The sequence below is a fragment of the Giraffa tippelskirchi genome, chromosome 4 (assembly GCF_054371585.1).
Source record: "Giraffa tippelskirchi isolate mGirTip1 chromosome 4, T2T-mGirTip1v1.2.pri, whole genome shotgun sequence".
Taxonomy (NCBI): domain Eukaryota; kingdom Metazoa; phylum Chordata; class Mammalia; order Artiodactyla; family Giraffidae; genus Giraffa; species Giraffa tippelskirchi.
This window is the reverse complement of record NC_137278.1, coordinates 99,189,751-99,250,698: the sequence shown is the minus strand read 5'-3', so window position 1 is coordinate 99,250,698 and position 60,948 is coordinate 99,189,751. Positions and strand designations below refer to the sequence as shown.

Sequence of the window (60,948 nt, the reverse complement as noted above, 5' to 3'; positions counted from 1 at the left end):
CAGCCTCCATGACACCCAAGGATCTTTGTTACTGGACACAGTGTGAACTCCAGCTCCTCACATGGCCTCCACTGTGGAGGGTGACCTTGTTACTACCCAGCAGGGAGGACAGTTCAGGCTCCCCACCCGTCCTTCTCTGACCCACCCTGCTCGCCACTCTGACATGGGCGAATGGTTGAGGCACTTCATTACAGCCTGTCAAGGGTGAAAATCTAGGCTTCCTACTCCGCCTTTGCTAGTGGGCATGGGGGCCACAACAGTTATTGTCTAAATTTTCTGTTTTGTGAGGCTGTCCCTTTCTGGGTCGTTCGACTAAAGAGAGCAGGATTTTCTTGGGGCTTTTTGTGTCTGCACCCATTGGCATTTCCAGTTGCCAGCTTTTTCAGCACCAAGTCCAGATATATGAGAAAAAAGAACCCAGAGAATTCACTGCTGTGTCACCTCACGGCTATGCAGACCCCATGCTGGTCTGCCTTCTCATCTTTTTTCAGAGTCTTATGATTGCTTTGTGTAGGTTTTTAGTTGTACTTAGAAGGAGGAATAAAGACAAATGCTTCTCCATTTTTCTGGACATAGAAGTCCTCTGGCTGCTTTTAAATTTTTCTGTTTATCACTAATATGGACTAACTTGCTTATGCTACGCCATGATGTCATTTTCCTCATGTGTCTTGTGTTTGAGGGTTGCTGAGATTCTTGTATAGTGGGTTTATAGTTTTCATCACGTTTAGAAAACTCTTGGTCATTATGTCTTCAAATATTTTTTTCTGTTCCCCCTTCCCTCTCCTCTACTTTAGGGTCCAATTACACATATATTAAGCTGTTTGGATTTCTCCCAGAGAAATAGTCTTTTTTAAAAACAAACAAAAAAAACCCCTCACTAGACATAAGATCTGCTGGCATATTTTTAAAAATAATTTTAATATTTTTTGGTTGGATCGGGAAGCATGCAGGATTTTCATTACCCAACCAAGAATCAAACCCTCTGCAGTAGAAGAGCAGAGTTTTAAACAGTGAACTGCCAGGGAAGTCCCACTGACTTTATGCCTCTATTTTTTTGTCACACATTTTTCAGGAAGCTATCTAAGCTCTTAAGAGTGCTTAACATCCTCAATATGTACTTTAATTTTCTTGGTGAGAATCTTGCCTTTGTTTGTTTCCAACAATGCTGGCAGCATGCGGGGGGATACACCTTAGACTCTCTGCTGTGGGCACAGTTGGGGGGCTTCCCTTTTTCAACAGTGCCCTTTCCTTTCTTGTAGATTCACATGCATGTGGCCAAAGGAACAACTCCATGTTTTCTAAAAGGCCTAGAGAACATTAGTCTCTCCTCTTCTCCTTTGCGTTGATCATTTTGGCAAATTACCAGAAGATGGAGGCACCAGCCCAAAAGCTAGTGCTGTTTTCAAATTCATCAGTCTTCTTTTCTGCAACATTGACTCTGCCATTAATCCTTGTAGGGTACTTTTCATCTCAGACATTGCAGTTTACATTAGTAGAAGTTTGGTTTGAGTCTTTTTCTTCAATCTTCCCTTTCTCTACTTAACTTTTGAAGTTATGAGTTCCCATGTTTCACTGTTTCCCTTCCATATCTCTGGCTCATCCTTACATGATGGGTCTCCTGACTGCGGGTTATGCTAGGCTCTCTTTAGCACATCCCCCCACCACCGACCCATGACACTCACCCTCCATGTTCCATTTATATGGGCTGCTGTCCATGGGGTCGCACAGAGTCGGACACAACTGAAGTGACTTAGCATGCATGCATGCTGACCTGCATCTTCAAGCCAGACAAGAGCTGAAGCTCCAGACCCATGCAGAGCCCCCTTTAATAACCTACAGACACATTAAATACAACCCACCAAAAACTGAGCTCACCATCCTCTCCCCAGACATGTTGCTTCCCTGGAACCCCTCTCGGTGAATGGCACTGCCATCTACCAGGCCAGAGACCTAGGAGTCAGCCTTACACCTCTTTTCCCCCTTAATCCCACCTCCTGTCATCATTGAGGGCTGTCAGTTCTGCCTTCTAAACATCTCAGGACTTTCACCATCTCTGCCACACACTAAGCCACCACTGCTCTCAGCTGTGTCACTCTTACCCAGACACCTTTCCTTGGAGGAGTGGCCTGAACAAGACTTCTCAAATGCAACCCACTCCCTCTGAGGACCTTCCAGTGGCCTTCTGTGAGATTAGTTCAGTTCAGTTTAGTTCAGTCGCTCAGTCGTGTCCGACTCTTTGTGACCCCATGAACCACAGCACGCCAGGCCTCCCTGTCCATCACCAACTCCCTGAGTCCACCCAAACCCATGTCCATCGAGTCGATGATGCCATCCAGCCATCTCATCCTCTGTCGTCCCCTTCTCCTCTTGCCCTCAATCTTTCCCAGCATCAGGGTCTTTTCCAATGAGTCAGCTCTTCGCATCAGGTGGCCAAAGTATTGGAGTTTCAGCTTCAACATCAGTCCTTCCAATGAACACCCAGGACTGATCTCCTTTAGGATGGACTGGTTTGATCTCCTTGCAGTCCAAGGGACTCTCAAGAGTCTTCTCCAACACCACAGTTCAAAAGCATCAATTCTTTGGCGCTCAGCTTTCTTTATAGTCCAACTCTCGCATCCATACATGACCACTGGAAAAATCATAGCCTTGACTAGACGGACCTTTGTTGGCAAAGCAATGTCTCTGCTTTTTAATATGCTATCTAGGTTGGTCATAACTTTCCTTCCAAGGAGTAAGCGTCTTTTAATTTCATGGCTGAAGTCACCATCTGCAGTGATTTTGGAGCCCAGAAAAATAAAGTCAGCCACTGTTTCCCCATAAGGTTCAAACTCCTAACTAGGGCAAATAAAGCCCTTGATGGTCTGTCTGCTCCTTGATTAAGTGTTGGGACTCTTGCCCAGACCCCCTCCTATGTCTTCATATGCCAGAGGCCTGGAAAGTAAGATTGTTTAATTAAACCACCTCTCCACTAGAATACCTATTTTCTAATAATGGAGGTTATGCCTCCCACTACCCTGTGTGCAGCCCATATGAAGACAGGGCTGTAAAAAGGTGTAAAAGGCTGCACTTGGGGTCAATATGACATCTTGAGTAAAACACTTCCGGCCTCAGGTTGCCCAGACGTAAAATGGGTACAAATGTTCCTCCTCTCTTCACTGATCCGGCAAAATCGGAAGGCTTGTCTTTGTCAACCAGCGCGCCATAATTTGGTCTCCACCACGTTTTGCTCAAAGATCAGGGCAGGGCCTGGTCCAGATGCAGGGCCTCAGGCGGGCCCAGGGCGCAAAATTTCAGGAAGCACCCACTTTCAGGTTCGTGCAAACGCAGGGCGTCCCGAGAGCGAGTGCCTCCGGGAATGTAGCGTCTGGCGTATAGAGTCTGCGCCAGCAGGCCTGCAGGATCAAGTTAAGAGACCACCTACCCTTCAGCACTGGGCCCGCCCCCTCCGCAACGTGACTTCCGGCACCGAACTACACGCCCTGCTATTGGCCATTTCCCCGTGACGTCACGAGAGTGCGCCCGCCTCCGCTGAAGTCTTATTTAGGGGAGCCCCTCGGCTCACCCCCTTGTTAGAACGCTAGGCTGGTAGCTGTCTCCCCAGCTCAGCACCTCCGCTCAGGCGCCGGGTGATCGTGGTCTCGGGCCCGCGAGTCCTATCCCGACAGCGCAGGGCGCCAGGTAGGTTAGATCTGCGCCAGGTGGCGGGGCGCGCCGGGCCTCGGCCTCCCTCCCGGGATGGGCAGGACTGAACGCTGCTGTCTCGCCTCTCCGACCACTCTGATGGGGTGGGCGGGCCCTTCTGAGCGCCCACTGAGTGCAGGGGAGCTAGGCATACAGGGAAACTGGGGGGCCCACACGGGGGCCCAGACGAGTGGATAGTGGCACGCGAATCCGGGCGCAAACTTTCGTCTCGCAGGCTTATGACGCGCCGCCCCAGGTCCCAGCCTTTTTGCTTAAGGACCGTTTTCCGGAGCTGGATTGAGCTCAGGCACTGTGGCTCGCTGATTCCTGCAGAAGCAGCGGGGCCACTTTCAGGAGCCTTGGCTGGTGACTTCACCTTAAGCCTCAACGCCCCTTCTGTAAAATGAGGCGGTGTGTCTGGAGGGATTGCTATAGGACAAAATGAGATCCTGCAAGGGTCTGTCACGTGGGAAGATCAGCCTGTGGTTATCTGGGAGAGCAGGTGACCAGCCCTCTCCCCGAGGCAGTAACCAGCAGATCAAATTTACCGGAGCATGGCTGACGGCTTGCAGGGCGTCCCTGAGCCTCCAGATCTCCTGTTGGAGGTTCCTACTTCTCATCAATACCCCTGGGCAAAAGTGCCGCACGCTTAACACCCCAAGGACACGAGGACACGTTAACCCAAATCAAGAACTCCAGTGTCACCTGGACTTGGATTCAAGTCCCAGCACTTTACTGTAGATTTTTTAACTGTGAAATGGGACCAACAGACCCTACCTTCCACAGTTGTCAGGAGAATTAAATCAGACATTGCAGGTAAAGCACTTAAGGTAAGACCTGGCATTCAGTGGAATCTGTTTAATCTTAGTGTGTGAAGTACCTGAATGTGTACACTGTAGCTTGAACAGCCCTTGCCCGTGGCATGGTTTGTGCTTGTAGGAGGTTTTAAACTCCTGGTTTTCTGGTTAAACTCATCAGCCAGCACAGTGAGCAATCAGAACAGTGACCTGGACCTAATCAGTCTTTAACTTATCAAGGCAGATTGAATCATCAGAGAACCAGGAGTCTGGGATTACCTCCAAGTGCCTGAGCATAATGCATACTAGGTCGCTTCAGTTGTATCTGACTCTTTGTGACCCCATGGGCTGTAGCCCACCTGGCTCCTCTGTCTATGGGATTCTCCAGGCAAGAATACTGGAGTGGGTTGCCATGCCTTCCTCCAGGAGATCTTGCTGACCCAGGGATTGAACCCATGTCTCTCTCGTCCCCTGCATTTGCAGACGGGTTCTTTATCGAGGCGCCACCATGCCATGCCCTCCTCCAGGGGATTTGCCTGACCCAGGGATTGAACCCATGTCTCTTATATTCCCTGCACTGGCAGACAGGTTCTTTACTCGGGCGCCACCTGGGAAGCCCGAGCATAAAGGGCTACTTTTAAAAGCAAGGAATCATGAAGAGGAGGGACTTTTGGAACAGAAGCCAGACTTAGAAACAAAAAAAAGAAGAGAATGGGTTTCGTCTTTGCGTGGAGCCTAGAACTCAAGATGGGACCTGAGCCTTGTTGATACTTTCTCAGTGATTTGAGGAGGGATAGCATCTCCTCCTGAGATGGATGATCACTTTCCCAAGTAGTGAAAAGTCAAGCCCCTGCTCCGACATTCCTTCATTCAGCTGAGACTAGCTGAGAGTCTGCTATGTGGCAGGTACAGTACTAGGAACCATGCACCCAGTAGTGAAACAGACAGTCATGGCCCAGGAACCCAGAGAGGAGAGAGCCCCTGTCAGTCTTTGCTCCTGAACTCTGTCTGCAGCTTCTCCCCAGGCAGCCTGTACTCTAGCCCATGCGTGCATGCTTATTTGCTCAGTCATATCCAACTCTTTGCAACCCCATGGACTGTAGCCTGCTAGGCTTCTCTGGCCATGGGATTTCCCAGGCAAGAATACTGAAGCAGGTTGCTATTTCCTACTTTAGGGGATTTTCCTGACCCAGGAATCAAACCTGTGTCTCTTGCGTCTCCTGCATTGGCAGGTGGGTTCTTTACCATAGCACCATCGGGAAGCCCAAATAGGAGGGTAACAGGATCAAATTGGCATTAAAAAAAATTACTTCTGTCAGCTTATCTTTGAGTGGAGCCTGTTTCACCTGTGGTCTCTTGCACGTGGTGGGCCCCCCTTTAATGAATTCCTACTCCTATTCATTTTAGCTTAGCCCACACTTCCTCAATAAACTCAACAAAAGCAGGGCCCTCAATCTTCCCAGCAGTGGTCTCAATTGCTGAATCCTACTTAACCACATCAGTTGTTAACATCAGTCTTCCCTGTAGGCAGGACGGCAGGGCTGAGCGTGTCTGACCTGCGTTGTTTGCCCAGTGCCTCAGTGGTGCCAGGTACAGCCTAAGCTGTCAGGAAGCACTGGTTGAAGGAAGACTGGAATCCTTGGGGCCTAGCTTAGTTGCTTCCCTAGAAGTGTTTCATTGTTGTTGTTCAACTGCTAAGTCATGTCTGACTCTTTGAGACCCCATGAACTGCAGCATGCCAGGCTTCCTGGTCCTTCACTGTCTCAGTGTTTCATTACAGGCAAAGAATTGAGCAAAACATGACCTTATATACATGGTGAAATAACTTAAAATCTGGACCACTTCCCATGCCATGTGCCAGAAAAGGCTGATGGGGCGAAAAGACTTGGGCTGCAGCTCGAGGAACTTTGGGAACCCCAGTGGTGGTTTCAGGCCCTCTGTCCTCTGGGACCCACTTTCTCCCCATAGGATCTGATGCTGGTGTCTGGTGGAAGGAGGTTGTTCACGACTGTGCTGCAGGCGCAGAGGTGGCCCTTTCAGCCCTCCAGAGACATGAGATTGGTGCAGTTCCAGGCACCCCACCTAACGGGACCCCATCTGGGCCTGGAGTCAGGGAATGGCGGGGGTGTCATCGACCTCAACACCTTTGAGCCCACACTGCCTAGGACGATGGTAGAGTTCCTGGAGCAGGGAGAGGCCACTCTGTCCATGGTGAGAAGGTAAGTGAACAGGCAGCACGACCCTGCCTTAGCTGACCGTTCTCCCCTCGCTCCTCACCACCACTTCCCCGCCCTGGGAAACAGAACCAGGGTAGTTCTTTTGCAAGGGATCGGGGTAACGCAGGCCTCCTTTCTCTTAGCAAAGAGCCTTAGGAGTCTCGTGTGACAATAGCCTCAGTTACAGGGGGCCCCCCGGGAGGATGCCTGACCCTCCCAAGGCCGCACACTTGGTGAGGGAGCCAGAATTCTACTCTGTCACACTGCCTTCCCAAGGGGATTAAGGCCTGCTTGCCTGAGGGGCTGGAACCTGGGGTCCTAAAAGGGGAGAGGACTGCAAAGATGTTCTTAAAGACGGTTCTTGGGTTTGAGTTGGATTAGTTAGGTAGGTGCCTCCCTGAAGCCAGGAGCCCTTTGGGATCTGGTCTAAAGATGTTGACACACAGTAAATTAAAAACCACTCTGAGATGTCATTTTCACCTGTTAAGCTGATATAAATACAGATGTTTGACAGCACACAGTGTTGGTAACAGTATTTTTCCCCTACTTTCATATTCTTGCAAGATTAGAAACTCCTTCCATGTCCCTTACTAGAGAATTGGGTCTATCTACTGTGCAGTAATATACAACCATACAACAAAGAGGAAGCTAATAGACTTTATATGGTAAGATCTCTAAAATACATATTTTTTAAAGGCGTATATAACATGCTGTCATTGGCATAAAAAAGATGGGAGAAGAGTATACACAGAGTGACTGAAGATCTATACAGGACACAGTACTTGTCTATGGGGAGGGAGTGGCATGACTAGGAGAAGGGGTGGAAGACAGAGCTTTCCATCATCCCCATTTGCAGGCTTTGAATTCACTTACATGGAAATTATTATGTATTTCTGTATTATGTAATTCCATATTATGTTGTTGTTTAGTCGCTAAGGAGTATCAGACTCTTTGCTACCCCATAGACTGTAGCCCGCCAGGCCCCTCTGTCCATGGGATTCTCCAGGCAAGAATACTGGAGTTGGGTTGCCATTTCCGTCTCCAGGGGATCTTCCCAATCCAGGGATTGAACCCTTGTCTCCTGCATTGGCAGGTGGATTCTTCACCACTGAGCCACCTGCGAAAGCCCATATTACCTAATGGGGGAAAGGAAATCAACACTGGATGAACATAAACAGTGCTCTCATATCAAGGGGCAATAGCTGGGCTTGATTTTCAATGCTGACTCTGATGGTTGATCTAGAAAGTACGTTTTAAAAAGCAAAGTTGGTAGCAGCTGCAGGATCTCCCCAGCATGCCCCTCTCTCCTGTTCTGCTCTTTGCAGAGCACTGGCCACCCAGTTGCCAGTCCTCCCACGGTCAGAGGTGACCTTCCTGGCCCCAGTCACTCGGCCAGACAAGGTGGTATGCGTAGGCATGAACTATGCGGACCACTGCAGAGAACAGAACGTGCCTGTGCCCAAGGAGCCCATCATCTTCAGCAAGTTTGCCAGCGCCATCGTGGGGCCCTACGATGAGATCATCCTTCCGCCCGAGAGCCAGGTGGGTGCCTGTCCTCCATTCCCCCTCCCCGAGTCACTGGGGCCCATGACACAGGTGCTCAGCGTGCAACCTAGGGAACCACCTGGTGCTCAGCAGTGCATTAAACAGGAACTCCAGGGCATTATACAGTGATAAGACGGCTCCTGGGGACAAAAAGACATTAATTGTTTTCCTGTTTGATTATAAAAGTAATATACTTGCTTTATAGAAAAAAAATATGTAAAGAAATTACATAAATTTCATAATTTTCAAATTTCAAAATTACCTAAATACATAAAGAAATGAAGTTACACATGTCCCCACTATGCAGGGCTTGCAACATTTATGTTTTACTATATATCTTCCCAGAATTTTTTTTTCCTTTTGAACTTTTGTTTTGGGGGAACACCCAATTAACCGTGTTGTGATAGTTTCAGGTGACCAGCAGAGGGACTCAGCCATACATGTACATGTATCCATTCTCCTGCAAACTCCCCTCCCATCCAGGCTGCCACATGACATTGAGCAGAGTTCCATGTGCTGTACAAAAGGTCTGACCTTGTTGGTTATACATTTTAAATACAGCAGTGTGTACACGTTCATCCCAAACTCCCTAACTATCCCTTCCCCCCGACCTAGCAACCGTAAATTCATTCTAGCCAGTGAGTCTCTGTTTTGTAAGTAAGTTCATTTGTATCACTTCTTTTTAGATTCCACATATAATTCCCAGGGTTTTTCTATTCCTGTTTCTGTTTCTACTGTGCATATGCCTACCATTTACTTAAGTTCTCCATCAAGAACATTTTTCATGCCATTAAATATTCTCCCCTGATGTTTTTTTAGGTTACTAGTTAGTTTTCTATTGTATCAGTGGATGTTATTTATTCAGCAGTCCTCATATTGCTAAATAGGTTGTTTCCAGTTTTTAACTTTTATAATGTTGCAGTGAATATCCTTATAGAAGAGACTTTGCACATCCATGAATGTGTGATTATTTCCTTTAAATTAACTCTTAGAATATGATTGTCTTTGTCACAGTATAGGCAGGGTTTCAAAAATTAGCCAGAGTGACCTTCGGCTGCAAAAGCAGTTTACATACCCACCAGCAGTGTATGTACCCTTACTAGTACTTTTAAATTTTTAGTTTAGAAATACTTTGAAAATTATAGAAAAGTTGGGGGAAAAAAATATAGTGACTACCCAGAGTCTTTTACCTGGATCCACAATGTACATTTTGCTATATTTGCTTTTCTCTCCCTCCTTCCCCCGCCCTGTTTTCCCGCTTCTCTACTTCCTTTCCTTCCCTCATGTCCCACAGGCACACACACACTTGTTTAAGGGGGGGTTAGCAGAAAGAACTTTACAAAGTAAATTATAGACATTAAGACAGTTCACTCATAACTGCAAGTCATGTAGCAGAACAGTCCTCCTCCTGGGTTTCCTTACCCTCCTGCTCTCCACCCAGGTGCCCCTTCCCAGTAAAGTCTGTTGCTTTGTCAGCCAAAAAAAAAAAGTTCACTCATAGAAACTTCAGCATACATCTCCTGAAATAAAGACAATGTCCTACCTGACCATAATACCATTATCACAACTAAGAAAGTTAATATTAACCATATCTACTATATAGTCCAGTTGGGAATATTACCAGTTGCTCCAAAGGTGACTTTTAATTTGGGTTCTGTTTTGGTTTTTGGTGTTGGTCCAGGATCAGTCAGAGTCACACATTGTATTTGGTTGTATCTCTTAGTGCCTTTTATCTAGAACAGGGATTCACAGACTTTCTCTCAAAGGGCCGGTTAATAGTGAGTGTTAGGCTTTGAGCACCGAGTAGCATCTGCAGTAACAGCTCAGCTTTGCCACTGTTGTGTGAAAGCAGCATGGCTGATCCATGAAGGAACGTGACTGTGTCCCAGGCAGACTTTATTTACAGGAACAGAGGCAGCAAACAAGCAAGGATTTGGCCTGTGGGCCATAGCTTGCTGACCCCTGATCTCAAGCAGTTTTTCTCCCTACGCGTTATCTTTCATGACAGACTTTTTGAAGAAATCAGGCACATTATCTCATAGCGTGTCTCACACTCTGGATTTGTCTGGTCGGTTCGTCATGATTAGATTCAGGTTAAACATTTTCGTTGAGTTCTACACAGGTTAATCTGTTCAGGCTGCTGTAACAAAATACTGTAGAATGGATGACTTATAAAACAAGACATTGAGTTCTTGAAATTCTGGAGGCTGGGAAGTCCAAGATCAAGGTACCAACAGATTATGTGCCTGGTGAGGACCCACTTTCTGGTCCACAGTTGACTGTCTCTTCACTGTGTCCTTGGGTTATAGAAGTGAGCTCTCTAACATCTCTTTATAAGGGCACTAGCCTCTTCATGGAGAAGGCAATGTCATCCCACTCCAGTACTCTTGCCTGGAAAATCCCATGGACGGAGGAGCCTGGTAGGCTACAGTCCATGGGGTCGCTAAGAGTCGGATACGACTGAGCGACTTCACTTTCACTTTTCCCTTTCATGCACTGGAGAAGGAAATGGCAACCCACTCCAGTATTCTTGCCTGGAGAATCCCAGGGACAGTGGAGCCTGGTGGGCTGCCGTCTATGGGGTCGCACAGAGTCGGACACGACTGAAGCGACTTAGCAGTAGCAGCCTCTTCATGGGGGCTCTGCCCTCAGGACCTAATCACCTCTCATACCATCACCTCATACCATCGCATTGAGGCTTAGGTTTCAGTACATGAGCTGGGGAATGGGGAGGACACCGACATTGTCTGTAGCAGCAGGTGTGTACTTGTATCACATCCAGTGTCAGGTGGTCCTAAAGTTTGATCACTTAGTTTCCTTGAAGCTCACGTGACCTCTCCATTGTAAAGGTACATCTCACTGTGGTAACTAGCAAACAGTCTGTAGAGCAGTCACTGAAACCACATGAGTATCTTATTTGCCCCACAAGTTCTCTTCCAGGGGTCATCTGGTCATTCTTCCCTGAATCCGTTACTGCAGTAAGGGTTAGAAAAAGGTGAATTTTTTTTTTTTTTTTCTGTCATGCCTTCTACTTTTATTAGCTAGTATTCTGTGAAGAAACACTGCTTGGTTTTTTGCTTTACCTCTGTCGCTTTATCACTGTAAATTCCTGATTTTGAATTTTATCCAATATGTCATAGTCCATAGTCCATCATTTACACTCTTTCTGACACTCAAAGGATCAGTTTGGTCAGTGGGAGTCTCTAAGATGGCCCCACCCGCATCACTTCCTAAGCACTTCCTTCCTATGGCCAAGCAGTTCCAGGCTCGTCTGTCTCGCACTCTCCTCACCGACATGTACTTGGCCATTTCCCCAAGGAACCCAGTTCTTTTTTGTGTTCACAGTTGTTACTATTAGAAAAGTCAGTTGGCATGGCTAACTTGTTTTTTGTTTGTTTGTTTGTTTTGTTTTTTGTTTTTCTTTTTGCATGGCTAACTTGTATCTACTTTACGTTTGCACTTTGCTGATTATGGAAGGGCTGAGCATGTTTTCCTTTTTGTGGCCATGTGTATGCATTTTTGTAAACTGCTTATTCAAGACTTTGGCCCACGTTTATTTTGGCATGTTGAGCTTGTTATTATTTAAGTGAGTTAGTGCATTAAGGCACTTAGAATAGTGCCTGGCAAACAAGTAGGGTTAGCTATTGTTACTCGGTTTTTATCCTTTTTTGGAAGTGTCAAGAGTGATTTTGATAAAACTCCCTCCCCAGAAAAACACTGCTCTTCCACAGTCACTGAGTCCCTTTGCCCGCCTCCAGTGGTGTGGCCTCCACAGCTCGAAGCTTATGGGTCCACACGTGACACCTCCCCTGCGGGCCCCTCCCCTAGGGTTGTGGTCTTACACATATGGGCCGGCAGCCACCACACTGTTATGAGGCCTGGCCCCATGGCAGGAGCCCCTCAGCAGAATAATGGAGCCCAGAGCCAGGCAGCTTACTACCCCTTTCCTGCCCTACAGGAGGTGGACTGGGAGGTGGAGCTGGCGGTGGTCATTGGAAAGAGAGGCAAGTACATCAAGGTGAGGTAGAGAGGGCCAGCTATCCTGGCACTGGGAAGTGGTTGGCATCTACCCGCTCCAGACGCTGCCTTGCCCCTCACCCACCACCACCTTTGGCTATCTCCAGCCACTAACATGGGATCAAGGCTTTGAGACCCTTTGTGACAGGGCTTGGTGTCACCATGAACTAACCTCCAATCTGGCCAAATCCTGTGCCCCCCATAGGCTACAGATGCCATGGCCCATGTGGCTGGCTTCACTGTGGCACACGACGTTAGTGCCCGTGACTGGCAAATGAGACGCAATGAAAAGCAGTGGCTGCTGGGAAAAACCTTTGACACCTTCTGCCCTCTGGGCCCTGCCTTGGTGACCAAGGACAGTGTGGCAGGTAGGTCTCTGATGGCCCACTTGGTGACTCCTCTTCTTGCTTTTGCATAGATACATCAGTGAGGCCACTTTCCAAAAGGGGGAGTGAGGGGTATGGCCCGACGCGGGCCCCGTCCCCAGCTGCCCTTTCGTTGACTGCTGGATTAGAGCAGATCTCTCCACCTGGGCCAAGTTCTCCACTGGCGCCCTCCCTGGCCCCTCACGGTACAGAGGCCTATAGCAGCAGAGGCGGTGACCCTGCACTCGTGACATGAATTTCAGGGGACAGGGCTCTCTCCTGATGGCTGAGTCAGGCTTCCTCTGGCTGCCACCATCTGGCAGAGTCCTTAAGTTGGAAGGAAGCACAGCTGGCCTTGGAGCATCACAGAGAACAGCTGTTCCCGAGCCCCCTGCCTTTTCTTCAGTAAAGGAGATGGGAGCTAACCCCCAGGGCCTCACCCAGCCACTGTGTAGCCAGGTGGCAGCAGCTACAAGCAGCCTGGGCACAGTGAGAGCCTGGAGAAAAGATAGGGTGACGAGGACAGCACAGCCACCCAGGTGGGGGCTTGTCCGTGTAATTCAGGCTTACGGCGTCCTGTGCAGTCAGTCATCAGTGAAGCTAAACTGGGTTCCTGGGGGTGTGCTTGTGAATGTGTGAAACACCAAAAAGTTAGGATAAAAGTGCTGGTTACCCAGGACACTATTACAGGTAAGCTGTCAGGGGCAGGAGCCTTCACTACTGCTTGTGCTATTACCCTGTTGCTTTGTAACACCCAGTCAGCCTCTGCTGCAGACAGAAGCTGTTTTTTAAGGCAAAACCCAGCCACTGTTCTCTCCCCCTTGCTTCTGGAACTGCCCCTCATTAACCCACCCAGTGACCACTGGCAGGACTCTGCTGGGTGGTGGGCACAGGGAGGCCCGGCAGGCCCGAGTCCACACAGAGCTCCAGAGTGGGGAGTGCCCGGAGAGCGCTCAGGGAGCCCAGCAGACAAGCCTCTCACCGGGCAAGTGACAACGCCACCCTGTGCTCTCGTTTCCTGATATCAGGAGGGGTTTGAGGGGCGGAAGGGAGAATCCCAAATGTGTTGTTTTTGCATTTCAGATCCACACAACTTAAAGATCTGCTGCCGAGTGAATGGGGAAGTGGTGCAGAGTAGCAATACCAACCAGATGGTATTTAAGACAGAAGAGCTGATAGCCTGGGTCTCCAAGTAAGTGGGATGGAGCCTGGCCCAAAAAGCCACCTGGGGGCTTTACTGAGCCCCCCATGCCATGCAGTGGCACCTCAGCCCCGATCTCACCTGGCCCTTCTGCCCATAGGTTCGTTACTCTTTACCCAGGGGATGTCATCCTGACCGGGACGCCCCCAGGTGTGGGTGTGTTCAGGAAGCCTCCTGTCTTTCTCAAGGTAGGTTGGCTGAGTGAGGAAAGGCAGAGGCCTGGCAGGGTTGGCTCAGACCTGAGCCAACCTGCACATATGTGCAGATGTGTGTGTGTGCCACACCTCAGGCCTGACAGCCTCATGGCCCACTCTGTTGCAGAAGGGCGATGAAGTCCAGTGTGAGATTGAAGAACTGGGTGTCATCATCAACAAGGTGGTGTGATGATTTCTGCTGCAGGCAGAAGGGGCATTTGTTCCCACGGAGCCCAGCATGGCAAGAAGCCTGGTGCCAGCCCCCTCGAGGCTTCTCTTCAGGTAGAGGGGGAGGAGATGGTGCTCTCCTCCTCAATAAACTTCTTTTTATCATCTTCCTTTAGGATGTGTTTCAAGGAGTGAGAGGGCATTCTCACCCAGTGGGGAAGGAGAGCAGATACATACACATGATCACACCAAAGAAACAGTGCTGAGCCTGGACAAAGAGGACTCATCCAGTCCTCTAGTTTATTGCACCCAAGGATGCAGAAAGCAAGGCACAGTCAAACTGCAAAGATTTGACAGTCCAGCTAGTAAGTCTTCTGCTCCAGGGCAGGGCTGTGTTCCAGGGCTGAAAAGTCTCGACATGGGCTCCTCCCCACAGTTCTAGCTACAGATGAACTGCCGGATGAACTGTCCCAGCTTCTCCTGGCTACCCCGGCTGGCAAAGGCAGGGGACAGGTGGAGCATGGGGCCTGTGGGGCCGGACATCTGCTGCAGCACCTGGGCCACAGAGAAGGCCTCTGAATGCTCACATGGGCGCTGGGCTCCTCCCCTGGAAAACTGACCCCCCTTAAGCCTTAATGTTTGAGGGCAAATGCTGCCTCTCAAACACCCTGATGCCCCACCTGGGAGCAGGATGAGCCAGTGGTCAGGGAGACAGAAAGGGGCAGGAAGACTATCCTACCTTCCCCAACTACTGTCTGCAGGCCTATTCTTGAAAAACCCTGGGTAAATCCCCGAGTGGGTACAGCCAGCTCCCCTCAGCAGCTCTGTCAGGGTATAGGGGTGGGAGGCAGGGGGCAGGAGGATGAAGAGACTGGCCCCTCTCACCCCCAAGTCTCTGAAGGTCCAGATGGCACTAATGGCAAGATTTGGGTCCGCACACTCTGGATGAAAGAGAAGTGAAGGTTAGAGGTGGGGACAGTGCCCCGGCACAGCTTCTCTCCTCTTTAAAGAAGGAGCAACCCAAGGACAGGACTCAAGCTGGACCCAAAGGCCTCTGTATGCTGCAGCCAGGACTCCTGAACTTGGGCTTTCACTGCCCACTAGGGGCCCCAGCCACCAGCCAACCTCCCCCTGCCTCCCGGGGCCTGGGCTGGCCACTGGGACTCACCGAAGAGCCCTTCCTCCTGGGCTGTGGCCTGTAAGAACTGGAACAGCTGCTCCGTGTAGCCGGACTCTGTGAGGGAAAGGAGTCTGAGACCTGGGCCCACGCAGGCAGAGCTCACCCTGTGCCGAGTGTTCAGCCTCTGCTTAGGGTGGCCACAGTGTGCAGGCCTCACCAGTATCCGGGAGCTGTCCCCGGTGGAGGAAGGCAGCAGCCTGCGCAAAAGCCTTGAGCACTGGGCTGAGCAGGCGGCAGAGGAAGAGAAAGAAGTCGGGGCAGCGGGACGGCTGGCTGAGCTGGAAGGGGACGGGCCAGGGTGAGGGCGGCTCCCACGCCTCCCCACCGCCCCCTCCCCCATGGCTTCTCCCAGCGCACCCTGAAGTACCGGCCCGCGGCCTCCTCGAAGTCATCACTGTCGCTGTCAGTGAAGTCCCCACTCTGTTTCCACAGCAGTTTTGCACTCAGACGCTGCCTCCCTGTGTCACAGGCTGGCTGGGAGCCTGGGGTCTGAGGGCCGGGAGAGCCATGGGACCCTGTCAGGCTGGCCAAGGTTCAGTCTTGAGGCCCCCCAACGGGGTACATGGCCATCCAGACACGGGGAGGTGAAACCAGATGCAGACCTGGGGGGCCTAGGAGGATGCCCCAGGCCATGCCAGATGGTGACAGCTGCTGAGCAGACATGAACACCTACCCTCAAGCGCCACAGCCCCTGGGGACAAGAGATGTGGCGGGCAGGGTATGTAAATGCCCCCAGAGATGCATCTGTCAAGTCCTGTCACGAGAGGTCCGCACAGGTCCAGTGCAGGTGTTGTGACAGATCCCAAGGTGGAGTGTGGTGGAGGCAGGAGCCAGGCGTCTTATTCAGCTGGGGCCGGGGCTGCCCTCCCCCCACCCACACACGGGGCAGAGGGGGAGCCCGGGCCCAGGCAGGGGCTTCTGTCTCCAGCCCCCCTTCCTACCTCCTCAGCCACTAGAAGCCCACACTGGATGAGGCGGTCCAGCACCTCCTGACAGTAGCAGTAGGAAGACTGGCAGGGCTGAGGGGCGAGAGCGGCATCCATGTGACCTCAGGCAAGCTGGGCAGGGACGGCCCAGAGACCCAGACCTACCAGGCCTGCTGCCACAGGGCTCAGGCAGGCAGGGCCCTCCGTCCAGGAGGGGAGGCACAGAACTGAGTGGGCTGTGGAGAAGGTCTGACCTGCAGCAGCAGCAGGTCCTGTGGCAGCAAGTGGAGCAGCAGCAGGATCTGGCAGTACAGCTCCTTCTGGCTCAGCAGCTCAATGCCCTGCAGCTCCCAGGGGCCCTCGGGCGGCACCCTGCCTGCCAGCAGCCCTCGCACAGCACAGGCTGGGGGAGGCGGTGGACGTGAGGAAGTGCGCGCCATGCCCCTCACCCCTACACGATCTACCCACCCCGAGCCCTGGGGACTCACCACCCACGGCCTCACTCAGGAAGGTGGGCAGCAGCTCGGCGCTCAGGCGTGCCAGGGACGTGAGGCCTGGGCCTGGCCGCGGAACCACCAGCAAGTCCCCCTGCTGGACGCGCAGCACGGCCACGTGTGGCCGCAGCAGACTCAGCGTGTGCCCCACCAGGCCCCGCAGCTGCCCTGAGAAGCCCACGTCAAAGCCACGCAGCAGCACCTCCTCTGTCAGCCAGGAGAACTCCCCCAGGAGCTGCGACAGGAGCACGCCCTGGGTGGGCAGAGGGGGACTGAGCCTAGGGCCATGGCTCGTCCCCCAGGCCCTTAGCACCCCAGTCCCTACCTTCTGGTGCTTGAACAGCAGCAGCGTCGCCATGATGGCCGTGCTCATCACCGCGGAGCTCGCCACGCTGGCTGGAGCCAGAGGTCAGGGGCTGCTGATCAGGGGCTGAGGCCCAGCAGCCCTGTCCCTCCACTGGGCAAGTCTTCCCAGCCAAGAACACACCTCCCTGCCAGCAGCCACATACACACTCCCACACAACTCCACCCCTGGGAAGGGCACGGCAGGCCTGGTCCTTGCGTGCCACCCTCCCTGGTGGAGAATTGACATTTATCAAATATATGCTGCAACCCAGGCTGGGAGCTCAGAGGCCCTCCCTGCTCCTGTAGGCCTGTACTGTGCATAGTCGCTCAGTCATGTCTGACTCTTTGCAACCTCATGGACAGGAACCCACCAGGCTCCTCTGCCCATGGGGATTCTCCAGTCAAGAATACTGCAGTGGCTTGCCATTCCCTTCTCCAGGGGATCTTCTCAACCCAGGGATCTAACCCAGGTCTCCCATATTGCAGGAAGATTCTTTACTATCTGAGCCACCAGGAAAGCCCTACTACCCACCAACCCACAGTCTCTGCCACAGCAGAGACACTTGAGAAGATGGTAACAATGCTGTTACGAGCCCCCTCTGTTCCAGGTACCTGTTAAGTCCCCTACATACATTATTCAGTTCAGCCAATGTCACCTCAAAGTGTGAAGTGGGCCAGGCAGCCGCCTCTGTGCACTCAGTGGCTCCACTATGTTCTCCCTGGCTGCCCCCTCCTCAGGGGCAAGGGTAGGGACAGGCTCCACTCTCCATGTGCCCCAAGTGGGCCCGCAGAAGGGGGCAGGTGCAGAAACCCCCCTGGAACAGAGAGCCCTGACCCACTTGCCAACTCGGAGCACACTGCTCAGGAGCCTCCCCCAGAGGCCAGACTGAGGGCCCCTCACCGTTCAGGACGTGCCAGCTCAGCCTCCTGACCAACAGCTGGTCCTCCTCCCTGAGGGCCAGAAGGGGTCCGGTCACGGGGGTCCACTCCTGCTCCTTCTCAGCGTCGGGGACAACGGTACTACGATAGAGGCACAGATCACAGGATGAGGGGACCAAACATCAAGACAATCACAGGGGCACGCAGAGCTTTCTAAATATAAAGGTGAGGGTGTTTCCCATCCCTGCAGGAGGGGGCTTGTGTACCCTTAGTCCTTTCCAGGCCAGTGTGCCATAACCCATACCCAACTTACAGGCAAGGGGGGGCACCTGGATGGTTTGAGATGACAAAGATTAGCTGGTGAGGGAAGGCTGGGGCTGGTGATGTGTCTGTGGTCAGGAGAGGAGGGGGTGCCAGCTCACAAGCCGGGGTCTGAGAGCTGCCTGCCTTGCCCAAAACCCTCATATTCCTCTGCCCTTACCACTGGCCCAGCACGATGGGCTGCAGCAGCTGCTCCAAGGTCTGCCTGCTGCCCCAGCAGCTTCTGGCATTGATGGTGTATTCCTGCCCAGGACAAGGCTCTCAGGTGGTCTGCCCTGGCCCACCTGGAAGCCTACATACAGCCCATCTGAAGTAGGCCAGGCCGTCCTTGCAGTGGCCTGAGGGCCAGGCTGCCAGAAGCCCTAGGACAGATCACAGATACTCCCAGCCTTGCCCAACAGGGCCCACACCTGCAGGGAGAAGGGCTGGGCCAGATGCACACGGACACAGACTTGGCGGCTGCAGCCCCAGTGTCGCAGGCTCCGCAGAACAGCCAGAACACCTGTCCACAGCCCCAGGGGGGCCGAGGCCTGCAGGGAGGAAGAAGGGACTGAGGGAGCTGGCTTGCCTGGGGCACACTTTCTGCTCCACTTCATCTCAGGCTCAAACTGGTACATGACAATGACCTCTCCAAGCTCATTTTCTTGTTTATGAAACAGGAGAAATCCTTCCCTAGCAAGGTCTTTCACAGGATAACGACCATAGGGGTGAAATTCCTTTGCACTCCCCCCTTAACCCCAGCCCCGAGGGGCCTCAGTCACAGGACACAACACTGTGCCTCCTCTCTGGAGATGGTATCCACTTGGGGACCCAGGGCACGAAGGTCTTACGTGGCATGTATCATGGGGTGCCTCTGGAACCAGGTCGTAGGTGACAGTCACTGGCACAAGCAGAGCGTCTGGGACGATGCCTGTCTGGACCGCCTGCACCACCAGGCCCAGCCAGGACTGGCCCAGGGCTGATAGCCGAGGCCCCCGAACCCCAGGGGGCTCCTCCAGGAAGATGAGCAGGGGCTGCCTGCTGGCCAGCAGCTGCTCCATAGTCTGGAAGTGGGTGGAGGGAGGCAGGTGTCAGAACCAGAACAACCAAGGCTGCTGTTCCCTGGCCTGGCCCCATAAACCACCACTGGGAGCACAGCACTCACCGCTTGGACCACAGCCCTTGCAAGAACCCCTTCAGGGCTGTCTGGGGAGAGGTTAGCCTCTGGGGGCAGAAAAAGCCCCCCGAGTTTCTTCAGCAGAGCTCTGTGGGGCACAGGGCAGAGGAGGTAAGCTTCTCAGGAGATGGGACCAAGCAGGAGGCTAGTGAGAGCCTTGGCCCACTCAGAGCCAGCCTGGGTCCTGCCTCAACACCCTGAGGCCAGGCATGGCCCTAGAGCCCACAGTGGACCCACCATCTGAGCCCCACAGGCTGGGCTGCACAATGCTGAGAGCAGAGGGGCCAGGAAGAGACCCTCTGGGGAGCTGATGCTAGCAACACCACCTTCCCTTCCCCCACACCTCTATCCCAGTCTGAGGACCCCGCCGCTGTACATCTAAGGGCACAAGCCTTTTACCTGAGGATGGGGGAACAGGTGCGGGGGTCCCAAGCTACACGGAGCACGCCCACGCCCTGGGAGAGCAGCACGAAGGGCAGCAGGATGCCGTCCAGGACTGACTTGTGAGTGGAGAGGAGGACCAGCGGCGAGCCCTGCTCCAGGCAGAGCCAGAGGGAAGTGCCAGGCCACACCCCTGCCCTGAAGGTGCAGGCAGCCAACACCCAGTGCCTCCAGACCCAGGGCAGGCCCAGAGGGAGCAGGGGTTCAGCTGAGCAGGCTTTTGGGAGCACATTTCCCAAAAGCGGAGGAGCTCTGTCAACAACTTTTAAGGTAATGCACTGACGTAATGGTTGTTAGGACATGATGAAAAGCCGTTAGAGGAAGCCTCTCGGGAGCAGGACCATGAGACACGAAGACAAGGTCGTTGCAGAGCAGCGCATTTTTCCCACCTGGCTGACAGGGCTGGTCCCGAGCTCAGGCTTGGCCTAGCCTCTGCTCCTGTCCCCACCATCCCACCCCATCCCCATCCCAGTGAGGGCGGGTCTTACTGCCTGGGCGGCCTTGTGGACCATCTTCATCTGGCCCCTGTACAGCTGCACGTTCAGGAAGAGGCAGTTCAGGAACCGCAGCAGTGCCCAGCTGAACAGCCTGGAGAGCAATGCCCAGTCTGAGGTATGGGCCGCCCAGAATTCCTCTAAAGCAGGCACTACTACTGTCCTCATTTTACAGAAGAGGAAAGTGAGGTTCAGCGTGGTTGTCGAAGCTGCTGGGTAGGAAAGAAAGCTAAGAAGCAGGGGTGCTGGGACTGGAAGATGGGCCTGACAGCAGAACCCACACCTGCAAGGTGCTGATACTCCCCTAGGAAGACGTCATGGGCCAGCTGCCTCAGAGCACGTCTGTGCCTCCATTCATCCCAAAGGTGATCAGAGAACCAAGACTCTCTCTAGGCATAACCAGCCTTGTCTTTGCAAACTGCTGGGGAAAGTGAACTAAAAGGGAGGGGTTAGTGATATAAGAAGGAAAGGGGAAAATGAAGGAGCAAAATCTCTGGGGAGGGGATGTCCAGAAGCCTGATGAGGACCGGCCTTAAACGAGGACAGAAGCATAGATGCAGGTAAAGTGGAGATATGGAGGGCACGTGGCATGTCCTCATCAGATGGCTTCTATTTCTCCATGAACCATGATCAGTACACAGTGCATGAGTCAGAGAAGCAGCAGTCTAGATCAGAGCCTTGGAGAGCGCTGCGTGCTCCTCCAAGAATCACACTTATAAAGGAAGCAGGCCTACCCACTGTGCGTCTCTCCAGTGACATTCGGCTGCTTAGATGCAGAGAAGGCAGGTAGCTGCGTTCAAACACAATTGGGTTTTGCCCAGTGACTCCCTCCCAAGGATACTTTTGTCACCAGGGGCCCTGGAATCTAAGCTAGGCCTGGTGGGCAGGAAAGAAAGGTGGGCTGATGGCAGGTGTATGGTGCTCAGGTCAAGGGACTGGAAGTCTTGACAAAGCCAAAGAATGGTCACATGGAAGGCTGGTCATAGGTCACCAACAACCTCTACTTCCTGTTCCTGTTCAGCTGACCTTTCAGCACTTTGAAGACAGCTGAGCCTCACATGCGCTGCCCTGTACCCTTTCCCTCAGTGACTCACTCCTCCCTGGCTTTAAGTATCATCATGTGCTAAATATCTGCAAATATATATTCCTGGTCTCAACCTGTTTTTTGAGCTCCAGATTCATATATTAATATATAAGCAGCTGCCTCGGTGTCTCCACCAGTATGTCAGGTATCAGAAAACTTTTATGTCCAAAACACCTTTTGTGGGCCAAACTCACTCCTCCCCAAGCCTGCCTCCTCTACTCCAATCACACTACCAGGTGCTCAGCCAGACACCCAGCTCACCTGCAACTGCCCCCTTTCCCTCCACTGGTCCCATTCCAACCCTCCTGTACACCAGTAAGTCCTGTTAATTTCACTTTGGTTTCTCAATCCATTTTCCCAAGTTCTACTGCCATCTCCATCCCCCATCATCTCACCTGGACTAACAAACCAGCCTCCCGAGAGGACCTGTTCTCTATTCTTGACCTCAATTAATCTTGTTATCATTCTGTCTAAAATCTTTCCATTGGTTTTCATTGCACTTAGAAATCAAATCCAAATTTCTTGTATACCGCTCTGCATATCTGCTCCCTTCTACTTCTCAATTTTGTTTCCAACAACTCACTCCCTCACTTGCCAGCTTCCAACCACATCAGCTTCTTGAGCAAACCTGGCCTTTTCCTGCAGCCACAGCTCATGCTGTTCCCTCTGGTAGAACTGCTCCCTGACAGCCTCACTTCCCCAAGGCTGGCTCAATTCCCCCTTTTGTCCCCGGCTTACAGGTCTCTTCCCCGCCTTCAAGTATTTTCAATCCTAGCCCTTGTTCTGTCCTTCTTGCAAGCATGTGCACATCTCCACTTCCCCAGAAGCTTGCTCTGCATCTAAGAGGAGCTCCAACCTGTGCAGGACACATGTGGGAGGAAGCAGGTGGTGACAGTGGCATGTATCTGTGAGTGAGTGTGCAGGCCTACAAGATGGGGAACCACCCATCTCCTCTCTCCACAGGCTTCTGACCTGGGGAAAGGTGGAAGGATAGAGGAGGTACTGAAGCCCAGGTCACAACCAGGGGTTCCTGAGATGATCCCCCTAAGCCCCCACCCTCTTAAGACAGATATACAACACCAGGCCAGCAGTGGGGAAAATCTGGACTGGAATCTGGGAGCTGGCTCAGATCAAAGCCCCTCCGCCTTACCCAAGTGGTCCCCTGAAGGAGCCAGCTGTTTTCAAAAGTCTTAATGTCCAGATCAGCACTCCCTCAGGCTGTCTGGTAAATATACCATCCAGCTCCCCCAGGAAGGGAGTCTAGTCTTTCCCCAAGCCCAGCCAATGCTCTCTCTCCAAGGGCAGAGGCCCCAGCCCGGGGTGCCCTTCAGCAGAGTTACCTGAGCAGGAAGGGCCAGGGCGGGGCCTGGATGTGGCCCAAGATGCGCTGCACCTCTTTCTTCACGTGGCTGGGTACCTGGCCTTCCCCAGCGCCTCCTGGGACCCTCCCTGAGATGACATTCTGCACCCTGTGGTGGGCGGGGGAGGGAGGTGGTGGTTGTGGTGTAAGGCTGAAGCAGGCCTAAGGTCACTTCCCTCAGACCCATAGTCCCCAGGGCACAGCCTCCAGTCTTCACCTTCCATCTTTAAAAAAGGGTCCCTGACCAAGCTAACACTCTAGAAACCAATCCTTTCAATCAGCCCTGCCTAGAGCCTTTGTCACCCCTTTGTCACCCCTTTAAGGATCCCAGGAGTACCAACCAGATCCCAGTCCCTGCCTTCTCACCCAGTGCTTTCCACGATCTTCTGTGAGGCATCCTGGCAGGGTGGTATGTGCTGTTCCAGTGACCACAAGAAATAGCAGAGCCTCCGAACCAGCCAGCCCCGAAACCTGGGTACAGCCCCCAGAGCAGGGGGTAGGTGTCTCAGAGGGCCTCCCAACTAGGGCCCACAGAGGGTATTCCATCAGGAAGGGATCACATCCTAGTCCCGTGGACTGGGAACACCTGAGCTTGGCTTATCATGGAGCAGGAAGAGGAAGAACCTGCCCACCCGTGGCCCATTCCTATCCCCTCTCCCCAGGGAACAGGGTACAGATTCAGGGTTTGAAAGCTCACAAAAGGAGCTGCAGGAAAACTCCAAGCCTGACTGTCCCCACCCGTGGGTTTGGAGCAGAGGGCAGGGTCCATTCTTGTTCCATCAAAAGAAGAAAGTGATACCACAAAGCAGGGCCCCAGTAGCCCTGTATCCAAGGGCCCTGCCCACCACCCTGCCCACCCCCAGCTCTGACTACCTGGTGTTTTCCTCCTTCACCAGGATCACGTTGCAGAAGCCGAGGTCCATTATGCTTCTGTGGAAGAGGGACTCCTGCCGGAAAGGGACAGAGAGCATGTCCCTGGGGGGCCTTTGCAAACTGGCAAAGGAAAGCTCCTGCTCTGTCTTCTGTAGTCTTTCCCTGATGGACTATACAGTCTACCAAGAGATGGATTATAGCACTGCAGTTCCCAAAAGATATCTGACCTTAGATCCTGAAGTTCACTTAGGAAAGAGGGCTCCATGGTCAAAAGAAAAGGGCTGCATCCTCTACAGAATCATCCTCTTGGAGAGTAGCATACTAGTCTCTGAGATGTTCTCTCTCCAACAGCAGGGAACATGTAGCCTGGATCTCCACAAGAACCCTGAGTCCCATCAGCACCAGCACACAGCACGGACGTACAGAGGCCCCCAAGCACGTGCCGAGTGCTCGCTGACTCTGAGTGGACAGTGTCTCCAGGCTCTCCACTCTGAGTGCAGGCATGCTCAGACCCCAGCCCTCTAGCCTCTCAGATCTCTCTGTACCTCCCCACCCAACTCTCCCAGGCCTGGGAGCCAGAAGCCAGGAGCCAGGCCCAAACCAACAACCAACAAACACTAGTGCACCCATTCCCCTGAAAGACAACGGGCGCGGGGGAGGGCTGGGCTTGGAAGACATAAAGGAAGCTGCTTTCCAGGGCTGCGGCAGCTGTGGCTCCCACCCAGCTTCCCAAGGTAGGGCCTGGCTTGACCATCACTCACCCAGCTCTTAGGAGTACAGGTCTGGCAGCAGCGACCCACAAAGGGGCGGTATTTCCCCAAGAATGGGGTGACAGCCTCCAGCTTCATCCCAAAGCCTGAGGACCACAGGCTGGTCTGGAAAAGGGCCACAGGGAGAGATGAGAGGACTCAAAGTTCTTGACAGAGGGAAGTGGGCTCCAGGAGTGAGGGGCACAGGACGGGAGGCAGGAGGGTAGAGGGTGTTCTGGGAATGGGAACGCTACCTCCTGACCATTCTGGCTGCTTCTCTGCTGGGTTTGGAGTCTGGCTTCCACCATGGTGTTCATGGGGGTCTACAGCATCTGGGAACCACCAACCTCTGCGCCCCTTCTCTTTCTCCAGAAGAACCTGACTCTGGGAAGAGGAAACAGGATGGAGGAGGTACTGAAATCTGGGCCAAAACCAGAGGTTACTGGAGTGACCCCCACGCCCTCACCCCAAAACAGACAGACAAAATGCAAGCCAGCAGTCGTTTGATCCAGGGCTGAAATCTGGGGGCTGGCTCAGATCAAAGCCTTTCCCCTCAATACCCAACCGATCCCACCAAGGAGCCAACTATCCTCAAAAGATCTCAGTGTCCAGATCAGGGCTCCCTCAGGCTAACACCAAGAAGATGGGTTGTCTCATTATCAATATCCACTCTGCCATCTCACAGCACAGATGGGGCTATATTAGAGACTCTGACACTTTCTGTGCACAGGAAGGAACAAGGCTGGGCTGGCAGGAAGGAGGCATGAAACTGCCAAATAGGAACAGGACCACTGTCCCGAGGCCACCAAGTCCTGCTCAGCTGCTCTTCCCGCTTAGCTCCAGAAGACAGCCCTTTTCCACTCAATCATTACAAGAATGAGGGCCTAGGGTACTGGACGGGTGACCGTTCTCTGGGTCAGAACTCAAAGAAATGCCACACAGACCTGTCCCCAAAGAATGGTCTTCTGGTTGGGGATAAGACAGACTTTTCCACAACTGGTATCCTCTTACATAGCGCTGTCTACAGAAGAACCCACTTGGTATCGTCTCAGCCTCCTCCTTTCTACCAAAATATAACATCTATCTTCCATAAGACAGCACTGAACCCCCTCCTAGTCCAGAAACTGGGCCCTAAAAACTCTTCTCCCCTGATCTCTCTCCATGTCCCCGATGGATAGGCTGATCCAATTATTGCTATCATCTCTACCCTCACTACACAGTTCCTACTCCTACCTGGGAGTGCCTTCTTCCTTCCCCATCACCTCCTCAAATTCTAAGTCCACGGCTCTAAGTCCGTGATGCTTCTGCATCACCTTCTAGGTTTTTCCTCCCTTTCTTGGTTCCCCCAGCCCAAGCCTGCCAAGCAAGAAGCCTCCTCCAGGGTTAGCCCACATCATCTGAAAGTATCCTGAGGGCAAGAGCTACAATGCACTCATTTTTGTGTGTCCAGCCTTCTGCCCTGCCCAGAGGAGGGACCCAGGAGATGCTAGTTAACTGACTGTAACTTCCTCTCCCAGAATTCCTCTGCATCTCTCCTTTTCTCCTCAGTTAGCCGTTTAGAACCATGAGACCAAGTGGTACCAGGATCACAATTCCCCAGTGAACAGGTCTGGTAGACTCATCCGAAACGTACCTCCTCCTTTGAAAATGTTCTCCCAGCCCAATTCACTGACACTTGGCACAAGAAGTCCCCAAGACCAGGCTCCAGTCTGAGGAGTCCTGCCTGCTTGGCAAGAAGGGTGTCTGCTCCCCAGCTTCAGAACACCCCTACTCTCCAACCTAACTCCACTAGATCTGGGTAATGCTACAGGAACAGAATAAGGGTGAGAGGAAGGGAAGGATATGTTGAGACAAGGCAAGGGGTAACTCCCAGTCACCAACCAAGTCAGCTACTCAGCTCACACAATCCAGGAGATAGATCTTTCTAGCACCCCAGCCCCCTAAATGGGGACTTCTCTGTCAGCCTGCAACTCCTGCCTGGATGCCCCTCCCCGCAGGACACCGACAGCAGAGGCAGCAAACTGGCCACCAGAGGGCCAAATGCAGTTCACAGATGTACTTTCTTTGGCCCTGCAATCTTCTACAACTTGAGGGATTAACCTCAACATTTAAAACTAGAGAGCCTGTCAATCATAAATCAAATAAGAGTAAATATTTTTAAAAAGCCAGAGAGCTTGTTACTTTAAAACAACAAAACAAAGAAAAAAAAAACCCGCATCTCCAGCGGCTGTTGTTAAAAAAAACCCTCACAAACCAGTGACCTGGCGTCTCTGGCACGCACCCCACAGGGCCTCGGCTGGCCAGAGCCCAGCACCACTGTCCCCATGTCCCTTTGCCCGACCGCACGCGCCCTCCCGTACACCGCCACATCAGTCACACCTAATGCCCGGCCCCTGTGCGCATCTGAGTTCGCGTCCTGATCAAAAGATCGCATCCAAACCCGTTCCCCTGTCTGGTATGCCTGTTCCCTACAAAGAACCACAGGCTGAACATGACCTCTTCACCTTGCAGCCCACACCTGGAGTTAGGGGAGAGGGGACTCAACTCAGCCCCTCACAGACCCACAGCGAGCGATCCCCGAGCTGCCCTAAGACGGAAGGAAGGGCTCCTGCCACACTGGCTCCTGCGTCCAGGGTGACGAGAAGCCGGGGACCACACTTAGCTAGGCTCTCTGAGGGGCTGCCCTTCAGGCCAAGGACCCCACAGTGGGCCTACAGGGCTGGCCCTCCGTCCAACCTTCACCAATCCCCAGAAAGGCCCTCCGGGTTGCTGCCCAAAGCGGGAAGGCCCCTGAGCGGCCCCGAGCCTGGCCCGACCCAGCCCAGCCCAGGAGCAACTCCCACGCATCCTACCTCACACCCGGCGCCAACTCCCGCTAAAGCAGCAGCCGGAAGTGCACAGCCTCTGCGCGCCGTCTGAAAGGCATCTCTGAGAGCCAATTGGAAAGCGTGCAGGGCCCGAAGCCCCGCCCCTGGCGCCCTGCCGTGACGCACGCTGCGTGGCCTCGCGGGGCCCTGAGTGTGAGTGGGCGGGGCTGCCTCTGTGGATGGGGGTATGGGGTCTTCAGGCTGTGGAGTGTTAGTCTGGTCATGTGCTGCTCACTTTTCCAGGCGGGCCCCGCAGGTGCATGAGATGTCCGTGAGACCCAGGGTACTTGAAGAATGGGGATGCGTGGGCTGCCAGGTTCTAATGAAAGAGGTTTCCAGGGTTCGTGAGTGCGTGGTCAGTCGTGTCCGACTCTTTGAGAGCCCATGGACTGAGAGTCCTCTGTCCATGGGATTATCCCAGCAAGAATACTGGAGCGGATTACCTTTTCCTACGCCAAGGGATCTTCCCAACCCAGGGATCGAACCCGCGTTTCCTGCCGCTCCAGCATTGACAGGCAGGTTATTACCGAGCCACCTGGGAAGCCCTTCCCGGGGTACGCATTCTGCCAAATTGACGTGAAGGCTCTAGCAAAATCCCAAATTAGGGACACTTGGAAAAGAAATCCCCAGAAGCCAGATTTGGATCATGAAAAACAAGTCAGGCCTTATCGGTGTCCTTTCCTTTGTTGATTAGAATGCTAGACCACAATTAGGAATATACTGCAGTCACCAGGTGCCTGAGTTTCAGCTAGCCCTGTGACTAGTGTGCTTATTGGTGTGGTAAATATCTAGATATTGGTAAATATACGACTCCTGTCTCCACCCTAACATCCCTTTGTTCTGGGAACACCATCTGTCTATGCGGTTGAATTTTGCAGTTGTTGGTAGGCCCCCACCATTCCTTCTTAGGGAGATTTAATGCTCAGAAGTAGCCCAAAACAGACACTTCACACCCAAAAGTTGCATGGGTTATGATGGTAGAGACCAGGTCTGTCATCTAGCAGAGTTTCTCTCCTCAGTCATGTTGCTTCTTCGGAAGAAGTGGTTTTTGTTCATGTTGTTTTCTTCAATTTGGACATTTTAAAAGAAGCATACTTCTCAGGCCTGGATTTTAGCTGGGATACTGAGAATTCAGTGTACTCATCAAGGAGTGCACAGAAAACATGGGACTCCCATGCCAAGAGACCTGTGGGCCAGCTGCTGTGCAGACTAACTGGCTGACTGGGACCTTGGGAGAAACAGAGAAACTCCCTGGGTCTTGGCCGCACCCAACCTGAACTGAACTTCGGGAGCTCCACTCCAGGCTCAGGCCAGACAGCATCACGCAGAACATCCTGATGCATGTAACTGAGTCTCTGGACCCAGAGGGATGAAGACCCTCCCTGTGGTTGGGGGCTAGTGTTCCCTGAATTAGATGGGCTTTCCTGCTGCACGTCATCTGGAAAAGAGGACTTGGGCTGGCATTCATCTGGGTAGAAGGGCTCTCGCTCCTCTCTGTAGGGATCACCAGGTGTGTCCTCTCTGTTGTCACACTTGGCTAGCAATGGAGGGATGATGCTGAGAAACATTCCAGGCCCACTCTTCATCTCCCCTTGGAGATTTCCTCCCTAGCATTTATTTATCAAAGTACTGAGTGCCTGCTCATTGCTGGGTGAGCACAAAGTCAAGGTGAAGACACCCCCTCAAGTAGTCAGCTCATGCTCTTGGGAGGGGTGGCCCAATATACGACTGTGTCAGTTCTCCCTAAATTAATTTCTAACTCCACTATAATCACAATGAAAATTCCAACTGTGTAAACTTGCTCTGAAATCTGTGAGGTGAGATTACAGGTCTCTAGATGTGTAAATAAAACAAGGGTGGGCAGGAAACTGCCTCACACAGATATTCAGACATATGACAGTGACGTTGTTTTAAAAACAAACGACAAACCAATATGGCGTCAGTGAAAGAAGGGACAACTCACTGGAACACCATGGAGAGCTCAGAGTTGGATCCCTGGTTATAGGGGAGCTTTGTATGTGATAAGAGGTGCATCACAAGCCAATGGAGAAAGAGTTGTTCTTATTGGGCAAACTCTGACTCACTTTACCGAGAAAAATGATGTTATCCCGTACAAGATGGTGGATTAAAGAATCAATGTGAACAGACAAATTATAGCATTGAGAGAAAATACATGAAGGGAACATCTTTGAGACCCAGAGGGAAGAAAGGATTTCTTAGACAAAATTGCAAAGCACAATCCATAAAGAAAAATAAAGGGAGGAATTTATTGTGTCACAATTAAAAATATCTGTTCCAAATTATACATTATAAAATGAGAGAAGATACATGCAAAGTCTAAAACAACAACAAATCCTTTGTCCATTTATTTTTCCTGTTAATTTGCAGGAGGCTCAATGTTCAAGGAACTCCTGCAAATTAACAAGAAAAATAAATGAACAAAGGATTTGTTGTTGTTTCTTTCAGTCTTTAAGTGGAGTCCTACTCTTTTGGACCCCCTGGACTGTATAGCCCACGGGGCTCCTCTGTCCATGGGATTTTCCAAGCAAGAATACTGGAGTGGGTTGCCGTACCCTTCTCCAGGGGATTTTTCTGACCTAGGGATCAAACCTGGGCTTCCTGCATTACAGGCAGATTCTTTATCATCTGAGCCATGAGAGAAGGTTCTTCCTTGATGGCCCAGTGGTTAAGAATTTGCCTACTAATACAGGGGACATGTGTTTGATCCCTGATTCAGGAACTAAGATCCCATATGCCAAGGAGCAGGTAAGCCCATGTGCCACAACTAATAAGCCCAAGTACCACAACTACTGAAGCCCACACACCCTAGAGCCTGTGCTCTGCAACAAGAGAAGCCACCGCAATGAGAAGCTCGGGCACCACAACAAAGAGTAGCCCCTGCTCACAACAGCTTGAGAAAGCCTGCACGCAGCAACAAAGACCAGTGCAACCATAAATTAATTAATTAAATTTTAAAAATAAAGAGTACCTCTGTATAAAAAAAAAGATCCTGCAGGCCTTGACTAAGAGCTGATGCAGCCAAATAAATAAGTATTTAAAAAAATATATATCCCACACCATACCTATGTGGTAGGCAGAATTCTAAGATGAGCCCCAGTGCCCAAGCCCTTTTATGAGCCTCTTCCCTTGAGCATGGTCAGGGCCCATAACTTGCTTCTAACTAATAGAATATAACAAAGAAGGTGATGGACTGTCAACCCCTAATTAGGTTACTGTGGAAGAAAAAGGTGAAGGGAATTTGCTGATGTAATTAAAGTCCCTAATCAGTTGATTTTCAGTTCATCAACAGGCAGATTATCCTAGGTGGATAGAACCTAGTCTGGTGAGCTCTTTTAAGAGGGATATAAAGGTCAAAGACTCTCCTGCTGACCTTGAAGAAGCAAGTTTCCTTGATTTCTGTGACCACAAGTTGATGATGTCTGGTCACTACCTGAGGCAGCCTGGAAGCAGGTCTTTCTCTAGTTAAGCCTTTGATAAGAATGCAGCCTGGCTATTATCTTGATTGCAGCTCGAGCAGAAGACCCAGCAAAGTCATGCCCAGGCTCCTGGCTCACAGAAAATGCAAGATTAAAAATGTATGTTATTTTAAGCCACTAAGTTTGTGGTAACATGTTACGTGGCAGCAGAGAACTGATGCAATCTATTACACCAGGTCAAACACAGCTGGTTAAAGTCAGCTGATGGTGTTGGGTGGGCATGTGGGGATGTTCATCAGGGTAGAAAAGAGAAGCTACTGTGGAAGTATTTTGGTTAATAGCACATCTCCCCTGTGCTGTGCTTAGTCACTCTGTCGTGTCCAACTCTTTGCGACCCCATGGACTGTAGCCCACCTGGCTCCTCTGTCCACAGGGATTCTCCAGCAAGAGTTCTGGAGTGGGTGGTCATGCCCTCCTCCAGGGGATCTTCCCAACCCAGAAATCGAACCCAGGTCACCTCCATTGCAGGCAGATTATTTACCATCTGAGCCACCAGGGAAGCCCAAGAATACTGGAGTAAGTGGCCTATCCCTTCTCCAGGGGATCTTTCCAACCCAGGAATCAAACCGGGATCTCCTGAATTGCAGGCGGATTCTTTACAAGCTGAGCTACCGGAGAAGCCCATTACATCTCCCCTACAACCTGCAATTTCATTTCCAGGTATAGATGCAAAAGAAATTGACACGGGTCCAGAAGACATGCATGTCATGATGTTTACTGCAGAGTTCTTTGGCAGAGATTGGGAGCGGGCAGGCAAGGGTTGTTGGAGGCAAACTAGGTGTCCACCTCAGGGAGAATGGAAAGAAAAATGAGAGTGATTCACAGCATGGAGAACTATGCGGCAGCTAGAAGAGAGTAAGTGCACACAAAGCAACATGGATGGGCCCTAAAACAATGCTGAGTTTGTAAAGTAAGAAACAACATGAGAACCAAAACATTGCCGTTGGCATAAATTTAAAGACATAAAGACAATAGCCATTTTGCAAGAACATATACAGTGGGGGGAAAAGGTCCATTAGCATGCTGCCTGTGCAGAGGAAGGGAATGTGAGAGCGATAGGTACAAGAGAATGAATAAAACAAGAGAGGGGCTTTATGGGACCAAAGATGAAGTTGTGCCAAGGAAGTCAACTCGAGAGCATAATGAGCTGCCCCTGAGGTCCAGTGGCAGCTGAGGCAGCAGCAATGTCCACTCCTTTAAAGGGGATGGTTCTATTGGGCAGGCAGAGAAAGAAACAGCCAATGCTACCCAAGTGGGTAAGTGCTGTGCGAGCAGCATATGGAGAGTGATAAGGGAGAAGTTAATCCTGCCTGATAGGGAGTCCTGGCTTTCTATTTGCAGTGAATGACTTTCAATGTGAATGCCTGAAAGCCCAGCTCAAATTGTTTTTTGATTTTCAGGGCTTGTTTGTTTTTTTTTTCAACAAAGGGAATTTCTTTTTTTTTTTTTTAATAAATTTATTTATTTTAGTTGGGGGCTAATTACTTTACAATATTGTAGTAGTTTTTGCCATACATTGACATGAATCAGCCATGGGTTTACATGTGTTCCCCTTCCTGGACCCCCCTCCCACCTCTCTCCCCATCCCATCCCTCTGGGTCATCCCATTGCCCCAGCCCTGAGCATTTGTCTCATGCATCGAACATGGAATGGTATTCTGTTTCACATATGATAATATACATGTTTCACCCATGGCTGATTCATGTCAATGTATGGCAAAAACTACTACAATATTGTAAAGCAATTAGCCCCCAACTAAAATAAATAAATTTATTTAAAAAAAATATATATATATACATGTTTCAATGCTATTCTCCCAGAACGTCCCACCCTCACCTTCTCCCTCAGAGTCCATAAGACTGTTCTATGCATCTGTGTCTCTTATTCTGTCTCGTGTATAGGGTTGTCGTTACCATCTTTCAAATTGCATATATATGCATTAGTATACTGTATTGGTGTTTTTCTTTCTGGCTTACTTCACTCTGTATAATGGGCTCTAGTTTCATCCATCTCAATAGAACTGATTCAAATGTATTTTTTTAATGGCTGAGTAATATTCCATTGTGTATATGTACCACAGCTTCCTTATCCATTCCAAAGGGAATTTCTTGAACTGAGAAGTTCAGAGGTAACTTTCAGGCATAGATGGATTCAGGTGCCGTAATCGTGTCATCAGGATGTCCCCTAATGCCTTTCCAATCTGCCTCCCTCTGGGTTGGTTTCATTCTTGGGCTGAGGCCCTTGGGGGACAAAGATGGTCCCTGGCAGTACCAGCTGTATATTCTCCAGCTAACAAACCCAGCAGTGTAGGTGTTCCTTTCCTAGAGGCTCCCACAAAATCCCCAGGGCTGATGCTCTTGGGCCCAGAAGGAATCACATGCCCAAGCCTGAACCAATTCATACGATTCTGATGGCCACACTGGAGAGGCACAATTGTCTAGGATCAGTAACGGGATTCTGGCATGGGGAATGGCATAAGCAAAAAGCCCAGCATCATGAAGCTGGACCTGCAGAACATGAAGTTCCCTACTCCCCAGCAATTCCAGGGCAGCAGGCACCATCAGAGTTTCTGGGCATAGGAAGGTCTGATCATATCTGCAATTTGCAGGCTTCACTTGGCAGCTGGGGGTGGGTGGCCTAGAGGAGCAGAGACATTCAGGCCCTCTAGCATTTCCCCCGAGAAAGAAAGTGCCTCAAGAAATACCTTCCAAAAAAATAAATAAATAAAAGAAATACCTTCTTCTAGGGACTTCCATGGTGGTCTAGTGGTTAAGAATCCACCTTGCAGGCTTCCCTGGTGGGTCAGTGGTAAAGAATCCACCTGCCAATGCAGGAGATATGGGTTCGATCCCTCATCTGAAAAGATCCCACATGCTGAGGAGCAACTAAGCTCCTGTACCACAACTGTTGAGCCTGTGCTCTAGAGCTCAGGAGCTGTAACTACTGAAGCCCATGTGCTCTACAGCCCATGCTCTGCAACAAGAGAAGCCACGGCAATGAGAAGCCAGTGCACCACAACTAGAGCAGCCCCCACTTGCCAAACTAGAGAAAAGCCCACGCAGCAAGACCCAGGGCAGCCAAAAATAAAGAATCCGCCTTGTGGTGCAGGGGATGCAGGTTCAATTATTGGCTGGGGAAGTAAGATCCCATATGCTACGGAGCAACTAAGATGGTGAGCCACAACTAGAGAGTCCATGCATCCTGCAATGAAAGATCCTACGTGACACAGTAAAGGTCCTGCGTGCTGCAACTATGACCCAACACAGTGAGAGAAAGAAGGAAAGAGACCTTCCTCTAGGCCCTTCTTTCTACCAAAGAGGCTAGCCTGTTCAATGCTTCAACACAAATGGCCCTCATGGGGTCCTGGGTCATTGCAAGAGGGAGTCCACATGGAAGCAAATCTTCATAATCAGTCGCCCGAAAAATACTTAGCTGGCCTGTATTCATTCTGCACCAGGCAAGCTGCGAGGACAGAATGGTCACACTCTAGCAAGAAAAACCCATTCTGGGCCAGCTCCAAACTCTGGGAATTCTCCAGCACTTAAACACCAGCCTTTCTACCGCACCTAGCCTATGAACAGCTGGGAAGGTGGCTGATGGCACTGTCTCCAGGGTTACTGGGGGCCACACTGGGTTGGGCAGGGCCATGGTGGGGGGCAGCATGGGGGTTCCAAGAGTCAAGAACGGCCTTCTTTTATGCAGCCCCCACAACATCCCTTTCAAAACCACTCCTCCCCACTGCCTGGGGTTTTGAATGCAGTTCTCAGCCTCTTTCTGGCTGTGGTGAGCAACTAACTGCAAGAGGCTGAGCTCCAGCCATGTGGGCCAAGAATGGGTAGCATTGCTTTTTCCCAGAGTGGGGCTGGTTGGTGCTAGTCTGCACCTTCCTCCAGAGCAGGATACAGAGCAGAAGGAAACATGTGGGTTATTTAGAAGGATTTCACCTGCAGAAGGCCCACCTCAAAGGGGCTTAAACAATAAGGGAGATGGGCCTTCTGTTCAAAGAAGCCCCAAGGTTTGGGCTGTTTAACTCAGAGGTGCAGTGGCATCAACAGAGACCCAAGCCTCTTGCACCTTTCCTGCTGCCTGCCTGTATCCTCAAACCAGCTTCCCTCATGATCCCAAGATGGCTGCCATAGTTCCAGCCATCACATCCAGCAGAGGATGGCATCCAGGAGAGATCACCTCTTTCTGGATATGTCTTTTTAAGAATGAGGGAACTTTCCCCAGAATCCCCTAAGCAGCTTTTCTGTTATAGCTTAACTGACCAGAATTACATTACATACTCATTCTTGGTCGGTCTCCAGCAGAGGGCACAGGAAAACCACAACTGGCTTACACGGACTCCCCCCAATAGCACAGAATTCTAATGCCCCAGCAGCATTAGAGATTCTTCCCACTCAGAGAGCAGTGGAAAGGAGATTGGAATTCCAGTCTTGTTTTCTACCCCAGTCACTGTGACCCTGGATACATCAGGTCCCCCATTGGTTCTCCATCCACAGGCATTCTCTCCTCACACCTTGTCGACACTACTCTGATATGATTTGGTGGCAAAGTACCCAGCCAGGGGATGGCTCATGACTGTGGAAACAGTTGTGGAGCACCTCTGCCTTTTATGGGGCTTCCCTGGTCGCTCAGATGGTAAAGAATCTGCCTGAAATGCAGGAGACCTGGGTTTGATTCCTGGGTCAGGAAGATCTCCTGGAGAAGTGAATGGCAACCCACTCCAGTATTCTTGCCTAGAGAATTCTGTAAACAGAGGAGCCTGGGTAGGCTACAGTCCATGGGGTCACAAAGAGTCAAACACGACTGAGCGACTAACATTCACTTTCACAGTTTCTGCACTTTGTTAACTACTTGCCTGGATAGCCTCCACTGAAACTAGGGATAACTACATGACCAACTCCCAGGCAAACAGAAGGAAGGAAGACTCTGTTAGAGTCTTTCTGGGAGACTTTTTTCTACAAGAAAAGCCTCCTTCCTTTTTCTCTCCTCTATCCTGCCTTCTTTCCAGTTTGGGTTGACAGTAAATGAGAATGTGATGATTGGAGCTTTGGCAGCCACCTTGCAGCCATGAGGGAAATAAAAAGAAAATCTCAGACTTGCCATCCTCATGCTTTGGCTTTTGGGGGCTGTGGGACAGTCCTGCAACCACATTGATTTGTTATGTGAGTAAAATAGACTCCTGTTTAGTTAAGTTCACATTACTTGAGCTTTCTTTACTTGTAGCCAGGCATATCCGAACTGACATGGAGCTCAGTTTCTCCATCAGTAAAGTGAAGAGGGTGGTTCTGAGGGTGGCCATCCTCCTTTGGGCTCTCATGCTCTGTGATGAGGGAATCATCCTAGAGCTCACCCACCAGGGCACTCGGTAAAACCAAGTTCCTGTTAACTTTTCATCTGTCCTTGTGAACTTGAGAGGACAAAACGATGTGATTGGAGAGTCCTTGAGCCCTATCTTTTCCTACCAGGAAACTCCACTCATCACCCAAATTCCCAAAGGACAAGGGTGAGGATCAGTTCAAACTGCATATAACAAAAACAAAGAAACCTGACAGCAGTATCTTAAGCAAATAGGGGTTGGGGGTTTTCTCCTGAAGTAATAAGGAATCCAGAAGTCAGGAGGCCAAAGGTGGTCAACTCCAAGGGTTGAAGTGAAGTAAGTTATCAGGGACCAAGGTCCTTTCGGCTCTGCCATTTGCAGCAGGCTTCATCCTCATGGTCACAAGATGGCTTATGCCCCAGAGAGGAATAAGTGGTGGGACTTCCCTGGTGGTCCAGTGTTTAAGAATCTGCTTTCCAATGCAGGGAATGACGGTTAAAAGATCCCACATTCCTTAGGGCAACTAAACCCAGACGTTTCAGCTATTGAGCTCGGTTGCCTCAACTAGAGAGAAGCCCACGCACCCCAAGGAAAGGGGCCACATTTCAAGTGCCCAAAGCCACATGTGGTCAGTGGCTACTGTGGTGGACAACACAGGCCTGGTGGTTGTTCCTCTGGTTGTTAGGGTAGCAGTGGTGGGCATTAACCAGAACAGGGATTCATTTTTTTTTAATTTATTTATTTATTTTAATTGGAGGCTAATTACAATATTGTAGTGGTTTTTGCCATGCATTGACACGAATCAGCCATGGGTGTACATGTGTTCCCCATCCTGAACCCCCCATCCACCTCCCTCCCCATCCCATCTCTCAAGGTCATCCCAGTGCACCAGCCCTGAGCACCCTGTCTCATGCATTGAACCTGGACTGGCGATCTATTTCATATATGATAACATACATGTTTTAATGCTATTCTCTCAAATCACAGGGATTCATTTGTGAGAGAGACAAGAGGGAAACTGCCAGCTCCTGCTGATCTATGGCTGTGAGAAAGACAGCTGAGAAGCGAGTTCTTTCCTGATGGGGGATGTTTCATGAACACAAAGTCCCTCTGATTATGTTTATGCATCTCAGAGTCCAGAGCTGCGGGCTAGTCATGTGAGCAGGAAGGCCCTAGAGAAGAGGGACTATGACTGCTTGTTAGGGCAGATGACAATTCCTTGGGTTAAGGGCAGGGGGAGGTGTCCCAGTGGAAAATGCACAGGTTAGGAAGGAAATTTTAAAAGGATCTGTTCCTGGAAAGCTGCCTTTAAAAAAATCAAGTGAACTCAGAGCATGGAGCCAACTACAGAGAGAGGGCGAGAAGCCTTCATATTTGGAAGAAATTGTTGCTCAGGTTTTGGACGCAAAGCATCAGAAACTCCAGGAGGAATGAGATCAATTGAAAAAAAAAATGGTTTTATCTTGTAGACCAAAAGGGAACAGTGGAGAACAGGCCAATAAATGGAGTGGAGAATAGTCAGCCGCTTCCATGTCTTCTATGGAGGACAATGGGACCGGCTCAGAAACAGGCTGAAAGGGTTGCTGGAGAAGTGGTAGAGTAAGGGGGTGACTGGGAGAGGAAGTGAAGCTGTGGATGTCGTGGGAGAGGGGTCAGAGGAAAAGCCTGTGCTACTGACAGGTCACTAGTGTCACGTGTGGCTTGAGGACTTCAAGAACCAAGGAAGCCTGTCTGGGTCCTAGATTCTTAGGGAGGAGCACTTACTGGTCCAGCCAGCCCTCCCAAGGCATGGACAAGGGCAGCAGCCCTAAGCATCTCTCCCCACATTGTCAAAAAAAGAGAGCTGGAGAAGGCCGAGAGGGAGGGAGCTGGCTTGGATACCCCTCTGGGAGGGTCAGCCCAGGCCTCCTGCATCCCATGGACCTTGCCCACCCCCATGAGGGTTCAACCTTTAAACTCTTTGCTCAGCACTAGAAAAGTTCCAACCATTAGCAAGGGCCAAGCAAATGCCCCTGGCGTTTGACCATGGTGCATGGCAATGTTCCTCTTTTTCAGAGGAGGTGTGGGGCCTTCCCTGTGGCTCAGTGACAAAAATCCACCTGCCAAGCGGGAGACATAGGTTCGATCCCTGGGTCAGGAAGATCCCCTGGAAAAGGAAATGGCAACCTGCTCCAGTATTCTTGCCTGGGGAACCCCACGGACAGAGGAGACTGGCAGGCTGCAGTCCATAGGGTTGCAGATGAGTCAGACATGACTTAGCAACTGAATGGCAGCAGCAGGCACCCAGAAATGGAGAAGATCCTTCAGCCAACTTGTATATCATCTCACTTAACTTCCCAACAGTCATTCATGGTGAGCATCATTCATACTCTCTTTATGGATTAGGAAACAGAGGCTCATGGAGGTAAGGGTCACCCTGTGTAATAGCCAGGATAGGCTTGGTTATGCTGCTGTAACAAACAGCTGTAAAATCTCATACTGTAACACAACACTTCTCATTCCCACTAGATGCATCCTGGAGGCTGGCAGGGGACCTGCTCTACGCAGGCCACTCAGGGATTCAGGCTGATAAAGGCTCTATTCTCCAGGGCAGCCCATGCCTGCCAGGCTCCTCTGTCCATGGGATTCCCCAGGCAAGAATACTGGAGTGGGTTGCCATTCCCTTCTCCAGGGGATCTTCCCAACCCAGGGATTGAACTTGTGTCTCCTGCTTGACAGGCAGATTCTTTACCACTGAGCCACTGGAGAAGCCTCCTCTGGAGAAGTGTCCTTCTCAAACTCTCTGGCAAGGGAAGACACAGCCAGAGGGACCACACGCCAGCTCGTTGATGCTTTGGTACAACATTGTCTAACTAGAAAGGAGCTGAGGAGTCTGGGAGAGCAGCTGGGATATCGGATGAGCCACCCCAGTTAGGGAGTGGGAGCAAGATGAACCCAGGAGTATCTAATGTCAGTCTGTGCTCTCACCCCCATATCATGAAGCCCTGGATGACTGTGCAAGCTTGTTGTGAGCTGCATGGCCACGTGCAAGTTCAAAAGGGTGTCAACACTGTGATCCCCAGACATTCTCATCCATCCCCTCCTTAGCCCATCCCCAGGCAGACATTTCTGCAAACCTAGGGCCCTTGCAGGCCAGGGGACAGTTGGATGACACCTCCCCTGCCCTTCCGGTTCTGCCCTCTCACCCTCCAGCTGCCCCTGGGCTCCTGAAGCTTAAGTCACCTTTTCATTCTGGTGAAATCTGGAGCCCCACCTCCAGCCCCCCTCCCCCGCCAGGCCCAGGCACCTGCCCACTCCTCCTCACTGGCAAGAGCCTCGCTAACAGCCTTGCTAATCTGTTAATTATCTACTGCTAGTGGAGGTGCCTGTTAATTGAAAACTCAGCCCCCTCTTTTATTGCTTGCCTGCCTCCTAGTTGTCTCCATTTTGTCTGGGTTTCTTCGGTATCCTTTCCATGCCCCCTGGGGCCCTTGGTTCTCAGTCTTGGGGCTCCTGATTTCTTCCTGGTCAACACTGGCCTCCTGCAGAGCTCAGTCAATAAGGCTTCTCAGGTCCCAGATGCAGGAGGTACACCCTCAGCTGGCAGGAGACATCACACCCCTGCCTGGTCTTTTGTGGGAGGCCAGAGCAGTTAAAGCAATTTGCCTGGGGAAATAATGCAGAGGTGCTGGGCCTGGGGGAGGACTCAATGGGGGAGCAGATTTCAACTTAAACAAAAGGCCAGACTCCTCTGGTACAGAGCTGCCTGGAGGAGCTGTTGCCTGGAGGAGCTGCTGCCCAGAGGGCTGTTAGGAGTCCTGAAAGGGGCAGAATCAGGAATCTGGAACGCTCCGCCTTGACTCTCCCCACGCCCCCCAGTTAATTCAGTTGCTCAGTCATGTCCAACTCTTTGCAACCCCACGGACTGCAGCACGCCAGGCTTCCCTGTCCATCACCAACTCCTGGAGCTTGCTCAAACTCATGTCCATCAAGTCGGTGATGCCATCCAACCATCTCATCTTCTGTCATCCGCTTCTCCTCCTGCCCTCAATCTAACCCAGCATCAGAATCTTTTCCAATGAGTCAGCTCTTTGCATCAGGTGGCCAAAGTATTGGAGTTTCAGTTTCAGCATCAGTCCTTCCAGTGAACACCCAGGGCTGATCTCCTTTAAGATGGACTGGTTGGATCTCCTTGCAGTCCAAGGGACTCTCAAGAGTCTTCTCCAACACCACAGTTCAAAAGCATCAGTTCTTCAGCTCCCAGCTTTCTTTTTGGCCCAACACTCACATACATATATGACTACTAGAAAAACCATAGCTTTGACTAGATGGACTTTGTCGGCAAACTAATGTCTTTGGCTTTTTAATATGCTGTCTAGGTTGGTCATAGCTTTTCTTCCAAAGAGCAAGTGTCTTTTAATTTCATGGCTACAGTCACCATCTGCAGTGATTTTGGAGCCCCCCAAATTAAAATCTCTCACTGTTACCATTTTTTCCCCATCTATTTGCCATGAAGTCATGGGACCAGATGCCATGATCTTTGTATTGTTCCAATGTTAGTATATGTGCTGCTGAAGTGAGTACCCACACCTGCCACCCCCAGGATTTTCTGATCTGATTTCTTTGAGGCCCCTGACCTCATTCACCACCTCTCTCCCTGCATAACAGATGGGACAGGCATAGATATTAGGTTGGTGCAAAAGTAATTGCAGTTTTGCATTGTTGAACTTTGCCATTTCGTATTGAAATACATTCTTAAACAAATGTGATTATATTATACATCATTCTAATGCACATTTCCCACTTTATGGGTTTTTTTGATAATGACATTACTTGCTGTTTATTTTATATTGATTTTAGACTAAGGAAATGGTGTTAGACAAAAAGCAGATTTGTGTGATTTTCTTATTCGAGTTCAAAATGGGTCGTAAAGCAGCAGAGACAACTTGCAACATCAACAATGTATTTGGCCCATGAACTTCTAACGAACATAGAGTGCAGTGGTGGTTCAAGAAGTTTTGCAAAGGAGAGACTTGAAGAGTGCAGTGGCTGGCCACTGGAAGTTGATAACGACCAATTGTGAGCAATTATCAAAGCTGATCCTCTTACAACAACACAAGAAGTTGCTGAAGAACTCAACATCGACCATTCTATGGTCATTCAGCATTTGAAACAAATTGGAATGGTGAGAAAGCTCAATAAATGGGTACCTCATGAGATGACCGCATATCAAAAAATATCATCATTTTAGTGTTGTCTTCTCTTATCCCACTCAGCAATAGCGAACCATTTCTCTATTGGATTGTGATGTGCCATGAAAAGTGGATTTTATATGTCAGCCAGCGACAACCAGCTCAGTGGGTGGACTGAGAAGAAGCTCCAGAGCACTTCTCAAAGCCAAACTTGCACTGTTGTGGTCCTTTAATGGACCGGAACTTGGGGGTACAGAGTTGACCGATAAAAAACTGAAAGAAAGAAAAAAAGAGGCTGAGCCGCATGAAGGTGGCAGAGGAGAGAGAGGGAGAGAGAGACAGAGAGACAGAGAGACACGGGGACCAGTGCTCTGACGGAACAGAGGTATTTATTTAACATATTGTGGGCATATATATACTCTCCTACAAGATAGCCCTTTTTAGCAGAGACAGGGATCAAAAATCTTACAAGTCATCCAGAAAGCCAGAGGCTAGAATCATTCTCAATAGAGAGGGTTGTAAAAGTTACTTTACATATCAGAAGGGTAGAGTTGTAAATGGCTGCTGTTCACCGTATGGAATTTCCATACGAATGAGATACATGAATTTCTATTATTCCCGAAAGCCCCTTGCCAGCTCTCTGGCACCTGTATTCAGGTGCTGTTAAGGAACATAGAATTCATGCAAGACTGAAAACAGCACACAGGAAGCCTCCTGTTAAATGTATCCTGACATTGCACCAAAAAAGGTCATGGTCACTGTTTGGTGGTCTGTTCCAGTCTGATCCACTACAGCTTTCTGCATCCCAGCAAAACCATTGCATCTGAGAAGTATGCTCAGCAAATCAATGAGATGCACTGAAAAGCTGCAGTGCCTACAGCCGACACTGGTCAACAGAATGGGCCCAATTCTTCTGCACGACAACACTTGACTGCTGACCAGTAGGACAGCCTTCTTCCCAATCCAATCTTTCCCCTCCTCCAGGAGGAAAGACACTTCTGACGGTGGAGGAAGGTGGGAGGTGCAGGGAGTGGGCACAGTGTTTGGTAAATCTTGCCTGAGGATTCAGAACATAAAGGTAGCTGCTGTTCACTTCAATGATCCCTCCCCTGCTTCATCTTCAGAAACATCATCTCCATGTGGTCATTTTAGGAGGAGGCACCAAGCAAACAGGAACTTGAGAACCCAGAGGTCTGGGTTCAAGCCCTGGCTCTACCACTAACTGGCTCTGTGATCTGGGCAAGTCAGCTAACCCCTTCGAGCCTCAGTTTCCTCACCTGTAAACTGGGTTCATTCCAACGTCTGCCCACCTGATGGTCCCTCTGGGTTTTTTTTTTTCTCTTTAGGCTGCATTGGGTCTTCCTTGCTATGTGCATGCTTTCTCTAGTCACAGCGAGTGGGGGCCGCTCTTCATTAGGGTACACAGGCTCTAGGCATGAGGGCTTAAGTATTGATAGTTGTGGAACGTGGCCTCGGTAGTTGTGGTGCACAGGCTTAGTTGCTCTGCGGCATGTGAACTCTTCCCCAACCAGAGATTAAACCCATATCCTCCGCATTGGCAGGCGGATTCCCAACCACTGGACCACCAAGGAAGTCTGGGCCCTCTGGATTCTTGTGAGGACCGGTCGTTCTGGCTGTCTTGGCTCCTCATAAGGGGTGACACCCAGGCAAACACAGAAGTTATCATGGTTACTGTGGGCTTCCTGGGTTCCTGCCCTCAAAACCCACCCTATCTCGTGCCTCCCCACCCAGACATGAAGCAGTCATTCTGCAGCTCCAGAGAAGAGCTCATCTCTGAGATTTTAGGCAGAATAATTCCTTCTCCCTCTCACACCTGCCTGTCCGGGAAAATCACACAACCCACACAGCAACCCCCCGTGGGCACCCATGTGCTCCCACAGCCATTGTTCCCCTCATCTGCCAGCAAATATCTCCCCATCTTTGCGAAGCAGGGTGAGGCATGGGGAAAGGAGGGGGAAGCTGAAGAGCCCTAGCCCCCGAGGGGCCCCCCATGCCAGGCTGCCATCAGGAGGCAGGGACCAGCTTCCTTTCGGATTCCCGCCTCATCTTGGTTCCAGCAACATAGCTAGCTCTGTGCCAGGTCAGCCATTTGGAAGGCTCACCTGGCTGAGACCTTGACACAAGCCACTGCAGGAGCCACACAGTGCAGGAGTGAGTGAGCGTCAGCACCCCAGTGTTACATCTGCAGGCCAGGAGGGCCTGGATCACACAGCCAGTTAGTGGCAGAGACGGCTTGAGAGCTGCCAAGTCCTGTGCTCTTTCTGCACTGTTTTCCAGAACTTGCCCCTAGAGGCATGGAAGCCAGAAGGGCCAGGGAAGGAGGTACAGAGAGAGCTCGCACCCTGCTCTGGGGAGGAGAGTCCAGGGACACAGCGCTCCGACTCCTCGCTCCCAGCCGTGGCCACACGCAGGTCTCTGCTGCCCATCGCTGTCTGGGCTGGGGCTCTGCCAGTTTTCAGAAACAGCAGGCCCCTCCCCCACCACACTACTGTTTCCAATGCACCATGCCATCAGTGCAGTGACACCTCACAGGTGAAAGTCACTCAGTCGTGTCCGACTCTCTGCAACCCTACGGATGTAGCCCACCAGGCTCCTCTGTCCAAGAGATTCTCCAGGCAAGAATACTGGAGTGGATAGCCATTCCCTTCTCCAGGGGATCTTCCCCACCCAGGGATCAAACCCAGGTCTCCTGCATTACAGGCAGATTCTTCACCATCTGAGCCACGTTATTCCTGAGGTCCCCATTAAGTGCCCAACAGGCCAACACCTCAAACTGAATAAGTCTCCCCAGGACAGGGAAGGCATGCCTGGGAAGGGGTGCACCCTGGCCACCCTGCCCTCCTGTAGGAGGTGAGTTCGGGGGCTAGGACCCAGAGGGACCCTCTGCCAACCAGGCCCCTGGGGCTGGGTGCTAATGATGGGTTAAGCGGGCTCAGGGAGCTGCAGAAGTGGAGGTGGAGGCTGGGGACCGGGTGGAAGGCAGACAGAGCATGCTGGGGGAGACTGGATCTCAGACCCATTTTTTATTAAAACAATGGTACAAACGTTTGCTCAAAATCAGTTTCCACATCTCCTGCTTCTCTCAGCCGCAGCCTTCACTGAGGGTTTGGCAGAGTGAAGTCAGGAATAGCTATGGCGCCAGAGTCCCCCTCCCTTCTCCCAGTGGCCCCCCTGGTAGAGACTTCTCCCCGCTCTGAGACTGAGTGGGGCGGGGTAGGGGATGCTGCAAGACAGGAGAGAGCTGACCCAGCAGAAAGAAGAGGGTCTGGGAGAGGCAGGGCCTTCCTGTGCCCCCAAAGAGGGCTTCTGGCACCAGAAATGGGGGACAGGCTTCATCTCTACCATCCTCACAGTTGTATCCTCCTGACCCCTCTGTCCACCCCCATGAGCTCCCGCACCACTGCACCTGGCCCTCCACCCATCAGGAGATGGAGAGTGAGTCTCTCTGCACGCCAGGTTCACATCTGCACCAAAGGGAAGGGACTTTCATGGGAGTCACTCAGAAACAAACCTTGGGGACAGCATGGCTGGCCTGGGGTCTGAGAATTAGCCAGTCCCACCATATTCAGAGCCATAAATACTCCATGATCTTTGACCGACAGTAATCCCACTGTTTGGAATCCTCCCAAAGACATAATTGCAAAGGGAGAAATAACTATATGTGCACAGCTGTTTATAGCAACATTATTTATAATAGTACGAAAGTGGACTCAGCCAAAATGCTCTGCAAGTTGTGGAAGGGAGGGGGATGACATGTCAATAAGGCAGAATATTTATTATGCAGCCAAGAAAAATGGCAAATTTGGAAAATTCGTTGTGAAATAATGTTGAGGGGAAAAAGAACACAAAGTTTTGCATATTTATTCTGTCAACAAATGACGACTACCCTGTCTAGGCAACTGGTCTAGGCACTAGGGAGACCACTGTGAATGGATAGAGCTGCTCGCTTCCAGGAGGGGACATTCCAGCACTGAACCATATGGTCAACAAGAAATCAGGGCATTATGAGGTACCACCTCCTTAGACGGGAGATGGACAGAGAGACAAGTATCTTGGGACTTCCCTGGTGGTCCAATGGTAAGACTTTGCACTCCTAATGCAGGGGGCCTGGGTTGGACCCCTGGTTGGGAGACTAGATCCCACATGCTGCAACGAAGAGTTCTCATGCTGCAACTAAAGATCCCTTGCGCCACAATTAAGACCTAGAGCTTCTCTGGCAGTGCAGTGAGTCAGAATCTGCCTGCCAGTGCAGGGTACATGGGTTCAATCACTGGTCCGGGGAGATTCCACATGCCACAGAACAACTAGCCCATGTGCCACAACTACTGAGCCCATACTCTATGGCCCACAATCCGTAACTACTGACCCCGTGTGCTGCAACCACTGAAGCCTGTGCACCTAGAGCCTGTGCTCTGCAACAAGAGAGGCCACCGCAATGAGAAACCTGTGCACCATGGCGGAGAGTAGCCCCCACTCACCACAACTAGAGACCGCCCTCATGCATCAATAAAGACCCAGCACAACCAAAAAGTTTTCTAATTCATTACATTAAAAAAAAATAAAGTTTAACCAAGTGTCTTCACCCCAGCCCTCTGCTGCTCACTGTGGGGTCTGGTCTGTCTGGCTGGTGGGTCACCAAGGAGTGGCCCAGCAGAGGCCATGGACCCCTAAGGGAAAGCTATTCATCAGGCAGAAGCTGAGCCCAAAGCAAAGAAGCCAGGGCCCCCATCAAGGCACTGGGCCACCTCAGTGGGCACAGCCAGACTGAGGATCTTCTCCTCGGGGAGGAGAATCGGTCAGGCTCTTTTGGGGAAGCCTACGAACCCTTAAGAGTCTCTAGAGTGTGGGCTGGGTTTTCTACTGATCTGGCAAGTGGGGCCTGAGGGACTGGGGGTCAGTTTTGCTCCCAGGGTGAAGTGTGGCCTGTGGAGGCCTGGGGGAGGTAATGGGGTTGGAGGAAGGGGTGGAAGTGTCATCTGAAGGTGGGCTGCCCCTCATCCTGCCTGTCCAAGAAGTCCAGTCTGTGCAGAAGGACACAGAACCTTCCCACACTTGGTCCTGTGTGTAGATAAGAGATTTCATGGAGTACTGAACTGAGAGGGCTGGAACACCCAGGTCTTCAGGAGCAGGAAGCCCTTTCGATTTCCCAGAGCCTGAAGGGAGCTCCCTGGGAGGCGGCGGGGAGCCAAGACACAGAACTGCAAGGGGTCCTCTGAGGTCCCGGGTGGACCAGGGCTGGGGAACAGGCAGGCCCCCTCCACCACACTATCCCACCCCAAGCAGGAGCTGAGACTCCCAACTCTGGGCCCATGGGAGGCACCAGGCAAACAGAAGACTCAGCGAGCTAAGCATCCTATTAGCAGCGATGGAGATGTGCTGATTATCATCTGCACAGCTGTCAGCATCTCCGGCCCCCTCACACCCGCCCTTGGAGAAGGGCCGCTGTTCCTCTGCCTCACGGCGACCCTGATGGACCTGGCCTTGCATCTGGTGACAGGGGCCCTGAAGGCGAAATTAGCCCCTGAGCCTGTCCCCCTGCAGCTGGGCCTTTGTTTCTCAAACTGTAAGTGTGGGGTAAGGGGCAGGGATGAGCTAGCCACCACTGACAGGGTCGTGGGGAGCACCCCGATGACATATTTTAAGTGAAAGCATCTTACAGATGATCAAGGGCTAATGGGTTCACTGGTGTTACCATTTCCCTCAAAAATCTCATCCTCAGCAGCTCGCACTGTGTTTGCCCCACCCACAAGGTCATGGACGCTATGGAAGGTCAAGTGATTTGACCAAAGTCGAAGCTGCAAACACAAGTGGGTCTCGGTTTCTGATGTAGAACCAGGAGGAAGCTCAAAGAACACCCTTTTTTCACCTTTGCTGTAAAAGGGGACCTGGTGGAGTAGGAAACTGCAACCCACTCCAGTATTCTTGCATGGGAAATCCCTTGGACAGGGAGCCTGGAGAGTTACAATCCATGGGATCACAAGAGAGTTGGACATGACCGAGCAGCTGAGCACACACATATATATGTGTATAACTGCTTCACTTTGCTGTACATCTGAAACTAACACAGCGTTGTAAATCAACCACACTCCAATAAAAATTATTTTTTAACAAAAGGGGACCCAAGATTCAGAAAGGTGGCCAGAGAGCAGGATGGAGGGCCGACAGCAGGAAGGCCAGCTCTGCCTGCTCCCGTCAGGCTCACTCCCCAGCAGGGCCTCGTCCTGAGTGGGGAGCAGCTGGAGTAAAGGCAAAGTCAAGAATTAAAGCGCCTCTAGCTTGGGTCCCTTCATCTCAAGGGGACTCTCTTGGAGACCCAGTGCATAGCCTGTAGTAATACTCCTCTAATGGTGTGAATGTGGGCCCCATACCAGCTGAAGTGGGGGCGGGCCTGCAGCAGAGTGCTGAAAGGCCTGTTCAGACGCCTTGGAGGTCATACCATCTGGAACCTCTCGCTCCGACTGAGGCCCTTAGGCACCCAGCCTGTTTCCCAGACCCTGATCCTGCCCTCACCTCTCCAACTCTGTCAGTCTCCACACCTGACGAGAGACAGCACTAGGGCCCAGGAAGGAGGCCCAGGAGATGGACGGGTAAGTGAGAGGCTGAGTGAGCACCCTGCCCACCTGACCACACCCGCCTCCAGTCAGCCTTTGCCTTCTGAAAGCAGGGAGGGCGGGCTGGGGAGGCGGGATGATGCTTGATGACACGAAGTGGGAGGGATGCTGAGGGTGGAGAGGTGACTCACAGGACAGTGGGGGACAGGAAGCATCTCAGGGAAGCACGTGGAAGAGAAGGGTGCTAGTGACTCAGGGACGATGGGAGAGGAGCTCATTCCCCAGAAGCTACTAGGTCTGTGCCCAGCACTGTGCATGCAGGGTCCTCTGACTCTCGCTGGCTCTGAGGGCAGCGTTCACCTGGGGCCTCTCAGAGGCTCTGGGAGAGTTTCAGAGACCCGCATTCACAGCTGCTAGTGGACTCCTGGGGAACCTTGCTGAGAGGACTGGGGTGGCTGCAGACACCCCCTTAAGACCGTTCCCTACAAACAGCAAATGCCCTGGACTCTCTGGCTCCCTGGCACCCTCTGCACCCCTGCCCTGTGCTGGGCTCCAAGACTGGCGGCCTGTTTTACTTTCCCTGAGTTTTGCCTGGTCTTTTCTAATCAGTGCCCTCTTAGCCATCCCTAAAGGCCCAGATCAAACACCCCCTCCTCTGCAAAGCTTCTGAACTCCTCTCAGCAGAAGCCCGCAGTCCTGCTGCTTCAAATAGCTTCATGTGGAACTTCCACCCAATTCTCTGTCCACTTGTCATGTGGCCACCCCACTGTGCTCTGAACTCTTCAGTGGGAAAGACCCTTTCCACTTTATCTGGGTCTCCCCTAGCATTGCACCTGGTAGGCTGCAGGTGCTTTGTAAATGCTGAGTATCAAGTGAATGAAAACTGCTTCCTCAGCCTCCTCCAGCCCTCAGCTTTCCCAAGGTTCTTGCCCGAGGGGGCAGGAAAGTGGCGCATCTCTCACTCTCCAGGGAAAAGGATGCCCAAGGTCACCAAGCTGGGTGGGGCAGAGCGAGAACACCGAGCTGGGCTTCCCGGCTCCTGTCCAGGGCCTTTTCCAGAACCACGTGGGGGGAAATGGGCACGTTTCAGACCTGACGTGACAGCTGTCCAGGCTGACATGACAGTGTGGGAGGCAGGAGCCGAAGGAGCTGAGCATGCCGCTTGCCCGCCACCAAGGAACGGAGGGGCTGAGGAGGGCGATGGGAGCTGCTCCTGGGAAGGGGCCCTGGACCTCCTCCCGTAGACATACAGTCCTCCCCGCGCCCTGCCCATGCTGGGTTAAACCTCGCTCTGGGCAAAGATGTGGACCCTCGGACTGGTGGGCTCAGGGACCACCAGGGTCCCCTTGGGGAACCCAACGAACTTGGAGGGCTTGGGAGGTTGGAATGGTGCTTTGCCTGTGTAGCCGGGCAGAGATCAGTGTCAGGAGCACCGTCCGAGACTTCCCTGGTGGTCCAGTGGTTAAGACTCCACGCTCCCAGTGCAGGGGGCCCAGGTTCAATCCCCAGCCAGGGAACTAGATCCCACATGCCACAACTAAGACCTGACACCAAATAAATTTGTTTAAAAAGAGAGAGAGAGAGCATCCTCCATTTCTGGGGAGCTCTGCTGGGCTCCCAGCTCCAGCCCCGCTCCTCTGAAGTTGACTGCAGGATTGGGTAGGTGCTGTGACCTCTGAGTCCCGCCAGAGCCCCGTGAGACCTGGCATCCTGACGGCTGAACTGCCCTGGCCAGAGCACACAGCTTCTCTGGGCCTGGCCCCTGCTGGAGCCCAGCCAGTAAGGCCTCTGCAGGCCTTCTTCCAGCTGCAAAGATCTACATTCCTGAGACCTGAGCCTCCCAAGCAGAGTGGAAGTGGAGGAGGTGGAGGAAGTTCGGGGAAGGGGGAGAGCAGAAGCCACAGCTAAGAATTTATTTTTTATTTATTTACTAGGTTTTTAAGAATTTTCTTAAATTGCTCAAGAGTATCTCTTTGCAAAAAAAAAATTAAAAGTTCTAAACAATGCTAATGTGTCTCTCAACTACCTCCCTTTCCTCAAAACATGTTTCTGACTCCAAAGGTAATGACTAAAGCTAGGTTTTTTTTTCTTTTTTAACAAAAGTCATATACCATAGAAAATATATGCACGTTCATGGTAACAATTGAAGCAAGTATCAAATGTCTGAAATGAAATGTCTCTCTTGCCCAAATAAGCATTATTATTAACAATTTGGGGGGTATGCCTCTGACTCTTTTAAAAGTCACATACAGGGCAGAAAAAGTTTGCTGTTTGCTCATAAAATATACATTCATTATTTTTCTACACAAAAGAGGTCATGTTCGGCATACAGTCCTGCTGCTGGGTGTTCTCACAAACGCTCTCGGAGGTTTATCCTCACACATCCTGTGTTGGCACCGCACTTCATTTAACCCTCTCCCTGGTCTGGGCCACTGGGGTATCTCCAGCTTCCCTGCCAGCCTGGGGAGGAGCTCAGGGACCATGATTCCAGGTGGCTGTGCCAGGCACCATCAGCGCTTGGGGCTCCGTGATGAGCAGTCTGAGGGACCCAGGCAGCCAGCCAGGAGAGAGAGCTGCCTTTGTGGGGACCTAGGGCAGCCCTGAGTGGGAGGGGATGGGAAACGGGTCCTACCACCTCCTGGCTGCTGGTGACCTCAAACCAGTCCCCAGTCTTGAGTTCCCCCACTGGAGCTGGGGGATGAGTGTAGTGAGTGGAGTTGACCTGTCCCTTCCAGCCTCCCTAAAGATGGGCAGGGGGTCATAGCGGCTGTGTCTTTCCTAGCAGAACCTCGGCTAGGGCTCCACTGCGCCTGGGCCCCCTTCCCTTTACTCCTCTGTTTGTCCTGACAGCTGAACCCCGCAGCAGTGTCACTCACGGACTGGGATTGTGTGCCCTGTGTGGCCTCTGAGGGCCAGGGCAGCGGGCTTGAGGGCCCCCTCAGACCACCCCCAGCCACGGCAGATACCTCCAGCCAGCTTTTACTTTCTCCCATTTCTCTCTCTACAGCTGCTGCTCTGGTTCAACAAATAAACACCCTCTCCACCGAGAAAATAAAAATAAAAAGGAACAATAAAAAATTTAATACTCCTGGGATGTAGGTCTTCTCAAACAGGAGGCAGCTGTAGCTAGAGCCGAGTTTGGCAGAGGCTGGGAAGGGCTGTTTTATTCTTATTAGCATTTTTCAATTTTTCCCCAGGAGGTGCGTCCAGTTAAGACACATTCCTAGAATATGAGCTCCATGTGCTTGGCTGGTAATTAAAGTTGCTGTTTGTTAGTGTTTCCTCTGCCTATTTACCTAGTTTGTCTATAATGATGGCTGAAGGCTTCTGAGTGACAGATGGTACAGTGGAGGTCGGAAAGGGATGCGTCTGCAAGGTCAGAGGGATGTTGCCCTCATAGCTAGGGGCCCAAAGGGTCAACCAGCCAGGGAGGTCAAATCCGCCCTGGAGCCAGCCGTCTGCTACAAGAACCTGGATGAACACGCTGGCCAGACTCTCTGTTAAATGGGATGGAATGAAGACATTCTCAGACATACCTGCCTCTTCTGTGCCTTTTCTCAGGAAATTTTTGGAACTGGTCTTCCATCAAAAAAGAAACTATATTAAGAAAGAGTCGCCATCCTGGCAGTGCCCAGACATGTCATTTTCAGTTGCCTGAAAGTGGCGACTCTTCCTCCATCTTTGCTCTACAAGCAATGCCAAGGCCAGGGTGGGGAGCGCCAGGGAGAAGCTGGGTTAGTGAACAGCATACAAACCCAGACAGCCCAGCCCGAGTGGTTCACAGGGAGGGGAAGAACATAGGAGTGAACTCAGGATTCAGGTTCCCAAGATCCCTTGGCTGTACTCCATGATGACACCTGGCAAGCATTCCGTTATATGGGTTGGTCACTGCACAACCAAATATGGCAGCCTGCAGAAGCCAGCCTCACACCCATAGAGTCCACCTGCCGTGTGCCCCGTGCTTCATGCCCCACCACGGTGCTGCTATGAAATAAAAGTGTAGCCCGATATTGCTCCTCCCCCTTGACCCCAGGAGCTCAGTGACACTGCTTGGAGCCCCTCCCTGTCCCCCTTCCTTGACCTGGGTTGGGGAGTCCAGGGTCCTTCTCTAAGGACAGTTTGGGACTGCCTCCAGCTGGTCAACCCTGCGTCCCCAGCTCAGGGGACATCTGAGTCCCAGTCACATGGCTGAGGACCAGGGCGCCTCAGGGAAGGCCTCCTACAGTGTTGTGTGCAGCCTCTCCCTCCCTTTCCTCTCTCTGACCCTCCGTTCCTCCCTGCCTCCTTGGGGGTCCAGAGTGGCCTCCCTACCCCCGGCCCCAACACATATATTTCTCCCCCCTACGTGTGACCTGTATTATATCCCTGAGGGTGTTTGAACTCCTAACCCTGTTCAACGCTATACAGAGGAGTCAAATTCCATTTATGGGGCCAAAATGGGACAAACCCTGTACTTTCAATGCCCCAGATCAATGAGGAAAGACATGATGGGGAAAGAAAGAGCTGCTGGATGACACATTGGCTTTCCCAGAGCTGAAGGCCAGAGCTCCAGCTCACCCCTCTGTGGACTTGCGTGGACTTTTGGCGACATGAGGACTCAGTACATCTCCTGGCCTGAGCCAGAAGGAACAGGGCTCAGGACAAAGACGTTAAGCAGCTGTTCGGGTCCCTCAGCCAGGCCTAGGTCCCCGCTTCCTCCCTGTGCACAGCGAGCTGCAGATGGATCCAGCCACACCATGCTGTACTAGTCCTGGGTATTGCTGTGGCTCTCCACACCTTCACTGGCGCTGCAGTCTGGAGTGGCGTTTTAAAAGGAACTCTGAGGCTGCCCTTGGGATCAGCAGGGACAGATGTGTGATAGGTACAGGAATGGTTATGTGTGGCCAAGGATTTTTGAAACCTAGTCCAAACAGCCTCTAAGATCCTGACCCAAGTCCATTGCTTTTCTCATCAGACAGCAAGGACCAGATACGTGGCCACAAGCCACCTGAGACGACCCTAAGAGGCCAAGACAAGGAAGCGGCGGCCCCAGGGTTCTGCTCCTGACCCTTTTTTTCCCCCTGGAACCCCATCTCCCAAAGGAGAATCTGCAGCCCAGGAGAAGGGGCCAGGCAGGCGTGCTTCCCAGGCTCTCCCCCACGGCCCCCTCCCCTCCTCCTGGTCCCTTGGAGAGTGGCACCATAATCCTGTGGCAGTTAGCACTGGCAGCTGTCAGAGCTATCTCAGTTCCTGAATGCACCTCAAGGAGAACTTATTAAGCCTTCTTTTATTATTGCATACTTATTGCCATTAGAGGGGCTTTGTGCTCTTTATTTTGGAAACACAACAGTTTTAAATCCCCAAAGCAAGAGAGGAGCACACACTACCAACTTGCGGGTTCTTTGTGGGGAAGGTGTGGGGGCAGGCAGAGGTTCCTGGGGTGGGGCTCCGGGTCCCAGGTTCCTGTGGACCTAGTCAGGGGACAAACACAGCCTGGAGCTGACAGAATAGTGGCTGGTGGAGGTGCAGCCAGAGAGGAGTGGTGGGACCACTCATCTCCTGCCCCAGAGTCATGGGGAGCTGCCATGGGCCCCATCAGGTCCTCCTCATTTCTCCCGCCACCACCATCATCACACAAACAGCCTCCAACCCACTCCAGGGCCGGGCGAGGCAGGCAGTGCAGGGGTTAATATTCCCTTTACAGCAAGAAAACAGAGGATGGTAAGGGTCTTGCAGGAAGTAATGGGGATATTGACAGTAGGAATAAGACTTGTCATTCACTGAGCGTTTTCCTTCACAGACACCACTTCGCTTAGCCATCACCATGGCCTATGAAGGAGGCACTAGTCTCTCATTTTATGGTGAGGCTCAGAGGCATAAGGCAAAGTGTCCCGGTTCACCAGCTCCTACGTGATGAGCTGGGATTTGAACCCAGAGTTTTCTGCCTTTGGAGCTTCTCAGCCTGTTCTTTCCTCAGTCTCCCAAGAATGTGACTGGCCAGGGCCAGGACTCCTAGGGCACTCAGGGAAGCTGTGCTCTGCCAGCCTCTGAGGGATCAGAATGCATGTCCTGAAGCCCAACTGTGTGCAGGCACTGTGCACTTGGTGGACAGGAGGAAGAGTCAAAGACCTCTGCCAGGGAGGCCCGGAGAGCAAGGAAAACCCTTGGGTAAGCTTGAAATGGCTGTTCCTGCAGTCTCTGCGCACTGCACCCCTGCCAGGGGGAGTTGCTACAGTGAGAGTGTGGCAAGAAGAGGAGGGGAGAGGGCGATCAGGGCAAAGGCACAGAGGAGCAGAGGGTGAGGGCATTGAGGGACTTCCCAGGTGGCTCAATGGTAAAGAATCCGCCTGCCAGTGCTGGAGACTCGGGTTCAGTCCCTGGGTTGGGAGGATCCCCTGGAGGAGGAAATGGCAACCCACTCCAGTACTCTTGCCTGGGAAACCCCATGGACAGAGGAGCCTGGCGGATTACAGTCCATAGGGTTGCAAAAAGTAGGAAACAATTGAGCACTCATGCACAAGGGCATTAGAGGGGCTTCGATGCCTGATGTCAGGTAGGAACTGAGAGGGAAGAGCCCCCATGGCAGGGGTCCCCTACTTCCCTCTGGGGCTTTGAGTAGAGCTCCCCACCCCCCACCCCTGTCCAGGGAGGGCTTTGCTGTCTGGAGCTGGCCAGAGAGGCAGACAGGATTCAGGTGTGAAAAGAAATCTCCTCCAGGTCCATTCATGAGGCAGCCTGGATGGGGTGGGGACAGAGGAACTCAGAGTCCACCCCACGGTGTGGCCTTCCTTCTCTGCTCCACTGATTCCCTCTACAGTCTTCTACGGTGGTCTTGAGGGCCAAGCCTCATAACAAGACCACCTCTATAAAATGAACACACTAGAAGGATGTATTGAGTTGGCCAAAAAGTTTGTTCGAGTTTTTCATAAAATCTTAGGGGAAAACCCAAGTGAACCTCTTGGCCGATCCAGTAAGAAAAAAGGGCTGGGATGTCAGGGAGGAAGAGCTTCTGAGCTATCCTAGTGTTCAGTTCTCATTTTGTGGAGGAAGAATCAGACCCAGGGAAGTCAGATCATTTGTAATCAGACCCGGGGAAGTCAGATCATTTGTTCAAGGTAGTTAGAGTGGAGACAGAACCCTGCCTTTCCCCATGCTGCTCCAAAATGGTGACTCTTCCCACTTTCTTTGCCTGCTCCTGCCCCAAATTGTTTCTCCCTGGCCTCCCATGCTGGATGGGATCACATTACTAAGATAGTTTCTTGGAGGTGGTTAATATGCATGCCCTTTCAGGCAGGTTTTAAATCAATATCAGTCGCTCATACCTGAGTATGAATTAGTTTCATTAGCTGCTTTCCCCAGAACTAACAAAGCAAGGGTATTGGTGGGTGAAGATTTATTATTTTATTTGCCTGCACCAGGTCTTAGTTGCAGCATTCAGGATCTTCGATCTTCTTTGGGGCATGTGAGATCTCTAGTTGCAGTGTGTGGGGTCTAGTTCCCTAACCAGGGATCAAACCCAGGCCTCCTGCATTGAGAAAGCAGAGTCCTAGCCACTGGACCACCAGGGAAGTCCCAGGATGAAGATTTTTTTTAAGAAAGGGGCAGAGAAAGAGATAGTTGTGGGTCTTCTAGCTTTGTTCAGGAAGGCAAGCTTACACGGGCCCAAGGCAGCTTTTCTATTAATCGTACAAAAAGAAGGCCTGATTTCAAACCCAGTTTCTCGAGTTTATTCATTCTGAGCTCCAAGTCCTATCTCCATAAAATGGCAGCAGGGAACTGACTGAATGAGAAATCTTTTCCAGGCTGACACTACCCACCACAAGAGAGGGTCCCAGGAAGGGGGTAGGCTATCTTCCAGCCTCCCCATCCTCACCCCTGCCTGAGTCCCAGAAAGGCCAGACCTCAGGGCCCTCCGTGTCATTGGCCAAGTCCTGTTGTATCTCTTCTTGAAGACAGGAAGACTGGCTCCAGCAGGAGTCGGTCACAGAAGGACATTCCGGCCTTGTCATCACAACAGGAAGCTGACTCAACCTCAGCTCAACTCCATCTTTGGCTTGTAACGTCCTCTTCCAGGGAGAAGGACTTGACTCCCTCAGAACAAACATAAACTCTATGTGTGAGTTCAGCTTACAGAGCTCTGTCATGTCCATTATTTCTCTCTTTTTATGTTAACAGAAGCACGGTATAATTAACATATAATGAAGCACATCAATCTTAACCGTACAGCTCCGTGAATCTCTACAAATGTATATACACCCGTGTAGCCATCATTCACATCAAGATAAGAAAAGAGCCCTGCAAAAGTATAATTTACTTACTTTCTCTATCTTTTGTGCTACAGTGCCATATATTTTACATTTTTATTATTTTTGCTTCAAACAGCCAAAAGTCTTCCTTGTTGTTGCTATGAAAACATTAGTCTCTTCTATTTGTCTACATGTTTACAATGTCTGATGCACTCCATTTCTTTCTGGTAGTCTAGACTTCCCTCTGGAAATCTTTTCTTGGCCTGAAGGACTTCCTTTATCATTTCTTTCTTTTTCTTTTCTTTTTGGCCATGCCTCATGGCTTACAGGATCTTGGTTCCCTGACCAGGGAGTGAACCCAGGCCCATAGCAGTGAAAGTGTAGAATCCTAAATATTGGACTGCCAGGAAATTCCCCTTTAGCATTTCTTCCCAGGTGACTCAGTGATAAAGAATCCACCTGTCGATGCAGGAGACACAGGAGACACGAGTTGGATCCCTGGGTTGGGAAGATCCCCTGAAGGAGGAGGAAATGGCAAGCTGATGCAGTATTTTTTCCTGAATAATCCTGAGGACAGAGGAGCCTGGCGGGCTACAGTCCATGAGGTCACAGAGAGTCAGACATGATTTAGCAACTGAGCACCCACACACGCACAGGTTTCCTAACAAAGAGTTCTCCAAGCTTTTGTCTGAAAATGTTTTAACCTGGCCTTTATTTTTGAAGGAGATTATTATTGCATATAGACTTCTAGGTTTGCAGGATTTTATTTTTTTTTCTGAATTTGGAAATAAGCAGTTCATGATCTGAGCCACAGTCTGCTCCTGGTCTTGTTTTTGCTGACTGTATAGAGCTTCTCCATCTTTGGCTGCAAAGAATATAATCAATCTGATTTCGGTGTTGACCATCTGGTGATGTCCACGCGTAGAGTCTTCTCTTGTGTTGTTGGAATAGGGTGTTTGCTATTACCAGTGCGTTCTCATGGCAAAACTCTATTAGCCTTTGCCCTGCTTCATTCTGTACTCCAAGGCCAAACTTGCCTGTTACGCCAGGTGTTTCTTGACTTCCTACTTTTGCATTCCAGTCCCCTATAATGAAAAGGACATCTTTTTTGGGTGTTAGTTCTAGAAGGTCTTGTAGGTCTTCATAGAACCGTTCAACTTCAGCTTCTTCGGCATTACTGGTCGGGGCGTAGACTTGGATTACCGTGATATTGAATGGTTTGCCTTGGAAACGAACAGAGATCATTCTATCGTTTTTGAGATTGCATCCAAGTACTGCATTTTGGACTCTTTTGCTGACCATGATGGCTACTCCATTTCTTCTAAGGGATTCTTGCCTACAGTAGTAGATATAATGTTCATCTGAGTTAAATTCACCCATTCTAGTCCATCTTAGTTTGCTGATTCCTAGAATGTCGATGTTCACTCTTGCCATCTCCTGTTTGACCACTTCCAATTTGCCTTGATTCATGGATGTAACATTCCAGTCCATTCAGGTATGACCTAGATCAAATCCCTTATGAGTATACAGTGGAAGTGACAAATAGATTTAAGGGACTAGACCTGATAGACAGAGTGCCTGATGAACTATGGACAGAGGTTCGTGACATTGTACAGGAGACAGGGACCAAGAAAATCCCCATGGAAAAGAAATGCAAAAAAGCAAAATGGCTGTCTGAGGAGGCCTTACAGATAGCTGGGAAGAGAAGAGAAGCGAAAAGCAAAGGAGAAAAGGAACGATATTCCCATCTGAATGCAGAGTTCCAAAGAATAGCAAGGAGAGAGAAGAAAGCCTTCCTCAGCGATCAATGCAAAGAAATAGAGGAAAACAACAGATTGAGAAAGACTAGAGATCTCTTCAAGAAAATTAGAGATACCAAAGGAACATTTCATGCAAAGATAGGCTCGATAAAGGACAGAAATGGTATGGACCTAACAGAAGCAGAAGATATTAAGAAGAGGTGGCAAGAATAAACAGAAGAACTGTACAAAAAAGATCTTCACGATCCATATAATCACGATGGTGTGATCACTCACCTAGAGCCAGACATCCTGGAATGTGAAGTCAAGTGGGCCTTAGAAAGCATCACTACGAACAAATCTATTGGAGGTGATGGAATTCCAGTGGAGCTATTTCAAATCCTCAAAGGTGATGCTGTGAAAGTGCTGCACTCGATATGCCAGCAAATTTGGAAAACTCAGCAGTGGCCACAGGACTGGAAAAGGTCAGTTTTTGTTCCAATCCCAAAGAAAGGCAATGCCAAAGAATGCTCAAACTACCGCACAATTGCACTCATCTCACATGCTAGTAAAGTAATGCTCAAAATTCTCCAAGCCAGGCTCCAGCAATACGTGAACCATGAACTTCCAGATGTTCAAGCTGGTTTTAGAAAAGGCAGAGGAACCAGGGATCAAATTGCCAATATCTGCTGGATCATTGAAAAAGCAAGCAAGTTCCAGAAAAACATCTATTTCTGCTTTATTGACTATGCCAAAGCCTTTGACTGTGTGGATCACAATAAACTGTGGAAAATTCTGAAAGAGATGGGAATACCAGACCATCTGATCTGTCTCTTGAGAAACCTGTATGCAGGTCAGGAAGCAACAGTTAGAACTGGACAGGGAACAACAGACTGGTTCCAAATAGGAAAAGGAGTACGTCAAGGCTGTATATTGTCACCCTGTTTATTTAACTTATATGCATAGTACATCATGAGAAACGCTGGGCTGGAAGAAACACAAGCTGGAATCAAGATTGCTGGGAGAAATATCAATAACCTCAGATATGCGGATGACACCACCCTTATGGCAGAAAGTGAAGAAGAACTAAAGAGCCTCTTGATGAAGGTGAAAGAGGAGAGTGAAAAAGTTGGCTTAAAGCTCAACGTTCAGAAAACTAAGATCATGGCATCTGGTCCCATCACTTCATGGGAAATAGATGGGGAAACAGTGGAAACAGTGTCAGACTTTATTTTTTTGGGCTCCAGAATCACTGCTGATGGTGACTGCAGCCATGAAATTAAAAGACGCTTACTCCTTGGAAGGAAGGTTATGGCCAACCTAGATAGCATATTTAAAAGCAGAGACATTACTTTGCCAACAAAAGTCCGTCTAGTCAAGGCTGTGGTTTTTCCAGGGGTCATGTATGGATGTGAGAGTTGGACGGTGAAGAAAGCTGAGTGCCAAAGAATTGATGCTTTTGAACTGTGGTGTTGGAGAAGACTCTTGAGAGTCCCTTGGACTGCAAGGAGATCCAATCAATCCATCCTAAAAGAGATCAATCCTGGGTGTTCATTGGAAGGGCTGATGTTGAAGCTGAAACTCCAATACTTTGGCCAACTCATGTGAAGTGTTGACTCATTAGAAAAGACCCTAATGCTGGGTAGGATTGGGGGCGGGAGGAGAAGGGGATGACAGAGGATGAGATGGTTGGATGGCATCACCGACTCGATGGACATGGGTTTGGGTAGACTCCGGAAGTTGGTGATGGACAGAGAGGCCTGGCGTGCTGCAATTCATGGGGTCGCAGAGAGTCGGACACGACTGAGCGACTGAACTGAACTGATTTTTTTTCCTTTAAGCTCTTTAAAATTGTTCTGCAGTTGTCTTCTGGCTTCAATTTCTAATAAGAAGTCAGCTATAGTTATTATTTTTCCTCTGAATGTAATAAGACTATACTTTCTGGATGATTTTAAGACTTCCTCTTTACTTCTGATTTCTAGCTTGATAATAATGTTATCCTAGAAACAGCCTTTCTTGTCTTCATCCAGCTTGTTTTACAGAGATTCTTAAATTAAATCTATGGGTTGATGTCTTTCATCAGTTCTGGAAAATGTTCTTTCTTCAATTATTTACTCTCTCCCCATTCTCTCTCCTTTTCATCTTAGGCTCCAGTCATAAGGATGTCATACTACTTAATATTGTTTCATAGGTTTTTGTTGCTCTGTTCCAAGGACTGGCAAAGTTTTTTTTCTGAAGAGTATAAATATTTTAGGCTTTTCAGGCCTCTGTCACAAACACTCAGCAATGCCATAGTAGTACTAAGCCAGCCATTCAGTTCAGTCGCTCAGTCATGTCAGACTCTTTGCGACCCCATGGACTGTAGCACCCCAGGCTTCCCTGTCCATCACCAACTCCCGGAGCTTACTCAAACTCATGTCCTTCGAGTTGGTGATGCCATCCAACCACCTCATCCTCCGTTGTCCCCTTCTCTTCCCGCCTTCAATCTTTCCCAGCATCAGGGTCTTTTCAAATGGGTCAGTTTTTTGCATCAGGTGGCCAAAGAATTGGAGTTTCAGCTTCAGCATCAGTCCTTCCAATGAATATTCAGGACTGATTTCCTTTAGGATGGACTGATTTGATCTATTTGCTGTCCAAGGGACTCTCAAGAGTCTTCTCCAACACCACAATTCAAAAGCATCAGTATATATATATCATATATATTATAATTATATATAATATATAAAATTATGTGCATTATATAATATATTATATATTTAATGTTATATATCATACATAATATATTATATATTATATAAGATATTATAATATAATATTATATATTAATGTATTGTTATATTATATTATAATAATATTTATTATATTATATGTATATTATATTATATATTATGTATTATATATTATATTATAAATATTATATATTATATTATAGATATTATACATTGTATTATAAATATTACATATTGTATTATAAGTATTATATATTATATTATAAACATTATATATTACATTATAAATATTATATATATTATATATAATACATAATATATATAATATAATATATAATA

At 50.6% G+C, this 60,948-nt stretch overlaps 2 protein-coding genes across 22 annotated transcripts; one reads left to right on the top strand and one right to left on the bottom strand.

Annotated features, from left to right (window-relative positions):
- Positions 1-3,501: 3,501 nt before the first annotated feature.
- LOC145503952 (oxaloacetate tautomerase FAHD2B, mitochondrial) lies at positions 3,502-14,354 on the top strand. The gene is made up of 8 exons (XM_081484771.1): positions 3,502-3,678; positions 6,447-6,697; positions 8,020-8,236; positions 12,198-12,257; positions 12,462-12,624; positions 13,705-13,813; positions 13,923-14,010; positions 14,144-14,354. Exons 2-8 carry the CDS (start codon positions 6,453-6,455, stop codon positions 14,204-14,206), a joined length of 945 nt encoding a protein of 314 aa, XP_081340897.1. The 5' UTR covers positions 3,502-3,678; positions 6,447-6,452; the 3' UTR covers positions 14,207-14,354.
- Positions 14,355-14,447: 93 nt separating this feature from the next.
- On the bottom strand, positions 14,448-27,368 carry LOC145503951 (glycerol-3-phosphate acyltransferase 2, mitochondrial). Of its 21 annotated transcripts, none has more exons than XM_081484759.1 (23): positions 26,866-27,368; positions 26,120-26,290; positions 24,741-24,870; positions 24,499-24,612; positions 23,738-23,811; positions 23,231-23,335; positions 22,845-22,973; positions 20,415-20,514; positions 19,885-20,018; positions 19,474-19,573; positions 19,160-19,372; positions 18,740-18,859; positions 18,490-18,572; positions 18,031-18,149; positions 17,110-17,180; positions 16,779-17,037; positions 16,545-16,693; positions 16,306-16,383; positions 15,722-15,853; positions 15,522-15,642; positions 15,353-15,418; positions 15,070-15,125; positions 14,448-14,739 (listed from the first exon to the last, which is right to left on the bottom strand). In XM_081484759.1, the coding sequence occupies exons 3-23, from the start codon at positions 24,801-24,803 to the stop codon at positions 14,623-14,625; spliced, it is 2,403 nt and encodes an 800-aa protein (XP_081340885.1). In that variant the 5' UTR covers positions 24,804-24,870; positions 26,120-26,290; positions 26,866-27,368; the 3' UTR covers positions 14,448-14,622. The 21 variants fall into 21 exon arrangements, 18 of the variants coding, with proteins under 18 accessions (XP_081340885.1, XP_081340878.1, XP_081340884.1 ...); XM_081484752.1 differs by having other exon boundaries at positions 14,924-15,125; positions 26,991-27,368; XM_081484758.1 differs by having other exon boundaries at positions 26,991-27,368.
- Between the last annotated feature and the right edge of the window lie 33,580 nt (positions 27,369-60,948).

Bases quoted from the DNA above. Each gene is read 5' to 3' on its own strand.
- LOC145503952 (XM_081484771.1), top strand. From the start codon at position 6,453: ATGCTGGTGTCTGGTGGAAGGAGGTTGTTCACGACTGTGCTGCAGGCG. The intron at 6,698-8,019 runs GTAAGTGAACAG...TGCTCTTTGCAG, and splicing joins ACTCTGTCCATGGTGAGAAG to AGCACTGGCCACCCAGTTGC. The intron at 8,237-12,197 runs GTGGGTGCCTGT...CCTGCCCTACAG, and splicing joins TCCTTCCGCCCGAGAGCCAG to GAGGTGGACTGGGAGGTGGA.
- LOC145503951 (XM_081484752.1), bottom strand. From the start codon at position 24,803: ATGAACACCATGGTGGAAGCCAGACTCCAAACCCAGCAGAGAAGCAGC. The intron at 18,860-19,159 runs GTAAGACCTTCG...TCCTCCCTGCAG, and splicing joins CACCCCATGATACATGCCAC to GCCTCGGCCCCCCTGGGGCT. The intron at 15,643-15,721 runs GTGCGCTGGGAG...GTCCCCTTCCAG, and splicing joins CCGCGGGCCGGTACTTCAGG to CTCAGCCAGCCGTCCCGCTG.